The sequence below is a fragment of the Hyaena hyaena genome, unplaced genomic scaffold (assembly GCF_003009895.1).
Source record: "Hyaena hyaena isolate Hyena2069 unplaced genomic scaffold, ASM300989v1 scaffold_36, whole genome shotgun sequence".
In the NCBI taxonomy this organism is placed as follows: Eukaryota; Metazoa; Chordata; class Mammalia; order Carnivora; family Hyaenidae; genus Hyaena; species Hyaena hyaena.
In genome coordinates, this window is record NW_024080668.1 from 2708183 (window position 1) to 2779481 (window position 71299).

A 71299-nucleotide genomic window follows, 5' to 3' on the forward strand; every position below is an offset into this window, starting at 1 on the left:
TTTGACAATGTAAGCTTGTGCTGAGGAATGTTTAATCAACATGAGTTTTAGAATCTTTTTTTAAATTTTTTTAAAAAAATGTACTTATTTCTGAGAGAGAGAGAGACAGCGTGAGCAAGGGAGGGTCAGAGAGAGAGGGAGACACAGAATCCGAAGCAGACTCCAGGCTCTGAGCCCGATGCGGGGCTCGAACCCACAAACTGTGAGATCATGACCTGAGCCGAAGTTGGATGCTTAACTGACTGAGCCACCCAGGTCCCCCAAATTTTAGAATCCTTGGTGGACTTTCAGCCTACTCTAAGAAGGCTAGCAAGAGAAGCTGAGGCCAATAATCCTTTTTTTTTTTAATTGCAATATAGTTGACACATATTCAATAATCCTTAATCTTAACCCTCAACTCTCACCTCAGCGTATGTGGAAATCTATTAAGACCTAACACCAAGTGGCCTTTTACAATTTGCTTTTTTTTTTAATGTTTTTTTTTTTTTTTTTATTTCTGAGAGAGAGAGAGTGTGTGTGTGTGTGAACAGGGGAGGGTCAGAGAGAGAAAGAGAGACACACAGAATCCGAAGCAGGCTCCAAGCTCTGAGCTGTCAGCACAGAGCCCGACAAGGGACTCATGACCTGAGCTGAAGTAGGACCCGACTGAGCCACCCAGGCACCCCCAATTTGCTTTTGATTAAGATATTCATGTTAGGAAACATTTGTGTCTTCTACCAGAAAACTTTTGCAACTTCTCGCTAATAAAGACATCTCCAATTAATACCATAAATATTTCTTTTGGAGATGCTTATGTCTCTTTTGGGACAAATCGTTTTTAAAAGGCTTGTAATTAGTATATTGCTCTGTCTCAACTCAGTGGTATAGGAACATGATATAGTTTTATTTTTCTCTAATTACTGCCTTCAACCAACCTTGATCATATAGGCCCTTTGCATTCCTTAGTGACATGCCAGGCAGATTTCAAAACTTTTCTGGTTATTTTTCTATTATTTTTTTTAATGTTTTTATTTTTATTTCTAGGAGAGAGAGAGAGAGACAGTGCGAGCAAGGGAGGGTCAGAGAGAGAGGGAGTCACAGACTGAAACAGGCTCCAGGCTCTGAGCTGGCAGTCAGCACAGAGCCCGACGCGGGGCTCGAACCCACAAACTGCGAGATCATGACCTAAGCGAAAGTCGCTTAACCGACTAAGCCACCCAGGCGCCCCTCTATTATTAAAACTCATTCCAGCTGAACTCTAACCTCAAACTTGATTTGCATATCACCACCTGAGACCCCAGGAGTTGAGTGGGGAGGAGTTGAGAGTGCGTGCAACGCTCTGAGCTGCCGTCCCCTCCCCTTCAGGGTCTGTCCTCTCCAGGGTGCTAGTGGGAGGGACACAGAGAGAGGGTGACTCTTATTTAACTGGCCTCTGTGGTTCCTCTCCCCGAAGGCTGCTCTTCTTCTCAGGGTGACATTAACTAGCTATCGACAAGCCCCCACAGGGTTGGCATTCAAACACCTGCTCTTCAAAGAGCCCGTGTGGGAGCTCTTGCTTCTCTGACTCTGGAGACCTAAGCCTGGCTCCACCTCTTCCGCCCCTTTCCTTCCTCCCCCACCCCCACCGCCCACAGCTTGCACCTGCAGAGGAGGGCCGAGGAATGCCACAGCATCATTCTCCCCTCTCGGGGCAGCTGTCTTCAGGGATGCAAGCCCAGCTGCCTTCCAGAGTTTTCCCCAGGCCCACGGGAGACACACGTGTCTTCGCCATGGCCATGTACCTCTGGGCCCCACCGTCTTCCAGTCCCCCCCCCCCGGTTGGGAGATCAGAGGGGACTTGCCAGGGCACATCAGCAAGTCACCCGCTTGGAGACCAGGTTGCCCACCTCCCCTTCTCCAGCTTCTACAGGTAATTTCCTTGGAGCCTCCCTGTCACCGGGCTTGAGGAGAGGAGTGGTGTGTAATCCATTCCTCCTTCACCCGGGGCCAGAGAGGAAATAACTTCTCCGCACAGATACTGCACAGCTGTGGCTTGTATGCTCTCCTCCTCCTTCACTCCTTAGTTTTCTTATGTAGATATGGGGGTGTGGGAGGCAGGTGGGGGGCAGGTGGCTGGTGGAGAGGGACTATTCATCACTTCCTAATAAGCCTAGAGGAGCTGGCCTCCCGGGCCCTCCCCACGTGGGTGGCTCTCCCCATAATGGCAGGTAGTTCCTGCCAGATGTGTTCAGCTGTGGGCCCAGCTCCCATTTGTGGGGTATCAGCAGGGAGATTACTCAACAGCCTTCAGCAGGCTTCGACAGAAAAGTGCACAGCTTTACAAAAAATAAGAGCTGGGGGGCGCCTGGGTGGCTCAGTTGGTTGAGCGTCCAACTTCAGCTCAGGTCATGATCTCTTGGTTTGTGAGTTCGAGCCCCATGTTGGGCTCGGTGCTGACTGCTCAGAGCCTGGAGCCTGCTTCGGATCCGGTGTCTCCCTCTCTCTCTGTCCCTCCCCTGCTCATGTGTGTGTGCTCTCTCTGCCTCTCTCTCTCAACAAATAAACATTTAAAAATTTTTAAAAAGACAATATTTTTACCACAGAATCTGAGGGCACGAATCTGTTTGTCAGGGATGAGGGGGATAGCATGTCTTTCTCGTGTAGACACAGAAATCCTCTCCTGTCCAAAAAGATGATCTCTCTTGTGAGCCAGTCAGGAAGGAAGGACTGAAGAAGCCAAACAGCGGCTTGGTGACAGGGAACAGGCCCTCCGTGGCTCTGCTGGTACCTCAGGACGCTTCTGCTCAGTCTCCCCGCATCCTCCAGTCCCCACGTGACCCCAAAATTCAATCAACAAGCCACTAATTGGAAGGCACCCCAAGAACTGGCTTCCTGTATGTCCTGTTTCCTACTCTAATTAGCAGCAAAGGGCAGGTGGAACGAGTTGGGGAAATGGCCTCCCTCTTCGCAGGCAATCATGGAAAGAACATTTAGGTTGACTTCCAGGATTTTCAGGAAGAAAAGAGTAACATTCCTTCTAATACATTGCAGTCCTGCCCCCCCTCCCCCCAAATCCTTGTCCTAAAACCCAGCTGTCAGAGCCAGCCCTTTGGTGCGTGACTGATAGGGTTGAGGCACCACCTAGTGGTTTAAACTGAAAATACCCTGTAAGGATGTCCCTGGAGACTCCGAGGCTGGAAAAGGGACCTGAAAGGAAAAGCTACTCACGCCCAAAGCCTTTCTCTATGCCCCTGTAGCCTAGAGCCACACATCTTTAAAAGATGTATTTTTATGCTAGCCTGTTTAAGGGTTTACCCAGCTTATCAGGAAGAAAGCAAGAACTAGAACCCAGGAGACCTGAACCCCATACTCCCCAATAGACTGGAAAACTGTGTCTCCTAAGATCTCTCCCCAGGACTGTAAACCACCCTGGAGATCTCTGGGCCTCACTCAGCATCTGGGGGAGACTCAGTAGAGAAGTTAGTGCCAATGAAGGAGTAGGGAGAGAAAGGAAGAATCTCTCTTCTCAAAGAGCAGTTTCCACTGAGCTTATGCAAAGCCCTCAGAGTAACAGAGGGAAGGGCAATAGAATGCACTGTCTCAGGGTGTACCCCTCAGAGTTGTCGGTGGGTGTCCACCCCTCGGGTCTTACTTGGCTCCTTGGGCAGCCCAAGGAGGCGGGACCAAGCAAGAGCGAGGCTGCCCACGCATTTCTGCAGGAGAGAAGCTGGCAAGTCAGGTCAGCACCTCCGGAAGAAGTCTAGTGTAGATCAGCATGTGACATTGGAGAGTTACAGGAAAGAGGGGCAGCTAGGAGGCACAGTCTCAGAGAACAGGATGTAAATACAGCTTCTAGAATGCTGAGCAATGCCCGTGCTTTGGCGTCTGATACAGGTGAGGCTGTTAGCTGGTAAAAAAAAAAAAAAATTCAGAATGGTGGGGCCCAGCCCCAGGAAACCAGGCTGCCAACTGCGCTCCCTCCTCTCTACCTCTGGAAACCTAAGGGGGATGGAGAAAGTCCAGGCAACACAAGGCTCAGACAGGAGAGGTCTGCACAGACAAACGTAGATCCAGGAAGCGGCCAAATGTCGTGTCAATCAGTGCCGGGTCCAGTGGTGGTCCATCCACAGAGACTGGTCCCGAGTCAGTTGAGGTTAGCATTGTGCTCGGTGTCTAGCCCCCGGACTCTGCTGGAGCCAAGGCTCTGGTACATTTTCTCAGAAGGAGCCTCCAACTGTTCTTTTCAGTCCCTAGACTTGCTTATGTCTACTCTGCAGGCAGCCCAGCCTCAGCAAGTCCCCTGTACTGAGACCAAGGCAGAGGACAGATTGCCCCTATTTGAGCCTTGAGACTTCTTGCCCTTCAGCATACGTGGCCTGGCAACACAGTCCGCCCTTCCCCTCCTGTTAGTCTCTCTGCTCAAGTTCCTGAAGCCCCAGGCTCCGCGGACTCGCTTCTCTCTTGCCTACCTTGGCTCACCTCTATTTTCCTTGTTTAGGATTGGTTCCATCCTTGAATGAAGTGTGGCTTCTTCACCTGTTGTTCTAAGCTGGGCTCGGGACATGAAAAATTTCGGGATATGAAGAAGATAACAAAATGTTCCCAGTGGAGAGAATAGTGTGAGACAAAGCCGGAAGGTCATGAAATGTGGGGAAAACCTAGGAAGCAGTGAGCATAAGAGTTTAAGGTACGAGCCGAACAAGACTCTGAGGGGGAGGCCAGGGCCCCCTGTAGAGGACCAGATGAGAACTTGTTCCTGCACTTGGTGGGCTGTAGGGTATCTTCTAGGATTTCAAGTAGGGGAGTGAATGATCCTAGCTCTGAGGTTGGTTGGGATAGGTGGAGCGAAGCGGGAGGGTGGGGATAGAGAAACTCCTAGAAAACCAGCACGACAGCCAGGGAGGAGAAGACACAGGCTGGAACAAGTTAAAGGGCCAGAGAAGGAGCCAGAAGGGAACCCACAATGGAGGCAGGACTGACAAGCTTTAGCAACCGTTTGAATGCACAGTGTCAGGGACACACAAAATCATGGTGTGTCTTAAAATCAATGGCGCCTCGGCTTCAGGGAGAGACGATTCTTTGTCCAAAGAAATGCAAAGACCTTCTCCTCACTGCAGACCAGGCTGCACCTGACGAGAATCTGTTTGTCATGGCGGTTCAGTGCACACCCCCAGCTCCTCCTAGACGTGTGTTCAGGCCAAGCTTCAGGCAGAGTTCCTGCCAGGAAGCAAGAACCCCTGAGCGGGCTCCCCTCCCTTCCCAGGGGTCGGAATGAGCAGGCATTCCCTTCAGCACAGACATTCCCTGCTCGCTCAGCTTTCTCCCCAATCCCTAGGAGCCCCTCTTTAAGGATTCTGGACATAGGCTCAGGGAGTGGACTGGTTTCTCCAAGTGTAGGGCTCAGAGTCCAGGAGCCCTGCCTACTGCTCAGCCAATAAGTCCACCCACCTCCCCCTGTGCCCAAGAGATACTTCAAGCACTTCGTGCTTCCTGGAGAGTCCAGAGGAGGTCATAGAATAGCGTAGTCTGAGAAATAAAATTGCTGCCTCCCCAAGGCTTCTTAGGCCATCTCATTGACCCTCTCCTGAGGCTATGGGTCAGCCTCCCCCAGAAGCACCACCTGCTGCCAAGGAATCCCCCCACACACACCATGGGGTGGGGCCTCCAGGCCCCTCATAGCTATAACTCCATTGCGACTCTAGCAAAACACCAGGATCGACGGAATGATTTTCCTCGGACCTCGCAGGCCCAGGACTGTGTTCTCTCCCGTGCACACTGAGGAACGCGAGCTGCCTATTTGCTGCCCCTTCCAGTGGAAACAATCTACCTTCCACATTTCCCTCTCCCACTGAGCTTCCATGTGCCCGAACGCCAGAGTATTCGCAAAATAGTTATTTTTCAGATTCAAGGGAAAGCTAATGCCATGAAACTGGCCAAATGTAGAAGAACTGAATGGTAAGTGGCCAGGTCCCCTCCCCTCATTAGAAACCCCAGGCAGGTCTTTCTAAATGACAGTTCAGCTGGCTTAGAGTGGCTGTCTCTGGTACCTTGCCTGCCCCTCTCTGTACCTCAAGTCCACTTCAAACCGTCTTCACCCTTACTTGGCAAACTATGACGGCCAAGCCCTCCTCTCTGCTCGGTCTCCAGCAGGATTACTATGACCCCCTCCTCAATGAAGCAGAACCCAGAAACCTGCCTTCGTGCCACAGGAGCAGACTAGCCACCAAGAGCCCCACCACTCTCCATGCCTATCCAAGTATTGGGAGAAAAGGAACTTCTGTCTGTATGTGAGAACCCCACTGGGTATGTGCTCGTTTGTGCCTAAAAGAAAGACATGTTTCCTCTACCCTCAATACCTGTAACCCCAACTGTGTGGATTTTCACACACCAAGCAATTCTCCAGTTCTCAGCAGATGCCAACAGGGCATCCTACAATTTAACTCAGTGTTGACACTAACTTCCCAGAGTGAGTGCAGACCCCACGGGCTAAGGGCTCAGTCCCATAACACTGCCCCCCCCCCCCGCCCCCGATGCCAATTCTAAGCCGCAGGTGGTCACCTGCACCCCTGAATGAAGCCAGACCGACAGGAAGTCCCATGAGCCTGCCCTTGGATCCAACAAATTTGCTAGAATGGTTCACAGAACCCAGGGAAACGGTTTACTCACTATTCTTGATTATTATAAAGGATGCAATTAAATGGAGCAGATGAGTAAGCTGAGGAGTGTGAAGCTTCCATTCATGCCTTCTCTGAGGGTGCCACCTTCCAGTGCCCGGGCATGTTCACCAGCCCTAAGTTTTCGGGACCATGTAGTTTAGGGATTTGCATACACAGACGTCATCATACAGGCAGGATGGATTATTTACTCAGTCTCCAGCCGCTCTCCCCTTCCCAGAGGATTGAGCGTGAGGCTGAAAATTCCACTAATCATGGCCTGGTCTTTCTGGAGACCAGGTCTTTCTGGAGACCCATCCTGAGGCTACCTAGGAGCCCCCCAAGAGTCCCCTCGTTAGAGCAAAAGATGCTCCTGCCATCCAGAAAATTCCAAGGGGTGTAGGAGCTCTAAGCTGGGACCCAGAGTCAAAGACCAAATATTAGGAAACACAAAAAGCTTCCTGTGTCTCTGTCATTCAGGAAATTACAAAGGTTTTAATTGCTCTGCGTCAAGAACCAAGGGCAGAGACCAAATATATATTTCTTATTATGTCACACGCCCATTCTTTTCTCCATTTGAGAGGCGTGTGAAGCCTCCCCCCGCCGCCATTCTGCCCCCACCTCCTATAATAAGGGAGTCCCTGGGCCCCTACGTGCTATACCAATAGAGCCCAACCACTGAGCAGCCTTAACTGCTCCCTGTAACCAACCCTTAAAGACAGGGCTGGGAAATAGGAAAGCCCTGGAACAAAGGCAAGGTGGGGGAAATGGGGTGCCTTGGTCCCCACTTGGCATGCCTGCTCTGGGGTCCCTCACCTCTGCCCTCCTCGCCCTCACCCACCATAACTACCTTAGAGCAAATGTATCAATGAAGCCCCTGCCAACTTGTCAGGAGCTACCTAACCCACGCAGCAGGTGCCCAGTCCTGCAATGAATAAAAAGCTGATACAGAAACATTGTGGTTGGAATATCTGAGGGGTGTTCCCGATACAAGATAAAGGAGACAAATACTAATCGTGCCTGAGCGAGGTGGATTTGTGTTTATTCTACCCAAACATACCCTTGTTTTACCCTCCTCCTTAAAGGGCTGCCCCAGACCATCACCAGACCTGATTTGACCCAACATCCTGCCTGACTGTGTCCGTGCCACATTTCTGAACCCACCAGCAACTGACGCAAGCACAGACAAAACTTATCGGCAGCCCACACCCTGCCAGCAACAGCCATCCACTCCAATCTGCAAAGATTTGTTTCCTTGGGATAAGAAAGCAACCTTTCTGGGATCTTTTTATTTAATTTTTTTATTTAGCTTTTATTTAATTCTATGGGAACAGGTCTGGAGTTCTATGCAAATACAGCAAGCATACAAAAGGGCATTTCATTTCTATTTTTTTTAAGTTTATTTATTTTGAGCAAGACAGAGACAGTGCGAGTGAGGGAGAGGCAGAGAGTGAGGGAGACAGAGAATCCCAAGCAGGCTAAGCACCATCAGCACAGAACCCGATGCGGGACTCGAACTCAGGAAACTGTGAGATCATGACCTGAGCCAGAACTGAGAGTCGGACACTTAACTGACTGAGCCACCCGGGCGCCCTTAAAAGGTATTTTAAAGCACAAGCGAGTATCTGTTGCAAATCAACGCATTCCAGCTTTTCCAACGATGTCTAATATCTGAAAAGCTACTGCAGGATTCTGGACATTTCTACATTAACCTTCCTCTATAAAATCCTTATGTTTTTGAGTTTTGGATACAGGACCAGCCTATATGGAAACAGTTTACATACTCTCCAGTGGTGTGTTCAGCTCATGGAAAGAGAACGGTTGAACTCCATGGCAACATTACGGTGCAAAACAACGAAATCCCCTCTGATATTGCTGCTTGTACCCAGAAACTACTGTTTCTAGTGGATTCCATGGCAGGACTCAGCATGGCCAGCACTCACTGGGGACCTACTATGTGCACACGGTGAAGTGCTGTGGGAAGGAATATCGAGCAGAGAGAGACAGCCTGGTCGGGGATGAGGGATGGATATGCAAACCACTGACCTGCATGGAAAGCAGCGTGAAATCAGTGCCATTGGAGAGATTCAAGTGAGAAGCACCATGAAATGGGCCATTAAATTCATTTCAGTGAAGACAGCATCGGTGCTGAGCCTTGACTGATTTGTAGACCTGTAATCACACAGCGTGCTTCAATGTGAGAGGACACTGTAAACAAAGGTAAAGAGATGTGAAAGTCGATGACTTACTTGAAAACCATTGAGTTACCAGCTATAGCCGGGGAGGTGGGGGTAGCCTCCAGTGTTTATTAAGAATCCTGTGACGGCAGGGAGCACGTTTCAGATGCAGGTGTCTGGCATGATCACCAGATACTCCAATTCAACAAGTGTAGGGTGGACAATGTTTTCTAAGTTTTGCAGGTGACTCTGAGGCTGGTGGCCCAGGACCGCACAGGACACTGGGACGGAACCCGTGTGGAGGGAAGAAGTGGTAGATGTGATGGAAGGCAGGATGGGCCCAGATCACAGGCACCTCAAATGCTGTGCTGAGAAGGTTGGGCTCTATCCGCAGTGCATGTCATATCTGTGTTTTTAGAGATTCCATTCTGCCAAACTTCTGAAAGGTTTGAAGTCTTCCGGTGCAATGTTGAGAAGAATCAACGTGCTTGGGGAATTTACTGCAGAAATAATAAAGTTCACTTAGTAATGCTTGGTCTGTTTCAGTACAGAGCTGTTTGGTTAGAGGAGTGAGAAAGCAGGAATTGGGAACCGGGTATGCCTGCGGGGAAGAGATTACAAATCACAGGGGCTGTAGGATCCGTGTGACTGTGGTACTGCCTCTTCTCGTTCGCTTAAAGGAGTAAAGGGTGCTGGAAATGGGGAAATTGAGACAAATTGTGTCTTTCTGGATTTCTTTTAGAAATGTAGAGACTATAAGAGGTGTCTTTTCTCTGTAAGAGAAGCACAGACACAGAGTTTTCAAATGTGTGCCTTAGAACACTCTAGAAACTCATTTCTGCTACAGATGTTCTTCCAGAGGATCGAGTCTCAAATTATGTGGTCTCAGAACCAGAATTATAAATGGCTGAGGAACCCAAAGAGCTTTTTAAAAATATGAAATATTTTTATAAAAATATACCCATGTATCCTTATTATCTTGGAAATTAAAACTAAGAATTCAAAAAAATATATTTACTATTCACTTAAAATAACAGTAATGGACCATTACGTATTGATGTAAATAATCCTTTAATTAAAGATAACTATGTTTTCCAAACCCCTCAAAAAACTATTGAAGAGAGTGGCACCGTTTCAAGATTTTGCAAATCTCTCCTGAGTGGCTTCACAGAAACCAGCTAGACCGATATCTATCCTTCTATCCATATATCACATTTTCATATGTCACAGATGGAAGCCCCCAGAAAACTCTTCTGTACATTCATGAGAGAATGAGAGAGTAAAAGGCAAAATAAATGTATGCATTTGATTATGAAATTGGTTTAGACTTTGCAGATCTCCTGAGTCAGTGCCCAAGACCTCTGGGGATTTCCAGAACACACTGTGAGAACACCGTTCTCCAGATCCCACTGATCTGGAATGCGGTGAGGGCATGTGAGATAGAGCCAGCTTAGAGGACCAGCAGGTGATACCTATTTCAAGTCCCGAAATTCCAGGATTGGTCTTACACCAATCCAGATGGCGAGGAGGGTGTCCAGGACCTAACTCTGCTCGGGATTGGGAGACAGAGCCAAGATTATGTTAAGAAGCAATTGTGGGTCCTTGAAGATAAGTAAGGGAAATGTCAGAAAGTCCCTCAAATCTGTGGGGTTTGGGGTTTTTTGGTTTTGGTTTTTTTTTTTTTTTTTTTTGCTTTAGAGGAGTTTATGACACCGAGTATGCATCAAAAACACCTTCTTTTTTTAAAAAAAATAGTTAATTTTTTTCCCTTAAATAGTTTATTGTCAAGCTGGTTTCCATATAACACCCAGTGCTCATCCCAACAAGTAAGTTTGTTTTAAAAGATAGCTATCTAGGGGTACCTGGGTAGCTCGGTCCATTCAGCCTCCAACTCTTGATTTCACCTCATCATGAGCTCATAGTTCATGGTATCGAGCACCTTGCCGGGCCCTGTGCTGACAGCATAGAGCTTGCTTGGAATTCTCTCTCTTCCTCTGGCTCTGTCCCTCCACCACTCATGTGTGCACTCTCTCTCTCAAAATAAATAAACATAGATAGATGATAGATAGATAGATAGATAGATAGATAGATAGATAGATAAAAATATAGCTATCTGGGCCCTATTTCAAAGACTCCAAATTAGAATTGAATGGGGCTTGGGCACAGGTATTTTTACCAGCTCCAGTGTGAATTCTGAGGTACTACCAGGTTTAGGAACCTCTGCTTTAGATCATATATTTATGTTTTACATATAATAAGCTATCCATTTGTATTACAATGTATTTATTTTGTGTTCATTTTGATTTTGTTTCTTCCTAGAATTCTATCTATATCTGAAAGATGCCTAAAAATTATCTACTCATAATATATACCCATGAGTATACATAGACATAGAACCTGTATTTCTCATTGGGACATACCAGCTTTTCCATAAGCACTATTTTTTAAAACGCAACTCCAAATTAAAGAAATAGAAAATGCTGCTGCTATTCAGAAAAGAAATCATGGATTGTTTGCTTCCATAATAAACTTTTAACAGAGTTTTTTCCTAATGGAAATTCATTGTTACTAAATAAAAATCTTGAGGAAGAAAAAAATACCTTAAATATAATCTACATTGGGGATGCAAATTGTAGAGAAACAGACACCAAAGGATTTGCATTTAATCAAATCTAAAGCAAGTCATTTCAGAAGCATCACTACCAGGTACAGAAGCCTTTCCCATCGGGATCAGGCTGACCTTTCCAGAGACCAGGATCCCTTATCAAGGAGAACACATTCACCGGATATCCTACATTGCTGTTAACAAGGAGATTCACCAGAACCATCCAGAATGGAAAATGGTGAGTCACTGTCGATTATTAAAATTTTTTTAAAAACTTTACTAATCCTAATGTTTGTTTTTGGCATCACAAGTGGAGCAAAGGGCACGAAGAAATAGCCCTAAATTCTGGCTAGAACATAGAAGAATATAAAACGGCAGACTGGAGACCAACAATTTAGAACTCTTGATAACATTTTCAGAATTCTTTCACATTTAATTACTAATTGTTAGGTTTACTTTTGCTGCCTAGAGTTTAGATAGGTATCTGTTTTGAAGATCAACTCTACTGAACATCATTTTTATAAAACAAAGACTTAGGTATTACAGCACCCTTTTCCAGTAGAGGGAAACGTGTTAAATGTAACAACTTCCAGTAAGCTCTCAAATTTAAGAAAAGTGCAGGAGAGGGATCCAAATTTGTAGAGAACTCGAAATATCTTTTACTCGTGCATCTTGTTTTAGGTTCTTAGTCTAAGACCAGAGGACTGTCCACATCCGTGTGATAGGGAAGAACCCAGGCTGTCGTTTCATGAATTCACACTGTGTACAGATCTTTCCTACTTTGTTCACACCGAGGATACAAATGTTAGTGGCAACACGGAGTAAAACCCACCCATTCAGGAACAAATCTGAGATTTAAAAAAAATCAGAATTTTAAGTGTTCATAAATAATGACAGAATATTTCAAAAATGCCTTGTAAAGTGCCTCCAAAGAAAAATTGGTATTTTTTGTAAATGCCTCAGCTCTTCAAAGTCTGATCTCAAAAACTAAGCTGATAGACCCATCGCGCAAGAGCACTCGTGTGGCGGCACAGACTGCTTATTGACAGAGGTGTTAAGTTTTGGATGCAGCTAGGAGGCTTTAGGGGGAAGAAGGGCCATCATGGGGAGGGGTCTGTGGACGAACCAAACTTCTACAAAACCCTAACATGCTAACTAATTCAGCCTCACTTAAAATCTTTAGTTTTTCTTTCCAGTTGAAACTTTCCCAAATAGTATATTTTATATTCAGCTTAGCAATTCATATTTGAACATTTCATTATTAATTGCCGAACTTGCCTCTCCTTGTGTTCTTCTGGAGGTTTCCCATAATCTCACTGACATGACACCCGCTCCACAGATCTGAATTGGAGCCATGAACGCCAAGCCCCTAGAGGGTGTAGAACTAGCACGTTTTATTCCTACGTGGGTGTCTCCCTCCCTTTGGCGAGGGGGCTCTGATCCTCAGTGAGGCAGGCTGAGCTGGGCTAGGGAGGTAGTGGGGACCCCTGAGCCAGCAGAGGGACCAGCGCACCGTCCAGCCACCGGCCTGTCTGGGACCTTGACATGATTCTTGCCACTTCGCCGGCAGGCCAAGAAATGGAACAAGCATGGACGTTGTCCGTCAGTCGCCCATCAGTCAGGATCTTTATTCTAATCTGTCTTGAGTGAGCATGTGTGAGCCCATCATCTGTTATCTTCATTTTTCCATCGCCAAATGTCAGAACTCAAAATATGAATTGCTCTTTCCTAAAATTACTGGATGGTCTTCTGTTCTACTCCTTTTTGTGTGTTTGTTTCAAGCAATCTCTATTCCCTTACCCTAGATAACAAGCCCCTGCTTAGAGAAAGCAGTGTATTCCAGACAAGTGTTGTCAAAAATAGTAAAATGAGGGGCGCCTGGGTGGCTCAGTCGGTTAAGCATCCACCTTCAGCTCAGGTCATGATCTCGCAGTTCGTGGGTTCAAGCCCCGCATGAGGCTCTGAGCTGTCAGCACAGCCTGCTTCATATTCTGTGTTTCCCTCCCTCTCTGCCCCTCCCCTGCTCACACTCTGTGTGTGTGTCTCTCTCTCTCAAAAATAAATAAATATTTTTTAAAAAAAGTAAAATGAGTAAAATAATAAAATAATATGGTGCTTACTTCAAAGAAACACCATAAATGTATGTGATAGTTAAGAACAAAAAGCTGTTTGGGAATCACCTACATTTTAAATAGTCACCTTCAGAATGTACATGTTTGTTTTAATGGGGAAAATGTTTAATTTTCAAAAACAATTTTAAAGCGACAGCACTATCAACTGTACTATGGGCCAAATTCGTTACCAAAATAGATGGCAGTGAGGAGAGGACATGACGTAGGCAATTTGCTGCATGTACACACTCACAATATGGCAACACAAAAACAATTTTTTTTCCAGATTCTAAAGGATAAGTTGATTCTTGGTGATAAATTTGCTTGTGCTTTCTCTCCGGAAACATGGGTCTTTGTTCTCTCAGCAACTGATCTGAATGCAAGTTTGTATCTAGGGTATTTGAATAAAAACTCCCAAGCATCTCCTGGTTTATGCAGGTGTGGGTTCTTTAAATAGACAATGCACAGGGGGAAATGTCTGGGGGAAGGAAGACTGATAGCATGTTTAACTCCTCTGTAAAAAGGGAGGGCAGGAAAGGTTAGAAAACTTTCCAGAATCCTCAAAACATGAAGAATACTCCAGGGGACAGTTTAAAGAAATCGTTCGAGGTTCCACTGCTTAATTAAAACTTACCTGAGGGGCGGCACCTGGGTGGTTCAGTTGGTTGAGTATCCAACTTTGGCTCAGGTCATGATCTCGCAGTTTGTGAGTTCGAGCCCCACATCGGGGCTGTCAGCCCAGAACCTGGAGCCTGCTTCGGATTCTGTGTCTCCCCCTCTCTCTGCCTCTCCCCTGCTCAAGTTTAAAAAAACAAACAAACAAACAAACTTATTTGAGGTCACTTTTTGTGCTCTGTCAAGTGTAAGTATTGGCTTTTCTGTAGCACTGATTCAGAGCATGGCTCAGCCCCTGTGTCCTGTCCCCTTACCACCTGGGCCCTTGTGAAGCCCCAGAGACAGGGTCTCATCTCCCTTCTCATGAAAATGCTGTCCCCCACATCCTGAAAATCTTTACCTTTCCAAACCTCATGGCCTTCTGTGCCTTCATTCTGCTCTAAGGTATTTTATTTATTTCACAGATATTTATTGATCATGTACTAGATGCCAGATTCTTTTTTCTTTTTCTTTTTCATCCGAGCCAGAGTCGGATGCTCAACCGACTGAGCCACCCAGGCGCTGCAATACATGCTTCACTTCTTACCTCTCCTCCCCATTCCTACCTTCCCCATACCCTTTGGACCCCTGGGCATCAGAGCTTGCAGGGCCTCTGAGGCTCAGTGTTTGGATGCCTAGACTTCTTTTGCCACAAAGTCTTCCTTTGAGCACTTTATTTTTGTAGTTTAAATTCCCATAGTTTTAAAGGTGTGTCTTAGAAGTACTAGTCAAAGCCATCATCTTATCTATAGGGTATTTTGGTTTGATTGTGCCAGCACAGCCTCAAGGCCAGCATGTTCAAAACTGAACTCTTATTTCCCCCATTACAACTGACTCTCCTTCCTGCCTTCCTGATTTCTCTTCTTCATCCTGGTGGTCTTTGTTTTTTTACTGTGCATCTGCATGTGTGTGCGTACGTGTATGTGTGTGTGTGTGTGTGTGTATTTTCTTTTGAAGATTCTCTTGCATCTGTCTTTTCCTTGTCATTTCCACTGTCTCTGGTTAGCCTCTATTTTACCTGTTCCCATCCTCTGTGGCTCCTCGCCCTCAACCCATCCTAGGCCCTGTCTTCAGGTTAATCTTCCAAAACGGCATTCCAAATCTTCTCCCAAAATGATCGAGTCACAAGAGTCTCCTGTTCAGAAAGCTTAGTGGTTTGCATCACCTACGCCATAAAGTATAATTTTTCACCCTCCAGTTTTCAAGAGCTTCAACATGTCCATTAATCTCTCCACCCCACTCCCCCGCTCCAAAAAATCAGGATGCTTTCAACAAATAATTAAGAAAGCTTATCATGTGCCAGACACCTCCAGCATTGGCACTTGAGATGTTTCAGTGAGTAAAAAACAAGCAAATATCCCCACCTTCATGGAGCTTACATTCTAGCAAAAAGCAGACAGCAGCAAGTAATAAACCTGATAAATAAAGAAATTATATAGGTCTTTATAAAGTGACAAGCACTACATAGAAAGAAAAGATAAAATGGGGTGAGGCAAATTAGGAATGTTTTATGGGAGGGGCGCCTGGGTGGCTCAGTTGGTTAAGTGTCCGACTTCGGCTCAGGTCATGATCTCACGGTTCGTGGGTTCGAGCCCCACGTCGGGCTCTGTGCTGACAGCTCAGAGCCTGGAGCCTGTTTCAGATTCTGTATCTCCCTCTCTCTGACCCTCCCCTGCTCATGCTGTCTCTCTCTCAGAAATAAATAAAACATTAAAAAGAATTTTTTTAAAGGAATGTTTTATGGGAAAGATGCAACTTTAAATATGTTCTCATTGAAAAGATGACATTGAAAAGAAGACATGAAGGGAACACGGGTGTGTAGCCATGTGGATAACTAGTGGAAGAATAATCCAGGGAGTGTGGACGGCCAGTGCAAAGGTCCTGAGGCAGAAGTGGTATGCTTGGTGCATTTCAGAGTCTGATGGGAGTACAGTGAGCAAGGGGAGAGTATTAGGAGGTGAGATCAGAGGTATCGTGCAACAAGGTTACATGAGGCCCTTCTAAGGGGAGCCATTTCAGTATGGTTTTGACCAGAGAAGCGACACTGTTGTGCTTTCTTTTTTCAAGCATCACTGGGCTGAGAACTGACTGGGACACTGGGGGTGAGGGATGCCGAGGCTCCCACAGTGATCTCGTGACAGACGGCAGGGTAGGAGTGGTGGAGAGGGGAAAGTCCACGCCATCCTGAGCTCCTCAAGGATGTGTGGGAGGTACAGGAGGAAGAGAGCCCGGGGGTGGGGGGTGCCTATAGCTTTGGGATTGAGTAACCAGCAGCATGGAGCTGCCATCGGCCGAGACAAGGGAGGTCTCCAGACAAAGCAAATGTGGAGGAGGGGCTGGAGCTCCGATTCGGACATGTGGAGTTCCCAACGTCCACCGGACATCCATGTGAAGACGGATATTCACGTCTGAAGTCCGGGCCGGATGGGTCTGGGCTCAAGTGTATCCATTTGAAATTCATCGACACGGAGATGGCATTAACTCCCATGACGCCGGTTGCTTACCCTTTCTACACCTGCCTCTGTGTTCATTCATGCCTTGTCTGATGCCCACAAGACCTTTCTCCCTGCCCCTAACCCATCCGCATCGCATGCAAGCCCCACCTGAATCGCCTCTCTTCCCACCGAGCTGTCACTGACCACCCAGAGTGTGCTCTTCCCCCCGTACTCTTTCACACGTGAGTGTCTCATCTCCCTCACAAAAATGAGATCTCTTTGAGGACATCTGCTAGATGCTCTAAACTTCTTTTGCATCCCCTGTGGCATTTGGCCCGTACTTTGCACTAAGCCCGTGCCAACTAGTATGTAAGACCAACTGTTGATGACAAAACTTCAGAAGTTTTGATCTGTTTATTTGCCATCTCATGAACTTTCTCCCTCTATTAATTTACCATGTGGTTATTTGTTGACTTATTTAAAATAGGTGTATTCCTTCTAGGCTTTTTGGCAAACACATAAAGAACAGATTGATGAGTCAGATTGAAATCGCCAATTGAAAGGCCCTTCAGGGAAGAGTGAAGCCAAGACTAGCTTGGACCCACAGAGGATCCAGGCTGGACCCCTGGGGTGCCACCCCCTCCTCTCTCTCAGACCTGTGTCCACTCCCACTGTGAATCACCAGATGTTCCTGCTTCTTCTCCGCCAGGAAAACGTGAATACCTACGGCTGGCCCCCCAAACAGGAACACTATAAAGTCCTTACTGTTATGTATACCTGTGACTCTCAAACTTCAGAAAACATCAAAATCACCCGGAGGGCTTATTAAAACATGAATTGCTGAGCCCCATCCCAAAAGTTTCTGAGTCCGTACATCTGGAGTGAGAGCGTGAGAATCTGCACGTCTAGAAAGCTCCTAGCAAGGCCAGTCCTGCTGGTCGGGGGGTCACACTTTGAGGATCACTGGGGCGCATTCTCACTTTGCCCCCTGCTTTGGTCTGACTGTTAGAGCCTGAGCCACTGTCCCGCTCCACGCTGCTCCCCTGCGCGCTGAGCTGGCTCAGCCACCGACCACACACCAGCCGCCACCCCTCTCTGGCCTTGCTTTATCTCCGTCGCGGGAGTTGAGAGCCAGTTCATGCCGCTGCCTCAGTTTCTTGCTCCCTCTTCAGCCTCGTTCCATCATGTTTTCCCCGTATCATAAATCTTTAGTTCCTTCCTCTGACCTACTCAAATATCCTCACATCTCTGCCACCCATAAATATATAGATATAAAAATATAAGCAAACCTCTCCTTGACCCTGTGCTTCTCTCCAGTTATCATCCAGCTCCTCCTTCCCTTTCTCATTCAGGCTTCAAGAAGAACTCTCCATCCCCGCCTGGGCCTTTGACATTACTATCTGGCTTCTAGCTACACTTCCAGAGTTTCTCTGCCAGGGTTGACGCCACGCCCGGAACTGAAAGCAGTGGCCTCCCTGCCGTCCCGTCTTCCTAGACCATTCTGCTGCCTGCCCTGCTTTGTCCTTCTTTCCTGAAGTCTCTTCCCCTGAATTCTGTGATGCCTCGTTCTTCTGGCTCTTCCTGGTTCCCCTCCTACTGTCTCCTCCTTCCTTATATTCTTCTTCATTCCTCTCTTCCTCCTCTGACCACACTTTAAGTGCGGATGCTCCCCAGGTTCTGTCCAGAACCATTTAGCCCAGAGCTTCCCAACCAGTATGTCAGGAATGGGGATTGTAGGGATTTCCAAGATATTGATCCTCTCGGGCCATGGGAGCAGCCTGGTGTGCGTATGTGATGTATAGGACACGTTGTATTATTGTTTCTGTGTATGCCGTCATGTGACTCTACCTTTCAAACACTGCCCCCCAACACACATGCCAGCAATCCCATCCCTTTTCCTGATTTCTCTACCAGCTACGTCGTGATGCCTCAAAACTTACGTGCCCAGGCCAATCCCACGGGGAAAACTCAAGGATCACCCCTGGATCTTCCCTCTTCTTTCTCTCCCACACCAAACTAATTTTCCAACATCTTCTCCTTGCCCTCCTATCTGCCACTACTCAGACCCCATTATCTCTTGCCTGAATTCTTCTAGAACCTCCTGTCTGATCTCCCTGTGGCCTTGTGATTCTTAAATCTACCCTCCACACAGCTGCCAGAAAAAGCCTCTCTACAATACAAATCTAACCAGACTGCTCCCTTGCTGAGAAGCCTCCGTTGATTCACTGCCGACAGGATGAAGTCCGAACTCCTTTGCCTACCAGAAACTTCACAACTGAGACTGTTTCTTTCCTCTCCCGGCCTCCCTCCCTCCCTCACACACCTTGCTCTGTTCCTGCCTCCAGGACTTGGCCCCTGTGGTCCTCAGTGTCTGGAATGTTCTTGCCCACTTTCCCGTCACCACATAGGACCCCTCCACCGTGTGCTGTGCCCCTCCCCATCCTCATAAGGAATTGACTCATCTGTGTTCCTCTGAATATTCTAGGCATAATTCCACTCTTGCCCTTGGCACATTTGCATTAAAATTATTTTCTGAGCTTCTGTCTCCTTCCACTAGATAGCAAATTCTTTTGCATCCCCAGCTCTGAGGGGTGCCTGACACCTAGGAAAATAATTCAATGCATCATTGATGAGGAACTGTAGCCTTAGGCTTTTCCAAAGGTAAAGGTATCACATACGTTCTAGAATCAGCATTTAGATTCCTTTGGAACAAACGTCAAGTCATCAAGTTTTCAACTGGAGGCTGATTTGAAAGAAGTACTTCAAGCCTCTTTAAAGATACAGAGACCAAAATTAGACCCTGTCAAAATTACACTGAAAAGGCCGTTCAAATAACTCCATTTTGCTGAAATCAGATCTGTGCAGTGGCCTCATTTAAACTAAATAGTACATTGCCTTGGAACCTAGATTTCTTTCCTCTTAATTTTATACAGGCATTTTGCATAAAACTTGATAGTCTGGTGTATTTTCATATGCCTCTCTTACAAAACGCTGCAGAGAGATTTTACAGACTAGGAAAACGGGCCTGAGATGCTGTGCTTGCTCAGGTTCAGTGACCAGAGTAACAGGTGATCACGTGGGCCCGCCTCCATCCGACGGGTCGCTCTGCTTCCGGTTTGGGTTGTGTGTTTTTTGCCCTTCCTTCCTTTTATTCTTCTTTTCCTTTCTTCCTTCCTTTTATCCTCCTTGTAATGAGATTTGACTCATAAGTCAAACACATCCTAGGCTATCTACAAATTTAACCAGATTAGAGACTGTTTATGGCAATATGCACACACATGTACACAGGGGTACCTTGCACTGATCCTGAAATCTGCACCAGGTGAAATTGCTGATAGGCCAGCAACAGCTCGGTTACAATCAGTTAAAACTATCCAACTTCCAATAGAACAATGATTTCAGAGTTACAAATTATCTTCTAATTCCTGCAGTTTACTACGTATTGCTTAAATGTTCTCGAATTGCCTAAAACAGAAGGTTCGCTCAGCATCTCTTGGCCATCCTTGCTCACCAGGAACCCAATATCCGTAGAAACGGAGTTGCCAATTTCAGAGCCTTGCGGAAACATTTTTCTCTATAGTCTGTTATCTGTCTGTAGTTTCTTCATGGTAAAAAAAAAAAAAAAAAAAAAAAAAAACAGCCAGTTTTTCCACTTGTTAGAACTACAGTCGGACCCACGTCTGGATCCCAGCTCTTAGTGCTCATTAGCAGCTATGAGACCCTGGCAACTAACTGAGCCCCAGACTTCAGGGTCTTCATTTATAAAATGGCTCAAGTGAAATAATGCAGGTAAATTACTGCACGCTAGAATATGTTCAGTAGGTGTATGTAGTAAGTGCTCAATAAATATTTGTTAAATGAATGAATGATTCTTCCCTTATCCTTGATCTAGTTTCAAAGCAGCAACTCCGCGTGTTGAAAGACTATATTTTCGAAAATAAAAACTGATTAATTTAGTGCAGTAAACAGGAACAGATGACTTTCTTTCAGAAGCCCAATCTGAAAACAGTCCCGGTGACCAGTTCACCCACATCAGGTAGAAATATGATGTGGCAAGAATACTGTCACTCTGTAAACTGAATCATGCAAAGCTAACTTTTGCATCAGGTAGCAAGTAACATCTGATTCCTATCTTGTGATTAAAGCATAAATTGTAAGCCTTCCTGGAGTAAATCTTGACAACTCAGAGTATTAAAAAAGAGGACAATTTGAAGAGCTGTTGTGTAGAAGATGGAATAGTGGGGAGCTTTTTCTACTTACACGGAGCTTGGGTGAGTTTCTTTCAAGAAAGGAAGACTAAATGACTTCTATTGAGGCCACTGCAAATTCAAGAAGTCTATCATTCTGATTAACAAATAGCGTCACAATTGTCAGCCCTTGAATGGATCCCTGGGGAGGTTAACCTATTACTATATCCACATTTGAGCATTACTATTCCATTTGCTTAAGTCCCAGGAGACTACAGCAAACGCGTGTATCAAGGCGTGAGAGTGAAGCACACGGTCAAAGACCTACTGGCAGAAAAACGATCCAGGCAGACAAGTAACTCAAGATTTAACGTAAGTCTCGATTTAATTCATTCTTAAGTCTTTGGGGACCTAAGTCCTCTTTTAAAGTTAGTTATCTCCCCTCTCCAGATATCAGCTCTCCCCTCTTGAGTCCCATATTCTCAATGGCAAAGCCCTCATTTATATATCAATATATAATTACTATATAATTACTGGCACATACTATGTGATTACTACTATTAATATTGTTGGAGCACCTGGGTGGCTCATTCGGGTAAGCATCCGACTTCGGCTCAGGTCATAATTTCATGGTTTGTGGGTTTGAGCCCCGCATCAGGCTCTGTGCTGACAGCTCAGAGCCTGGAGCCTGCTTCAGGTTCTGTGTCTCCCTCTCTCTCTGCCACTCCCCTGCTCCTGCTCTGTCTCTCTCTGTCTCTCATAAATAAATAAATGTTAAAAAAAATATATTGGGGTACATGTGTCAGCCTATGAGCAAGCACTTGGAGAGCTCTGTGAACTTATTGTCTGGCTGTCTCAGCTCGTGGCAAAGAATGGATGCTGTGTCCTGACTTTTTCATTTCTCCCAGTCATGAATTAACAAAGGCTCAGTGGGTGGGGATAATGCTAATCTTCATCAATATGTTATTCTAAATCTGACAGACAACCTGGGAAAATCCACCCTGTAGCATGCAAAATCAGATGGAAATATCCGGGTTGGAGATGTCTTACTTCTGAAACCTCTCTATCTGCCATCCGTGTCTTCATAAATAACTCCCCCTGTGCTTAAAATGTTTAAGTAGTTGCACCCAGATCTCCAAAAATGCTTCTAGAGTGGAGATAGCAGTTAGCTAGCAAGATGAGTTTGTAATCACTTAGTCTATTGGTAAAACGTAACAACATGAATGTCGGGCATCCATCGTGCATTGTTGGGTGCAGGACGTGAGAGCAGATGTGGCTGGTAACCACGTACAGCGCCCAGTACAGGGACTGGTACACGTGGGCACCTGTTCTTCCTGTGTGGCTGCTCAGGATAGGGCAATGCATCTGACACTGCTCCACGATCAAAAGTCTGGGACGTGTTTCAAATGAAACAACTCCAGGTTCTATTTCCTCCCATCCAAGAACTCTCACTGCATATCTTCTGTCTTCCTTTATTTTAAACCACCTCCTCTCTCCTAGTGCAACAAATGGAGCTTAGCTGATAAAAAGAAAGTCGAAATAATTAGCTCCTTGTCTATTCCTAGTACAGTGTTTCTTAGTGGCTGCTCAGAGTCATCTGGGGTGTAGGTTACAAATATCCATGCCAATTTCGTCTCAAGAAAGGAACAGAGAGAGAGAGAGAGAGAGAGAGAGAGAGAATTCAGAATCTATTCTAAATGAGCCACAGCTGGGGCGCCTGGGTGGCTCAGTCAGTTAAGCGTCTGACTTCACCCCAGGTCATGATCTCATAGTTCGTGGGTTCAAGCCCCGCATCGGGCTCTGTGCTGACAGCTCAGAGCCTGAAGCCTGCTTTGGATTCTGTGTCTCCCTCTCTCTCTGACCCCCCCCCCCCCCCCCCCCCCGTTCACACACACTCTCTCTCTCAGAAATAAATAAAAAACATTTAAAAAATTTATAAATGAAACAGCTTCATGGAAGTAATGTGGATTGCTTGGCCACAGCTACAGCCAGAACTGTGAAATCTAATGGACGTTCTAGGCATTGAGAAGAGAGGAATCACAATGATATCAAAGACACAGTCAAGGAACAGAGTGAGTGAGTGAGGTGTGAGTGAGGCTATAACTCCCTCCTTGGCATCATCAGTACATACATACAGAGATAAGGCACTATCCCAGACAGAATCACAGAAAAAGACAAGAAAGCGTAGTATTTCCAAATGGTGTATATAAATATATTCTTCTTTTTAAAATGGCTAACAGCTTTTGCTCAAGATCTGTGACTATCAAATAGTATGTTTTCTTTAATTTTTGATGCTTCTACTTTTTCAGGGATATAACAATATAAACACAATTCATGACAAACCATATTATTTGATTTTATTTTAAAATACAGATTCCTGGTTCCATCCCATGTATACTAATGCAGAGATTTTGAACAGGAGCCAAGGATGGGTCTTTTCCAACCTGCCCCTTGGCCGATTCCTTTGCACATCAGAGTTTGAGAACTTTATTATAGAGCAATGAGCAGGGGTTGGCTCACACAACCAAGATTCTTCTCTCTACCCAGATTACAGTTTGTTGAGCTATTGCTGTTGTGACACTGGAAGTGTTACAGTGAAAGTGGATACAAGAAACACATAATACAAGGTCTATGTCATTAAACACCAAATAAGCTGGTAGAGAAGAGAATTTGTGTATGCATTTAAAAAATATAAGACCAGGGGCACCTGGGTGGCTCCGTTGGTTAAGCATCTGACTTCGGCTCAGGTCATGATCTCGCAGTTCGTGGGTTCGAGCCCCGCATCGGGCTCTGTGCTGACAGCTCAGAGCCTGGAGCTTGCTTCAGATTCTGTGTCTCCCTCTCTCTCTGACCCCTCCCTGCTCACGCTGTCTCTCTCTGTCTCAGAAATAAATAAAACATTAAAAAAATTTTTTTAAATAAATATATATATATATATAAGACCAGGGAAGGGGTACCAGGGTGTCTCAGTTGGTTAAGAGTACGACTTCAGCTCAGATCATGATCTGAGCTCGTGGGTTCGAGCCCCGCGTCGGGCTCTGTGCTGACAGCTCAGAGCCTGGAGCCTGTTTCAGATTCTGTGTCTCCCTCTCTCTCTGACCCTCCACTGCTCATGCTGTCTCTCTCTCTCTCTCAGAAATAAATAAAACATTAAAAAAAATTTTGTTTTTCTATATAAGACCAGGGAAGCCTGGGTGGCTCAGTCTGTTAAGCGTCTGACTCTTGATTTTGGCTGAGGTCATGACATCTTGATTTATGAGTTTGAGCCCTGTCCTACTCTGTGCTGCTTGGGATTCTCTCTCTCCTCTTTCTCTGCCCTCCCCTTCCCACTCGCGCATGCTCTCTCTCAAAATAGTCACTTAAATATATGTATATAAGACCATATAATCAAGCACCAGACTACAGACAAAAGACCAGGCAGCATAGCCACATGCTAGGAAGACTACACTATGGTTTCTGGTTTCCGGGCACCTCCTCATGTGTCATCCCATTGGATAGACACACTAACTCTGTGAGACTGATATTCACACGGTTTCCCATTGTACCGATGGAAACATTGAGGAGGAGAAGAAGAGACGACAGGAAGTGATTGTTCTCAGGCTTCACAGTTAGCAAGTGGCAGGTCTTCTGGCTCCCAATTCAACATTTAAAGGGACAGATCACTGGGAGCTGGGGTAGAACAGTCCCTGACTCATGCTGTCTTGGTGCAGCTAGGCTATTATAACAAATACCACAGCCTGGAGGGGGGGGGGGCGCTTATCAACAGCAAGCTTTATCTCTCAGAGCTCTGGAGGCTGGGAGTCCAAGTTTTCGGTGCCAGCGTGGCTGGGTTCTGGTGAGGACCTTCTTCTGGGCTGCAAACTGCTGACTTCCGATTGTGCCCTCATGTGGAGGAAGGGTGAAGGAGCTCTCTGGGGGCTCTTTCATAAGGGCCCTGATCCCATTTGTGAGAGGCCCACCCTCATGACCTACTCACCTCCCACGCGTTAATACCATCACACTGGGCATTGGGATTTCAACATATGGGTCTTGGAAGGACACAAACATTCAGACCATAGCACATGCAGACAAGGAAAATCAAAATACTGGGGAAAATATCACGGAGAAAGAATTTCTGGGATGAGAAAGGTGCAAACCCGCCCTAACTCTGCTAGTTACTCTCAGGCACCAAGTGCATAGGCTGAATGAACTTAGCCTTGTCTACAAGTTCACACATATTTTTACCTGACTCTCAACACTAGTGTTTTATTCTTATCCTCCACTCCAATGACATGTTAAATTTGGGTAATTAAATGCATATATTCCTAAAATATGGTTATTTGGGCTTAAGGTACCTCCATGAGTTGATTTTACTGTCCACCTGTTAACCACTATTCTAGAATATCTGTATCTTAAGAAAGACACCGTATTCCTTGGAGGGCCTATTTCTGTCCCCGTTGCAAATGCTAACCCAATGAGCAGGAATCATGGAGAATCACGTTGCTGGTGGGCACCTGGGGTTCTAATTGCTTGGATGATCCTGAGCCTACCTTCTCTTTTTTATGCCAGGGCACTCAGCAACCATGGGTTGAATATCTTGAACGAATTCAGATAGGGAAGCCATCCTAACAAGGCCATGTTCAAACTTGGCTACTGACAGCATGGGTAATAACCAATCAGAGGCTAATTTGGGGAGGTTGGAGACCCTACCATGCAGAGTGTGCTAGGCCAAAAAATGGACACAACACACACACACACCCGCAATGGTCCCACATCAAAACCTTGGAACTTGCTAATGTTACCTTACATGGCAAAATATGTGATTAAGTTAAGGATCTTAAGAGGAGGCACTTACTCAAGATTATCCAAGTAGATCTTGCCTTGCATCACCCAGAATGCAATCCCATGCATCCTCCTAAGAGAGGGTTTGAGAGAGACACACACACGGAGGAGAAAGCACACAAAAGAGCAAGAGGTGGTGGGGTCAGGAGGCAGAGGCTGGAGTCATGCAGCCACAGCCAAGGAATGTGGGCAGCCACCAAATGCTGGAAGAGGCAAAGAGTAGCTCCTCCCCTAGAGCCCTGCAAGAAAGAGCACAACCCTAGCAACACGCTGATTTGGGCTTCTGGCCTCCAGAACTGATAGACATTTCCATCTTTTTAAGCCACCCAGGTTGTGGTCATTTGTCACCACAGACCTAAGAAGCTAATGCATGTAGATGATGAAAACTACTTCCCTCTGGATAAGCATCCTTTAGGAAGCATCCATCTGACATCCAAATCGGTTCTCTTTTCTTTGCGACAACACTTTGATAAGTTTACACAGGCTGTGTTAGTCCATTGTTACCACAGTTTCCTTCAAGAACATCTGTTTTTGATACCGTGAAATGTCTTAATGTTTCTCACATCTCTGCAGTAGGAAACAAAGAGAAAGAAATCCCTTTCACCAAAAAGATTTTCACCAAAGACAGGACTTAAAACCATTTCTATACATCTTAGCCCCGATCTTGTGGTTTCACACTATTACTGTGGACATCTGTTTTTAAATAATGGTTTTTCTCTTTCTTCCTCAAAATTTTCCGGGTTATCCTTTACCACACTCCTACATTTTCTAGCAGAATATTTAAACTGTGAGCCACTCGCCCACATGTAGTACCAAAATATATATATAATGAGACTTTTGATGTAGGTTTTTCTTGCATGTTCTCTCAATTGTACTATTTCACTTGAGTTTCATAAAAGCAAATCATTGAAAAATTTTAATAACATCACAAAATTCAGTTAACTCTCAGTTATTTATAGTGCAGGGAAAAGAGGATTTAACAAGAAGACTCAGTGAGACTCATAGCCACAATTTTTCATTTTGCTTTGAAATCCAATGAACAATTTGCAGGCTATTGAGCTTTCTAATCAAGTTTTTCTTAAGCTATCATAAAGATTCATTTAAAATCATTGAGTATGTAACAGCTGGCATGAGGGGAAAAAATTTAACTTACTAAAGTAGGAAGCAGAGATCGTTTGCAGTAAAACATGTGCAGCAGAATGGGGGCTTACAGGCAGTTTGGAAGAGATTATGAACAGCCTGGGATCAGGGTCCACTGTTCAGTCTGTTTTATTAGTTTATGGACACGCTAATAGCTCTCTTGCACATTCATCAAAAAAAATGCTATAGGGAAGACCAATAAGGAAATAGATATGAAAGTTATTTTAAATTAATATTCTATATAAAACGGGAGGGAAAATACACGAAGATTTCTGAGTTGGAGATACATCCCAAGTGGGAAATGGATTTGGATTATATCAGCTTTGAATTCTATGCATTCTACACATACAGACCAAAAGGTAACTGTGTCCGCCTGTCATGAGTCTTTTACATCAACCTTGAATGTTTACTCTCCACATCATAACTACTTATAATTGCTTTTGTTTTCTTTTCTGTGCCGAGAACACATAGGATAAGGCCATATTGTCAGCTAGGTGTCTTGGTTAACAATATGTCCTAATTATTTCTGGAAGGAAGACATTGTAAACACAGGAAGAAGTCTGATAATAGCACCTATCGGTGAAAAATTTGGGGTAACAGAAGGTAAATGGGTGCCGTCTAGGGCATTTATGGCATGGAGTAATTGGAACCGTTTGATCTTTATGGAGAGATGGCGAACCTCTAACGTGAGACAGATGTGTATTGCCTAGCTCCCTCCATCATGACTGTCTGCCTTGCTATCAAGACTGCTGGCTTGAGGTTTGTTTAGTTATATATCCAGCTGCTGTTTTGCGGTACCCATCACATGCCCACTTCAGTTACCACTGAGTTAAACATTGGGGTGTCCCTATCTGTGATTTGCATTTGGATTTCTTGTGAAGTGTGAAAAAATATATATGCTGTTTATTATAGCATCTCAAGATCTCTTTGATTTCTCTGAAGCTTTGCAAAACTCATCCAAAATATCTCTTGTACATCAAAACAGAAAAGTTCCTTCCTCGGTCTGTTTCAACCCCTCCTTCTGGCTCTCAGTGGTCTCAAGCAATTCCTTTCTTCTCTCTGGGCTTCAGTGTCCTTGTGAACATAAGTGAAGGGTTAGATTCTTCTCATCTCAGTATTCAATTTGACTTGATAGCTTTACCTGACCTCAGAACGTGTCCCACCCACTGACAACCCTCTCTCCAACTTCCAAGGCCAAGCTGAACCCCTCTTTGTTCTGAGAAAAATACATCTCCTTTCCTCTAGTTCAAGTAGAGCTTTGCAGGTTGAGTTTGGAAGTGATTGAGGAACAGAAAAATCACGTAAAGCATAAGACCAATTATGCACAGTACACGTGTTCTGACACTAACTTTAATATCTAGTCAGAGGTCAGCATGGATGAGACAGCTGAGGTGACTTCAAAGCCCCGATCTCCTCTGTTACCTCAATTCTCTCTGGGGTAGATAAGAATTCTTAATAATAATAGTTATCATTTGCTGCTAGACTTTTAAATATTTTAATTTATATACTTTAAAATACATGTCATTAGGGTGCCTGGGTGGCTCAGTGGGTTAAGCATCCAACTTCAGCTCAGGTCATGATCTCATGGTCCGTGAGTTCGAGCCCTGTATTGGACTCGGCACACAGCTCAGAGCCTGGAGACTGCTTCAGATTCTATGTCTCCCTCTCTCTCTCCCCAACTTGTGTTCTGTCCCTCTCTTTCAACAGTGAATAAATATTTAAAATTTAAAAAAAAAAAAATAAAATTTTTTAAAATGTCATTTGTCAATAAGAAGCCAAGTAGCCTTGAGAGGGTGCCACTCACATCTGTTCTTCAGATGAGAAAAGTAAATATCAGGTAGAAGGTGGTGGAGCTTAGATTTGACTCAGGTTTGTTAGATCCCTTCCAATTGCCTTCTTAATTTGCATCTCTGGTCCAAGGAAGGACTGGCTTTGGAATAATCACTTTGCCTCAGGGCTTCTGCTTCAGATTCTATACAAGATGTTGGGTTTTGGTCATGACTTTTTCTCCCTCTCAACCTGCCCGTCCTCACAGTGATTCTGTAGATGGTTTAGAGAACACCATACCCAGCCTGAACCAGAATCAGCACTCGCCTTTCCTATGACACCCAGACATCCTAGAAAGAACTAGACACAAAAAGTTATTAATATCCTTCTAGAATCTATATCTTATCTCGCTCTGTCCTAGAACTTGCTTCCAGAATATAGTTCCTCCCTGTCATTCTCCACACTCCTGGACCTCTGATCTCTTGGACTCACTATGGCAGCTGGCCCTCTCTATAAAAAGAGGAAAACGCTTCCAGAACCAGAGTCCCAGCATACCGCTCTGACCTTACAGAACCCTTTGCAGCGCCCCTAGAGATCCCTAGGTCCTTCCTCACCCAACCCATTTCTCCCTGACCTTTCTGTCTTCCCTAGAGCTTACTCTCCAGCTGTGACTTTCAATGAAGTGCGGTCTCTTTTTTTAATATTATCTAGCTGCCTGAGAAGCTCGTATCCCCTGGCTTATTCCTGGGAATGGATGTAGAACGTCACTTCTCCCACTTGAGAAGGCAGAGACCATATTGGCTCCCTTTTGAGGGCTGAAAGAGATCCATGAACCCAGGGAAAAGCATTGCTTACCAGCTCAGTTGGCCTGCTATCTCTGGTGACCCACCTCTTAGATGCTCTCCCAGCTTCCATGCATTCTCCCATAGTTTTACACAGTAAAGACTCGTATACACATTCCTAACAGATACAATAGCCCCTAAGGAAAGGGGAGGGTAATTTCCTTATGCTCTTAACTTCTTATGAAAGTATGGGAGAAGATGAAGAGAGGGGGCCACAATGGTCTCATTTCCTAGACACTAAGCCAACTTTTAGATACCATGCTAAAGACTGATGGAAGCCTTTACTGATATCAAAATCTAATTTCATCAAGATATACCTCCCCAAACCTACTAAAACTTGGACAGTTTATATCTTGTGCTACTTCTCTTGATATTCTAATGGTAGTGCTACAACAATGAAGAAGCTAAAAGAAGAAAGAAGCAGATGTAAATAAGACTTTGAACTGATTATCCATGCTTTAAATTTAGGAAGTTGGCCACACCCTCCTTCTTCAAGGAAGAAATCACAGTCATTGCAGATCTGTCTTGTCAAACCTAAGAACAGAGCACATGTATGTTAAATTTCATCCATGATTAGAAGAAGGGTAGATTTGGACAGTGGCCCCAAGCTCTGAAGACATACACGTGTAAGAAATACTCAGGCTCTCTTCCCTGCTTTCTTAAAATTTATACAAAAATTATTTGGGGGCACCTGGGTGGCTCAGTCAAGCATCCAACTTTGGCTCAAGTCATGATCTCACAGTTTGTGAGTTCAAGCCCTGCATCAGGCTCTGTACTAATGCAGAGCCTGCCTGGGATAAAATGGCCATCGGATGACACAGTGTGCGTCTTCCTGCTTTGCTAGTGTTTTATTTCTCTTATTTTTTAGAAGTACCTGTTCTGTTTGTGATGATTACTAAATCTCTTGGGAAAACTGTAGTTTTTCTTTAATAAATACATTTCACTTGCCTTCACTACTTTTTTCTGAATTGCCAGCAGACAGATCCATTTATTTGTAATGTTTTCGAGGTAAACAAATGTTCCCACCCTGGGAGGGTCTCCTCTACACCTTTTGCTCCCTCTTATAGCTCAGTGCTTTGCATATTGCTTGTTAACATTGCCAACCAACCCCCTTCATGAGCCCAGAAAGAATTTAAAAAGAAGAAAAAAAAAAAACATTTTCTGAGCAGGCAATGCATTGTAAACTCAAAATGCCAAATGTTTGAATACAAGCAGTACATATTATGTCCTTGGCATTCATCTGAATGAATGCTTTATCTATGCCTTTCAAAATAGCCTGTTGTCTGACTTTAATTAGCCCACTATCCTGCCTTGTTTATAGAACTGACCCACATTTCTAGGGCTCTCCAAGTTCTCCACCCAGCCACCTGCTCCTTCACAATTATAGAAATTTTTTAAAATAATACTAATAAAGGCGGACCTTTTGCAAGCCACTTATTTTTTCAGCTGTTCTATTGGTTCTGGAGGTTTTGGTTTGTGTTTTTTTTTTTAACTCTCATGCAATCTAAAATATTTCCCGGTGGTGGATTCTTTCACGCAGCTTGCAAAAATAATCTGGCTGCAGTGGAACAGCCAGGGCAAGTCCATCTGGAAGGGCAGATGCCGCTCTGACCCCAGTGTGCAGGCCCATTTATCAACGAGCATCGCCGTGGCCTCTGTTATTCTTAGTTAGCTACAGAAATACAAACAGCGTTCCAAAGGCGCACCGGGGGTAAAAAAAAAAAAAAAGTCTCATTTTATAACTTAGGCAACAGAAATCACTTTCCCACAGAGACAGCCTGGATATAATGTGTTGCCAAGCAGGAGAATTTTAACAGTAAAATTTCAAGAAATCGTCAACAAGTTGGAATTTTATGACAACTGTATTAGCTTTCCCAAGGACATAAAATAGTTCATACACCAGAAATATAAGACATTGGGAATCACAGGTGTTTTTTTTTTAATTTTGAGATTCACCATAAAGATAGGCCCTAAATTCTCTTTCTGAACTTTTATTAACTAATTGTTTCAGTTACAAAAGAATGCATGGTAAAATTTCAAACAGAATAAAGGGTATAAGGTAAATAATAGAAGTCTGCCTCTCCTGCTTACCCATCCCCTTGTTCTGTTTCCCCAGGGTCACCACAGTGAGGTTCATGTACAATCTTCCAGGATTTCTCTATGACATGTTATTAGAAAGAAACTAAGTTGCTATACCAGCAAGTCAATGAACATCAAAATCAATGTTCAATAGTTACAAGCACTGTTATAAAAATGCATAAATTCATGTTCTCCTTCACCCAAAAAAGAATCCCTTCCCCCAAGAAAGAATCTCAACAACATTTTTAGTCTTCCTTGTAACCCTATACATTTGAAGGCCTTAAGCAAATCATTTAACCCTTTTATGTTCTCCGTTTATATCGATTCCATAGTACCTACTTTGCCAGAGGCCGGCGATAATGAAAACAAACTGTGCAAAACCCAGATGAGCCATTTCTTTGTAAGATAAATCTTCCTCTGTAATCTCGGCTTTGTAGACATGTGGCAAATGTTTTTAAGGATATATCTGTCAATATTCCTTCCTCACAAATTTTTATTGCCTTCAGTATTGGACCTATACAACATACTATTAAATCGTTTAAGAACGTAGGGGTTTTTTCTTTGCAAAAGTACAGTATGAAAGAGAAGGGCCGGCCCCCTCTTTATACACAGGCATCGGGGGAAGTTGGTGATAAAGAAGAAAAGAGAGAAAGAGCCCTGGGAATTGGTACAATGGGGCCAGTTGGCCAGCAGCCCTCAACGCTCACACAGTGAGGATCAACTCTAAAACAAAGCCAAATAGAGTTTGATATAAAAAATTACCTGCTGGCCTGCTACTCCGCCCCTAAGGAGAGCCCATCAGACCCTCATCGCTGGATCTCTGTTCAGTTACAATAGCCCGTGCGCTCACCCGTCATCCATTTCTGTCCCGTCATTTTCAGCACTAGATTGAATTTCCTAGAACACCACTACCACTATGTCTACATAGCTAAGGAACTTCTAAACGACCATTGCCTGCTACCAGACCCTTTATAACCTGACTCCCACACCCTCCACCAGCTTCTCTTCAGCCTTCTCTCTGCACACTTCCTGCACACATTTCCATGTCTGTGACATGCTAGCCTCACATTCAAGCCTTTGCTTTTCTCCTCACATACAATGCCCCTTACCCTGTCTGCTTACTGATTTCCTTTCATCCTTCAAACCTGGACTCAGATTCCTCCCACAATATGTTGTGTTCAGTCACCTTTCCCCAAGACAGCAACTCACCTCCACCCCCTACCCTCATGCTTATCCCCAGCCCCCACCCCCTACTTGCACTAAGTGAAGCTACGTCCCTTATTAGCTTTGCAACCTTGGACAAGTCCTTTGTACTATCTATTAGTTTTCCAGTCTATAGTCTAGAGATAATAACTTCAACAATCTATTTCATTAGTGAGGATTTAATGATATTGTGCATAAATCATTTAGCACAGCACAGAAGACATAAAGCACAAAAATATGAGTCACTAATTTAAAATGATGAAACACACACCCATATATGTAACGTGCCTGGTATAGAATCTGGCATGAAATAAATATTCATGAAATGCTAGTCCTCGCAACCCCACTCATACAGTAGTGCAACTGTCTTCCCTATAAAACTGTTTGCTCCCTAAGAACAGAAGCCATGCTCTATCCCTCTTTTTATTTCTGGAAATTACACAATCCTGATGCATAGTAGGCACACGAAACATTTTTACTAAGCTGATTAAATATATAGAGCATGGACCTTGCACTTGGAAACTAGGTGCATGGACCCCAATATCTCCCACAATATAATGGGCTCCATCACCTTTCCTCAAGGCAGCAACTCCCCTCCACTCCAGTTCCACATTATATAAGCTAGCCTGGATTGGAATCCGTGAGTTACTTTTTCCTGGGTATGTCTGCATCAGCTACTTGTTGCTGCATGAGAACCCACCCTCATCTTAGGAGGTGAGAGAATTATGTATTATTTCTCACAATTCTGTGAGCCGGCTGGATGTTCCCCAGGGCTCAGTCATGCCATTGCACTTACTGGGGGGTCCGCCATTCTGGAAGTCCAAGATGGCCTCCTTCACATATCCGGAAGTTGGTACTGGCTGTCATTGGCAGGAGCATTGGAATTCGCTTCCACAGTCATTCATCTTCCAGGAGCTGAGACTGACTTCCTTAAGAAGAGAACATAAGGCAGTATTCCAAGCAGGGAAAGGTGAAACTGCAAGTGCTCTTGATGTCTAGACTTTGAAGTGCACACAACACCTCTACTACATTCTGTTAGTCAGAGAAAGTTACAAAACCATCCCAGACCTCAGGGGTAGAGGGACAGCCTCCACTTCTTGATGGGAAAGCCCGCAAAGAAACTGTGACCATATTTAATCTACCACAAATGGACTTGTCTCCCTAAATGGATCCCAATACAAGCCTCCAAGTGGCATTTTGTCTGGTGCCTGCAATACACAGCACTGTGACTTGCACATCAGAGGTGCCCAGGAAATTTCTGGTTCGATGGAAGGGGCACATGCAGAGAGCTTGCTTGTTAAGTCATTGAGAGCTTGGTGGAGCAGAAATACAGGAGGCAGACACTTTGGGTTTAAATCCAGTTCTGTAATTTACTAGATGGGGGGTCTTGGGTATAGACTTATATTCTCCGATGCTCGGTTTCCTTGTTTGTAAAACTGAGGTTTTGGTATTTAGTTTAGAGTAAAATAGCCTTATGGGAAGTACCTGGCACATGGTAGATGCTTCTAACTGTAGTTCCTATCCATTGTGGAGTATTTTTCTTATATATGGTTAAATTACCATGTAACTCAGATATGTGGCCCATGAATCAAAACCTGTTTCAAACTTTGCAAAACTAATAAAATTTATTAGAACAAGTTTAGTATAATTTATTTACAGGATAAGATCTCACACCAATCAGAACACCCCTGGTTCTACTACATGCTGTAACATTAAGTAAGGCACCTGATGCTCTATGCCCATTTTGTTCTGGAAGAAGATATTCCAAGCTAACATGGAGACCCACTTAACGACTATGTTACATCCAGCGTTAGCTTTACATTCATTTCAAAGCTGGAGGAAAGTCATATGATTTACAATGGGTCTAAATTCAGATATTAAAACAAGGTTTTAGAATGTACAGTGTAGTATCTTCGACCCCTCTCTCGACCATAGGTGTCATGACAATGATATATATAGAGAGAGAATGCCATGAATTCCTTTAAAAGTGATCCTAGCTGGTGCTTGGGTGCCCAGGTGGCACCTGGGTGGCTCAATCGGTTCAGCATCTGACTCTGGCTCAGGTCATGATCTCATGGTTCATGAGTTTGAGCCCTGCGTGGGGCTCTGTGCTGACAGCTGGGAGCCTGGACCCTACTTCTGTCTCTCTCTCTCTCTCTGCCCCTCCCCTGCTTGCACAGACATGTCTCTCTCTCTCTCTCTCTCAAAAAAAAAAAAAAATTTAAAAGGAAACCCATGAGCAGCTATGACTATTATTATTTAAGCATCAGTAGCAATTATCTTAAGATTAAAGAGACACTTTCTAACTACATCATTGGAATTTGAAAATAAATTATATAGCAGTGTGAAAAATTTTAAGCCAGTTGGAGACCTTTTCTTTATACATTTCAGTATATTTCTTTAACCAGGTTAGCACTAAACATATTATGGGGTCATAAAAATGACGATAAATGTACTCAAGGTGAAACTTCTAATCTTATCACTTTACTACCTGGGTGACCCATTAGTTCAAATTAACTCATTTTCATGGAGGGGCTTTTGGGGCAGCTGGGAGGCTGCTGTGTTAGCTACAGGAAGTTGCAGGCTGGCAAATTTCATTCAAATGTAAACCTCTGAATTTGGCTACCTGGCTTTGTAACGTCCTGTTGTTTGCTGTATGCAAAATAAAAATTATATACCATCTCTCCTGGTTCAAAGTTATGGGCTCTTCAATATTAATTTCAATATTATTTCTGGAGAATTCACATGATAAGAGGCAACCATATGAACATACTATCTTGAATGAGGAAGAAAGGAATATGAGCCTTCCCTTCACATGTGCAATAACAGCGAGGATACACACCAAAGGTGTGTACTGTAGGTTGTTCCTCCTCATCCTGTGAAGTCTGAGAAAGAGACGGGGCAGTAAGCGCCAGCCCGGAAATCTGTCCAGGGAAATCCTTCACAGTCCCTACACAGGGCCTTTAGAACTCAGTTCTGTGTTCTGTGAGGCAAGCTGACATAGTGCATTATCGTTGCCTTTTATATTTACCCCCTTAAATATTTCCCAGGCCACCCAGAGAGGGCAGCATTCATTATAGCTATAAAATAATTAATTTGATGGAAATTATAGTGGTGGGTCACAGGAGTCTGTCAAAATTTACCAAACTGTATGTTTAAAATTTGGGAACTTTATTACACGTAAATTGCACCTCAGTAAGGCTGACCCCCCCCAAAACAGTATATCCACTGAAGGACTAACGATATATATACAGAGGTGTCAGACAGGAGAGCTCCAGTCTTCTTTGTGAGCTTTGATATAATTACATGCTCTCTCTGGATGTCCCTAAGTTTCCTATATATGAAAGAAAAGGAAGGGAGGGAGGGAGGGAGGGAGGGAGGGAGGGAGGAAGGAAGGAAGGAAGGAAGGAAGGAAGGAAGGAAGGAAGAAGGAAGGAGGGAGGGAGGGAAGGAGGAAGGAAGGAAGGAGGGAGGGAGGGAGGAAGGAAGGAAGGAAGGAAGGAAGGAAGGAAAGAAAGAAAGGAAGGAAGGAAGGAAGGAAGGAAGGAAGGAAGGAAGGAAGGAAGGAAGGAAGGAAGGGAGAAATAATTAACTAATGTATGAAATTTTTCTATTTTTATTTTTGAGATATTAAAATGCTTGGAAGGCGGCATGGTGTATTAGTTAAAAAATAGGGTCTGAAATTCCAAAGGTCCTTATTTGAGCCCATCCACCACCATCACCACCAGCTCTACCTACTTGGGAACCTGGGTTATTTCTCTGCTCATCAGTTCCCTCATCATTGAGATGAGAATCATATTGCCACAACCTTTAGGGATTGTGGTGATAATTAAATGAGATAATACATATAACACATCTGGGTACGTGCTTAACAGTTTGTCTAAGAAATGACAAGTATGGGTTTATGAATTACTTCTATTATAATTTAAATCTCTGCAAGAAAATTTGGAAATTGGGAGAAAACAAAATATATTGTGCTGTGTAAAAATAGAAAGGTATCTACACCTAATGTCAATATTTAGGTATTCAGTTGTTTGGGTCAGACTAGAATGTCTTGGGGTGGGGAGATCTCACCCACAACAAAACTGGGTCCTGCATCAATCACATTTTAATAAGTGTTTGTTGACTTGGCAGGAAGTAAGGGAAATCTCCAAGGCTGGGGGAAGTGGGTTCAGGAGTGTTGGTATGGGAGGCTGGGGAAACCGTTTGATGAGAAATTAAGACATTGAATGATGTGAAGGTGATCACACCAAAAAGCCAACTTCCCTTGAGAACTGGTGTCCAAATTAGCTTTATGGATGATGACTGGTCCTCGAATCCTTGAACAGTTGCCAAGGTTGGGGAGCTGAACTTGGGACTCCAAGATTAACCTGGGGAACCTGGAAGGGAGCTGGCTGCCGAGAAATAGAAACATAAATCTTCTGGAGGAAAATAGTCTCAAAATAGAACCCCAGATTTTCACATATGAAGGTTAACCAGATATGAGTTTCAATCAAAGATCGCCAAACGCATAAGGAAGCAAACCATTATGAGTGAGAGTCAACCTAAACAATAAACAATAAATTCAAATGCCTAAAATGTTTATGTATTAGAATTCCCAAATACAAAATATGCAGTCACTTAATAATTAGCCAACATTCAACTAGAGACTATCAAAAACCACCAAACAGATTTTTTTTAAAAATATTTTTCTTATTTATTTCTAGGAGAGAGACAGAGAGACAGCATGAGCAGGGGAGGGTCAGAGAAAGAGGGAGTCACAGACTGAAACAGGCTCCAGGCTCTGAGCTGGCAGTCAGCACAGAGCCCGACGTGGGGCTCGAACCCACGAACCGTGAGATCATGACCTAAGCGAAAGTCGGACGCTCAACCGACTGAGCCACCCAGGCGCCCCCCACCAAACAGATTTTTTAAAAATCATATGGAACTTATAGAAATGAAAAAATATGGATTCATTGACGTTTAAAATGTAATGTATGAGGAGGCATCTGGGTGGCTCCATTGGTTGAGTGTCTGTCTCTTGGTTCTGGCTCAAGTCATGATTCACAGCTTCGTGGGTTCGAGTCCCACATCGGGCTCTGTGCTGACAGTATGGATCCTGCTTGAGATTCTCTCTCTCCCTCTCTGTGCCCCTCCCCCACTCACACTGTCTCTGTATCTCTCAAAATAAATAAACTTTAAAAGTAAATAAATATATAAATAAATAAAAATAAAATTCAATATATTAGTAAAACAACAAATTAACTATGATTGAAGAAAGAATTAGTGAACTAGATGTATTTCTGAAGAAGTCTATAGCAATTTATACCAAAATATAGAACAGAAATTCATGGATATAGAGAGTATAATGGGAGGTTTGGGGTATAGAAGATGAAGTTAAAAAGTTTAACAAACATTTTAACGGAGCCCCAGAAGGAAAGAATGGGGATGATATAGACAAGGCAATATTTTAAAGAGAGGAGGGTTGAAAGTTTTCCAGAGTTAAAATGAGGTTAATTTGAAGAAATTTGAAGAGAAAAGGAGTATATTAAAAAGCAGAGACTTTAAAATTGGCAGAATACCTAAATAGATTTTTTTTCCAAAGAAGACATCCAGATGGCCAATAGACACATGAAAAGACGCTTAACATCACTCATCATCAGGGAAATGCAAATCAAAACCACAATGAGATATCACCTCACACCTGTCAGAATGGCTGCAATCAAAAGCACAAGAAACAATTGTTGGGGGGATGTAGAGAAAAAAGGAATCCTCGTGCACCACTAGTGGGAATGCAAGCTGGTGTAGCCACTGTGGAAGACAGTTGGAGCTTCCTCAAAAAATTAAAAATAGAGCTAAAAATATGATCCAGTAATTCCATAACTGGGTATTTACCCAAAGAAAACAAAAACACTAATTCAAAGAGATGTATGTACCCTTATGTTTATTGCAGCATTATTTACAATAGCCAACTTCTGGAAACATCCCAAGTGTCCTTCAGTAGATGAGTGGTTAAAGATGTGGTATAAGGGCGCCTGGGTGGCTTTGGCTCAGGTCATCATCTCACAGTTTATGAGTTCGAGCCTTCCATCAGGCTCTGTGCTCACAGCTTGGAGCCTGGAGCCTGCTTCCAATTCTGTGTCTCCTTCTCTCTCTCTGCACCTCCCTCCCTCTCTCTCTCTAAGAATAATTAAACATTAAAAATTTTTTAAAAGATGTGATATATATATATACACGAGTGAATATTGCTCAGCCATAAAAGAGAATAGAATTTTGCCATTTGCAACAACATGGATGGAGCTGGGGGTACAATGCTAAGTGAGTAAAAACAGACTCTTAGATACAGAGAACAAACTGGTGGTTGCCATTGTGGGGAGATGGGTGAAACAGGTGAAGGGGATTAAGAGATACAAACTTCCAATTATAAAATAAATGTTGGAGGGATGAAAAGTACAACACAGGAAACATAGTCGACAATATTATAGTAACATTGTACGATGACAGAGGGTGCCTACACTTACCATGGGTAAGCACTGAGTGATGTGTAGAATTGACAGAGCCCTAGAGTTGTACACCTGAAGCTAACGTAACATGTATTCAACTCTACTTCCATAATAATTTCTTTTAAAAGGCAGAAAGGAAAGAAAATTTGCCTAAAGAATAACTATAAGGTCCACAGCGATCATGGAAGCTGTGGAATCATGGAAAGACAATGGGGTGACATCTTTGAAGTGCAGACAAGGGAAGTACTATAAAGTTATGACTGTGAACCTTTTCAATATTATCTTTTAAGTACAAGAGAAAAAAATTATATTTTCAGATAAATAAAAACTGAGACATTTTACCACCAACATCACCTACAGGAAAGGAATTTTCTGAAGGATTACTTTTTTTTTGAGAGAGAGAGAGAGAGAGAGAGAGCAAGTGTGGGGGAGGGGCAGGGAGAGAGGGAGAGAGACTCTCAAACAGGCTCTATCAGGTGCCTCAGAAAGAGGAAAATGAATCCTAAAAAAATAGTCTGGAGGAAGAGTAAGCAAAGAAAATAGTGAACACATAAAAAAATCGAATACAGATTTACCTAGTCAAATGATGATGGGGTGCTTGGGTGGCTCAGTTGGTTAAGTGTCAACTCTTGATTTCAGCTCAGGTCATGATCTCACCATCAGGAATCGAGCCCCAAGTAGGGCTCTGCACTGACATCTCGGAGCCTGCTTGGGATCCTTTCTCTCCCTCTCTCTGTCTCTCCCTTGCTCACACTCTCTATCTCTCTCTTGCTCTCTCTCCAAATAACTTTTTAAAAAAATGATGATAATTATGGTGTCTAATTTGGGAAGCTGTAATATAAGGAAACAAGGTAAAATGCCGGGAAATAGCATCCCCACACACATTAGGAGAGGCCTAGTGGGAGCTGATGCTCCGAGGACCTCATCCGTGGGAGTTTTGGGGTATTGTTCGTCGTCTTTGTTAAATACACCAGGTAAAATGTTACCAGTAACCGTAAACAATGGAAACACAGTTGTAATTTCCACAGCAGGTAGAAGGCAAATTTGTGTAGGAGAAATGAACGCAAGAGGCTTCTTTTCATCCAACCATAAATAAAATCGACAAGACCCGTAATTGGGAAACTGCTGCAGGGACTTCGGGCACGGAGTGCGGGTTGGGGGAGGGCAGAGCGCCGCAGTTCCGCAGGGATGGGGGGCCAGGGCGGGAGGAGGAGAGTGGGGAGATCCCAGGGACTGCCTGGTGGCACCGGAGAATGACAGGAAGGCTTTCCCAGCAGAAGTGTCAAAAACTGTGTCAGCGTAGACGGGGCCTCCTCCACGCCCTGGGGAAGAGGCTGGAGGCAGAGCCGTGTGAGGGCAGCAGAGGGTGCTGACACTCGGCCATCAGATCGGGCCTGTGCGGGCGTCTTCTGTGAGACTTGGCCAGAGCTGTTAGGGGAGCAGGCAGGGTGAGAAGGTGGGAGCAGAGGAACCAGACACCCCCCACCAGGGGCAGCGTTCAGGACCCCCAGAAGCAGGTGAGGCAGAAGCCGGAGGTCATAGGCGTTGGTGCACACCTTGGAGGAAGCACCCAGCCAGACACCTGGCAGTTGGCGGGAACCTCAGGGTGAGATGGGCCCCGGCAACATGGGAAAATGTGCCAAACACAAGTGCTTCTATGCGTAATCACGGCTTCCCTTCCTTCCCGTGTAAGATGTGGGCACCCCTGCCCCAGCCTGCCCATGGCTCCCTTCTGCCACTTCGAAGTGTTCACTTATTCAACAGGAAGACACATAAATCAATACACATTTAGAGGAACTTGTCAGAGATTTGAAGGGGCATAGAAACGCATGCGAGTGATAAGCACAACGTAACTAGCACTCATTCCTGCTCACCCTATGCCAGGAGCTAGTCTAAGTGCCTGGCACGTATGATACAATTTAATCTTCACGTACCCAAGATCACACAGCTAATAAGAGGCAGAGCTGGGATTCAAACTCTGGGTGCAGAGTCTTCTTTGCTCCAATAACTTGTGCTACTTCTGCGTGGTTGGAGAATAGTTTTGCTTGGACGAGATTGAGCTCCACTTTGGTGCTATGTCTGCTCAGAATTTCTGTGTTAAAGCCCTAACCCCCCATGTGATAGTGTTTGGAAATGGGCCTTTGGGAGCTAATTAGGCTGTGAGGGTAGAGCCCTTGCGATTGGGATTAGTGCCCTCACAGAAGAGATACCGGAGAGAGATGATCTCTCTTTCTGCCACATGATGATACAGCAAGAAGCAGGCCATGTGCAGACCAACCAGGAAGAGGGTCCCCCCCACCAAGAACCTGACCGCGTGGGCACCCTTCCAGCCTCTGAATCTGGGAGAAACGTTTCCTGGATAAGCCACCCAGCCCGTCGTATCCAACACGTTAGCTCAAACTGATTAAGACACTTGGGAAATGATGGGTTGTCTCCACATATTTGAAGGGCCACGTATGGAAGAAGGGGTTAAACTTACTGTATACGGAACAAAAGCATGAGAAATAAGAAAATGATTCTTTTCCGCCTGCTTTGAGACAGTCAGAGGTGTCCAGAGAAGAAGTGGCCTTTCTGAGAGGGTGTTGGGTTCTCCAGCCCTAGGAGCTAAATGCACCCAGTGTTAATGATACAGACAGGACCTTGGCATTGGGTGGGGGCTTGCGGGAGGCTCTCCATAAAATCTCTTCCAACTTTTGAGGGTCTCGAGCACTGTGAGCGTCAAGGTCAAGAACTCAGATCAAAGAACTAGATGTTGAGGACTCTTAACTTTTACAACAGCTATTTTTTTCCTACATTACTTGGTTGCTGGGCCTCGTGGAGCCAGAATTCACAATTGCATATTTTAAGACTCTGTACCCCTGGATACCCTTCCTTCAGAGGTCGGCTTGGGTATCACCTGCCCACCCCATCCCTAATGCCAGCCTTTGTGCCCCCCTCACTCCACCTTTCCCCCACCACGCCACTTCTCACACTCCACCGAATTGTCTGTTTCTTGGTCATTCTCTCTGTTAGCTTCCCAGGGCTGTAGTAACAGATTAACTACAAATGGAGTGACTTAAAATGCCAGAAAGGTACTGTCTGTCAGTTCTGAGACCAGAAGTCTCAAATCAAGGCATCGGCAGGGCCAGACTTCCTCTGAAGGATCTAGGGAAGCGCACCTCCCTACATCTTCCAGCCCCTGGTGGCTGCTGGCCCACGGTCCCCGGGGGTCCTTAGCCTGACATTGCGTCACTCCAACTCCACCTCTGTCTTCACGTCGACTTCCTCCCTCTGTGTCTGTGTCTCTGTGTTTCTCTCTCCTCTTTTCATTAGGACACCAGTCACATTGGATTTAGAGCCTGCCCTCTTTCAGTATGACCTCATCTTAATTCAACTAGTTATATCCTCAAAGATCCTATTTGCAAATAAGGTCACATTCACAGGTACCGGGGTTAGGACTTCCATACATCTTTTGGGGGGACATAATTCAACAGACAGCATCCCCCAACCTCCCATGATCACTAGATCATGGGCTCTTTGAGGGCTGTAGCTTTATTCTACACATTTTTGTTGTGTCTACTATGAACCACATTCTGTTCTGGGCACGGAGCACAAGCCACAGTCAAGGTCCCTATTCTTGCTGGAGTTTTGATTCTACATGAAGGCAGATGGGAGAACAGTGACCACTCAATGCTGAAGCCAAATGCCAAGCATGTGCATGTGTGTATAAAAATCACATGGTATATACTCGATTTTACCACAAACAGTAAAAAAGAATGAACTACAAATGATGCCATTTCATCTAGCCTGTGCTTTTTGGCATGTTTACCAGAATCTTAACTTTGGTTTTCCTCTGTCCTCATAAAACTTTGTTCTCTGATACTTGAATTCTTTTCTTTTTAATTCTTTTGTAATGTTTATTCATTTTTTAGAGAGAGAGAGGCAGGGCACAACCAGGGGAGGGGCAGAGAGAGAGGAAGAGAGAGAGGAAGAGAGAGAGGAAGACAGAATCTGAAGCAGCTTCAGGCTCTGAGCTGTCAGCACAGAGCCCAGCGCGGCACTCAAACCCACGAACCATGAGACCATGACCTGAGTTGAAGGTCAGAAGCTTAACCGACTGAGCCACCCAGGCATCCCTCTGATACTTGAATTCTTAACCTAGGTTGCCCTCTAAGTCTAGTCCCCAAATAATGTTTCTTAATATCAGAATATAAAGCTTGTAAAATGTATCCCTAATTTTTTTTTAATTTGAAATTGGAACAAGAGAAAACGCTTGCACTCTCTTTGCCTTCCAGAGTGGAGTCAGCAGCCCCCAGCCTCCATTTGCCCAGATGCCGGGTAAGTACTTAAGTTCAAGGAGCAGCGAATTCATTCCCTTTTGAGTTTAATTCAGGCATAGGGGTTTCCATTCTTTTAGAACTGCCGTACAGCACCTTCAAAATCTTACTTTTGCAAACAGGTTATTTTTAAAATATAAAATCAGTGAAGACAGACCTAATTTAGTCATTCCTGAATTCAGAATTCATTCTGTTTTGAAGGCAGCCTTTCTATCCCTTGCCCAGCAGAAGCTTAGTGAGTAAAAGCAATAGCAGTTAGGCCCTGGATACAATTTTAAAACATGTAAAATTCTGGCACCGTGATCTGATAGATTATGCGCCTGCTTTGAAACAGAAAGAGAGAGATGGGGGGGGGGGGCAGAGGGGGGGAGATGGAGGAACTACCATTTACTGGGTGCTCTCTATAGTCAGGCGCTTAGTTAAGCATTTGGTATTCATTTCAATACATAAGTCTCCTTCAGTGCTCCTGTGGGATGGGAAAGGGCCATTCTGATTTAGTAAAGATGTTGGGGACTGTCATAGGCGTGTGCACGCGTGCACACACAGACACACACTCCTTTCAGAGCCTGAACTCAGAAGTGGCAAAGGCTTTCTCAATAATTTTAGGAAGCTTCACAGCTGGATAAGAAAAGGAAAAAGAGCAATAGGAGATCCCACATATCTGCATGTCTATATGTTGTGTTTCCCAAACATATTTATCATCCCTGGAATCTGGCCACATCTGCTCCCTCCTATAGAAGGACATTTTTGCAGCTTCTGGTACTTTCTAGAATTATTCCTCCTCTTTTTAGGGAGAAAAATATATGCAGGGGATTTTTTTTTCCTGCATGGTTCATTTTATTTGGAAATCGGGAGTATAGACATGAGATCCTAAGCTCCTAGAAGACTTGTTTACACACTCTTCATTCTCCTCTCAGCTTTAATCACTCCCGTGGATACATATTCATGGCATGAAACAGAATTTTCTTTATTGATATTAATTTTCACTTGCACAGATTTTTTTTCCTGTGGAGTATGTTTATGATAAAACCCCTGACTGCAGCTTTCATGAGCACATAAGAAGTCTGGGGCTAAAGCATTTCAGATGACAGTAGAAGGAGTAGAATTTGCTGTCAGTTTCTATAGGGAATTTTGATTTCCTCCGAATGAATAAATTTACATATAATTGTTGAACACACTATACACCTATATACTACTGGATTTACAGCAAAGTAGAAGACATGAGTCCTGCCCCCATGGAGCTGGCGGGTGGATTAGAAAGAGGGTTGTAACTCAGCTGAGGGAGAAGTGAGCATAATATAAAGTTGCCACAGCCCGTGTGGAGGGCCAAAGTGCTATGTAGGTGGAGTAATGGATGACTGTGTCATGATAACCCAGGGGAATGGTCTCTCTCGTGGAGGAGAGGCAGAGTGGGCGGGGACAGCGTGGGCGGGGACAGAGCTCCCACTCTGGTTAGGAGAAGATAAGACAAGCACCTGCCTCTCTTCCCAATTCAGCCCTTTTGTCACCTCAGTGTGTAGATCTTAGCTAATTAGACCACATCCACCACCAGCTGGAATAATTAAGCTGTCAGTCATACAGAGCTGGAGTCTTACCTCCCTGAACATGTTCTAAATATTAATGTGTTTCCTGCTACAACGGAGCCACTGGGTCTGAAAGTCTTTACCAAACACCTCGCTTCCCTTATGGGACAATTTCACTGGCCTTGTCCTAAATGAGACTCTTCTCAGCTTCACCACCTTCCCCTGGTGAAACCAGGGGAAATTTTCTGTGGGAGGTATTCCCTTCCCAAACTCGCCCAGGGCCTAGGTGAGCTGAGTCAGGGACTCGGCATGGACACAAGGGGGCAGCAAATAACACCAGACTCGTCAGAGCCAGAAAACACAGTTTTTTGCAGTCCTCTTTCTGACTTGGTGGCATAGAAGCTCCATCATCCCAAAGCAAGGAAGCCCTTTCTTGACGCCTGCTAGGTATGAGACACCTGATAAAAGGTCAGTCCACAAAGAAGTAGAAGCAGCAGACAACCTGCCTCTGACTCTGAGTGGGGTTATCCTATCCCCCTATCTAGAAATGCTGCATCTCAGAGAACACACCCAGGAGCGGCCTGTTGTTCACAGTGCTGTGTATATGGGGCCAGAACTCAGAAGCTGTAAAAAAAAAAGACCCTTCATTGATAAAATGTAAATGTCAAGGGATTCCTTTCCTTGTCTCCTTAAGCCCGAAGTTTTCCTAGCACGGTAACCGCAACACAGGAAGTGCACAGTAAATGCCCTTGGAGTGACTGAATGAGAAGTTACTGCACCATCTCAAATGAACTCCTCTCCGAAGGCCAAATGAATTTTAAACATATTAGTTCTTTGGGCTGGATCAGTTAAGAGAGGCAATGCAGCAGCATTTAAGGCTTTTCAAGACAGTTCTCTATTTAAATGTTAGCCGCCTTGGTGTTGGGCACACATTAGGAAGACTGTTTCCCCAAAGCAGATGAACGTATGGCGGGCAGGGGGGGGTGGTGCAGAAATGGAAACAAACTGTGAGAGACTCTTGACGATAGAGAACAAACTGAGGGTTGATGGAGGCAGATGGGTGGGAGGTGGGCTAGACGGGCGATGGGCATTAAGGAGGGCATTTGTGGGACACCCTGGTGGCTTAGGTGTTTAAGTATCTGACTCTTGATTTCAACTCAGGTCAGGATCTTAATGTTTGTGAGATTGAGCCCCACAGTGGGCTCTGTGCTGACAGCAAAGAGCCTGCTTGGGATTCTATCTCTCCCTCTCTCTCTGTCCCTTCCCAGCTCATGCCCCCTCTCTCCCTCTCATAAAATAAATAAACTAAGGCAAACCATGAGAGATTCTTGAATGCTGAGAACAAACTGAGGGCTGAAGGGGTGTGGGGGAGGGGGAAGGAGGGTGATGGGCATGAGGGAGGGCACTTGTTGGGATGAGCACTGGGTGTTATATGGAAACCAACCTGGCAATAAACTATTTAAGGAAAAAAAATAAATAAACTTTAAAAAAAGGGGGGGGAGGGGAAGGCACTTATATATGAGCCCTGGGTGTTGTATGTAAGTGATGAATCACTGAATTCTACTCCTGAAACCAATATTGCAGGGTGTGTTAACCAGCTACAATTTAAATAAAAATTTGAATTAAAAAAACAAAAGACCGTTTCCCACGTGTAGGGTCTCAGCTGCAACAGTTATGTCTGGTCTTCCCAGTTTGTTTTTCCTTTGGCAACAGGCTCACCGGTAATGTCAGGTTACTATGGTGTCAGAAGATCTTTCCTCTCCGACTCAGACTTCCACAACACGAAACAGTTTGCAAACGACGTCTGCACCGCGAGCCCCGCAAAGCCCTTTCCCTGTGAGTCCCCCGCGGGGCAGAGCCACCCGGCCCTCCTGGATTCCTACTTCCCGGAGCCCTACGCCGACCACCGGCCCCCGCCGGGCCTGACCCCCAGCACCGGCTCTCTGTTCAGCGCCTCGCCCCTGCAGCCACTCCTGCCCCCGCCCTTTCCCGGGGACCCCACGCCCTTCGTGCTTGTGAGTATGCAGGGGTCTCCCGTTTGGGGGGAGTGAGGTGAGGCCTGGGCTCACGCGGCATCGGCCCGGTCGTTGCCCTTGGCAACCATGTGGAAGTCAGGTCTGGCTTGCACTGCTCGCCCCTGAGGCTGCTTTCCCAGGATACACTCCGAGGGGCCCCTCCTCAAAATCCACACACACAGTGACCGCCACAGGGTGTATCTGTCTAGGGTCTTGGGAGGGGACGGCTATAAGGCAGGTTGACGTCCATTTTCTTAGGACTCAGCTGATTTTGCCAGACACCCCACCTCCCATGGAGGAAAGAGTGCTGAAGTGACTCCTCCCAAGGGACTAGGCTCCACTCTGCCATCAAGGTGTCTCCTTCCCTCCCAGTCCCCTGCCCCTTTCCCAGGTATTTCTGCCCCATAGAATCATGTTCTCCCTCAGTCCTATCAAAGAGGCCAGTTCAGAAAGATCTGAAGAATACCAACACCCATCTTTTAGAAAACTATAAAGCCTTCAATTCTTCAACTACAAAGGAATGAATCTCTAAAGATGGGATTTTAGATAAAAGGGGGTGGGAATTAACATTGTGGAGTTACCTCCTCCAGCCAGAACTCCTGTGTGCCTCTGTTCCTTTCATACTTGCAACAACTCAGGATACAGTTCTTAAGGCCCCATTTTACAGGTGAGCAAAGTGAGGTACTTGGAGTGAGGCAGGTAGTAAGTGGCACAGCCACGAACTGAACACAACTCTTTCCAGCTCCAAGCTTCTGGAAGTTCTGCCTCTTGGCTCACTGAGGGCAGAAGCCCAGCATGTAGTTTAGACACCTATTCCTCCCAGGAGCGGCCAGAGCCGCTGTCCCCACTGTGGAAAGGGCATTCTAGGACCCCTGGTGTGGTGAAGGTGAAGCTCGAAAAGAATGCACGACATAGTACATCGTAATTGGTAAAATGCTGTATAAATGTTCGTTTTATTCTCTCATTTCACTCATTAAGTGGTGCTTTCTGGGGAAAGGAATTGTCATGAATACAGAGAATCTAATTCTCGAGTAAGAAAGGAAGTAAGACTCTCATCGCTGGTGTCGGACACCAGAGGGAACAGAGGCCTGGTAAGGAGGCCTGAACGGCAGACAGGGGACACCCCGTCCCCTCTGGAAGCCGGGGTCTGACCGCAGCCAGTGTTGGCGAGGAAATCTGCCCACGCAGAGTATCATCTAACAACTAACCCCCGTGACCTTTCCGTTCTCCTCAGAGGGACTCATGGGAGCAAACGGTGCCCGACGGTCTCGGCCAGGCAGACCCGGTGCCCGCCGACTCGCTGCAGCCCTTGCCGCCCAGCACGGGATGCCTCTCCCAGCTGGAGTCCGGGACCAGCGCTCAGCACAGGAGCTGCAGCTGGGGCCCCCCGCTAGTGGGGCCTCAGTCCTACTCCCTGCACTCGCTGGAGGATCTTTACCACGTGCCAGGGTACCCCACCCCACCCCCGTATCCCTTCACCCCTTTCATGACCGTGTCCAACGACCTACCACACAAGGTGGTGCCCCTCACCCCGGAGGAGGCGGCCGACACCCCCGCCCTCCAGGACCCTTCTCCGTGGGCCAAGGAAGATGGGAGCTTGGCCTGGGGGGCATATGAGGGTCGCAGAGCTTACTGAAGGGAGCGCCAGAGGACTTGGCTGGGTCTTTCTCTGAGGTGGGGTCTGCATTTCACGGGCTGTTTGCAGTGTGGTCGCTGTTCATTCAGAGCAGGCCATGTCATGCTGCCTTTGTCAACGGGCCTCGGGATTCACTTGTAACCCTCCCTGCCACAGTCCCATAAAACGCAACGTGCGTTAATTCGGGACGTCAGGGACCGAATTCTAGTGAGACACCAGGGAGTCGTGTCTTTTTGGAACTTTAGTAACGCAGTACATTCTGAATTCCTGTTATCTTCAAACTGTCGTGTTTAGCGCTCATAGTTTCCTTAAGTTACATTAAAAAGTTTATGCAGATCATGAAATACATTGATTCTCCTGTGCAGTTTTTTGTGGTGATGAGCTATGTGGGTCCTATTGTAAGAGAGAGAGCATAGGTTATAATGTAGATTAGGGCGTGTGAAACGAAACTCATTTTATACCATGTGATTTCTAAAGAGTAAAGTATTATATATGTGTCTCTCCTTAGTGACTTGAAAAGGATGAGTAGCAAATATGGCACCACATCTAAATGCTTTATTGTGGTTAAAATTGGATGAGGTCAGGAGGCTGTGCCTTCATAAGTACCTAGCTTTGACTCTGCCCTAAGGCCTGATATGTCAAAAAACAAGTCTAATCCAAAAAAAAAAAAAAAAAAGGCCCAAAACTTTCTTTGATCCATAGTAGCCTTAATTAAGCTACACATTGTTTCCCTGATGGAAAAACGTACGGTTATCAGAGTGGATTGGTGAAATGGGTGTTCTGTGATCAAGTAAGAATAAACTAAGAAAATGATGAGAGCAGGACCAGGCTGTCGGTAAGGAACGACAGACCGCAGAATACCAAGAAGCAACGAGGCTTCGGGGGACAGATTGTCACATGTGCACCAGTAGCATTCCACGCGTCCCCCATTTGAGGAGAGACCTTGCTGGCGGCTCATTGGTCAGAACTGTGTAGCTCTTGCTGTGGGTAAATGAAGACACGGACATCTGAAGCCTCCATCCGTCTCATGTAAGTTTGACTTACATGAGAAAGTAGATTCCTCTGCCAGTGCAGTTCACGAAGCCCGTCACGGAGGCCTTGCATGCCCTCTGACTTTGCAAAGCATGAGTCGAGGCCCCCAGGTCATACCCACACTCTTTCTACTGCTTTCCTGCCGCCTTCCTTTTTCATTCCCTTACCACACTTTCCTGACCCCTCTGGTCCCTCTTGACCCAGTGCCCTTTCCCTCCATCTCCTGGGGCCCCGTTGCCCTCATTTTCCACCTGGTTGCCTAAAGTCACCTAATAGAGTTTCCATCACATCCTCTGTTACGGTGTCCCGTGCTCTACCGCATCTAGGTAGGAGTCCAGAAAAACCAAACAAGGGCATTAATTCACACGTAGAAGAGACTAACTGATACTCCTCCTCTGTGCCTTCAAGGGTATTTTCCAGCTAAGCAAGCATGCTCCCAGTTTATGGAGTGCCCGCAGAAATGCCTGGATGGGGAGCCTTCCTCTGCCTCGCCCCCCTCAGCTCCCTCCTGGGAGCGCAGCCCTGCAGGAGCAAGCCAGGAAGGAGCACTGGTGGGCCCCCAGCCGCTGGGCTGCCCTCTCCCGGGTCCCCTGCCCTAATTCTCCCCTCTCACCACCACTTGTCACAGCCTGATCTTCACTCCCCTCAACGTTAGCTCTTCAGTGCAGTGGGGCAACTTCCGCTGTGCACAGGAGAGCTGCTCTCTCTTCTTTTCTTAATGTTTACTTATTTATTTTGAAAGAGAGAGTGTATACTTACAAGCAGGGGGAGGGGCAGAGAGAAGAGAGGGAGAGAGAGCATGTGCAAGCCAGTGAGCAGGGAAGGGGCAGAAAGAGAGGTAGAGAGAGAATCCCAAACAAGCTCTGCGACAGTGCAGAGCCCGATGCGGGGCTTGATTCCCTGAGCCGTGAGATCATGATCTGAGCCGAAATCAAGAGTCAGACGCTCAAGCGACTGAGCCACCCAGGCACCCAGAGAGCTGCTCCTTCTTCAGTCCGGTGAGATTTGAGACCTCAGTCCTGGTCCTGGGATCTTTAGCAGAGCCCGCCATCATCCAGGCCCCTGCATCAGAAAGAAGGGATCTGGCCTCTCTATAGATGTAGGGGTCTTCACAAGGGTCTCAAAAGCCACTTTTCTAAATTGGTTGTATAGATTTCATAATAATTAAAGTCAACTGCTGCTCACCATTGTTACTAAGAGGCACACAATACAATAGTAGTTGTATAAAAATATGTGTGCACATCACTTTAGCTTTTGTCTCATTGTTAATGCTGAATGGTAGACGTGCTCCTTCCCCGTAGTTTTATCTTCTCCTGTGTTATGATCATCTCGTCACAACCTCAGGGTGCACTGGCTGTCGGCTAAGTAGAGCTCCATAACCAGACCTCGGACCGGGATAAACGCGGTGAGCGCAGTGCACTCTACATTCTCCTTGAAGCATCATGGCGTTTGACAAAATTAATTTACGAAAAAGGAGACCTACACAGGCCCATACTGTGCCAAAGTATCCACGTTTGCTATCCAGTCCAAGGGGGACGGGGCTGTGGGGAGGGTGCTAATAATTCCAAGTGGTAGATGATTTTTAGGAATTCTATTTCACTTGACAAAGTGTTTCTATATTATTACATGTATTTCAGTTTGGTTCTGGTTTATTCCGGGATTTTGAGATACTTTGTTAAAAAGTGAAACAATTTTTTTAAAAAGTGAAACCATGCTACGAAATTATGACATGGAAACTAATCCTATTTCCCTGTTCCCAAGTACTCTCCATTTCCTGCTGCACGCCAGGGACTTCCTGCACCTTCTCATAATAATGCACAAGGCCAGTGTCAGGAAAAAAAAAATGCACACCATCCTCACCCTCTCCTTCTTTAAACCTGCTATCCTCAGACTCATAACTTTCCTGGGGAAAGCAGAGAAAATTAAAGAACTCGGGTTCAAAACACTGTCTCTTTTAGGTCCTTTAAGGCTTAAGGTAGGCAGAGATGGTGATGGCAAGTTCAAGTTACCGAAGACAGCTGGCTAGATAATAATGTCAAGAAGAAGCGGAAAGCAAATGTGGCCTTGCAGAAACTGCAATGTGCACAGTTCTCCCCAAACCACCAGTCACAGACCTTACGGTATGTAGTCAGTGTTTGTGTTCCTCCCACAATGTTATACAAACCCCAGAACGAAAGAAAACCACATCTTTACTTAGTTTATTTAATTTTTTTAATGTTTATTTATTTTTGACACACACACACACACACACAGGGTGTGATTGGGGGAGGGGCAGAGAGAGGGAGACACAGAATCTGAACAGGCTCCGGGCTCTGAGCTGTCAGCACAGAGCCCAATATGGGTCTCAAATCCATGAACCGTGAGATCTTGACCTGAGCCCAAGTCGGACTCTTCACCGACTGAGCCACCCAGGCGGCCCTACCTGGTTTATTTAATAAATGCTTTTAAAGGAGCATTGTGACTTGTGACAGCTCACTTAATAATAGAATATGACGGCACTGTTGTGGTAGGGGAGGAAATACTCCAGTTCTCTGAAGTATTAGAGCTCTTTACAAGAAATTCCACAAAAGGAAAAGAATTCCTAATCTCAATAATAAAATATACATTTACATGCATACAGATGTACCCACACATATGTGTGTGTAACTAGTATCTTTGTGATCGTGTTTTCTTTTTTTAAAAATAGTTATTTATTTTTGAGAGAGAGTGTGTGTGCATAAGTGGGGGAGGGGCAGAAAGAGAGAGAATGCCAAGTAGGTTCTGTGCTGTCAGCACCAGGCCCGACATGGGGCCGGATCCCACAAACTATGAGATCATGACCTGAGCCGAAATCAAGCGTCAGACGCTTAACCAACTGAGCCACCCAGGCGCCCCTGACCCATTTTTTAATATGTAAATCTAAACGGTACATTCACAAGAAATAAAACGTCAGTAATGCTTAAAAAACTGAAATAACTGTAGATTGATCCAAGGCTTAAGTCACATTACATTATAGTGATTCCACCAACCACACACCAAAATCATACTTTGTTTAGGTTCCATCATTACATTGTCTCAAGTATCCTTCCTCATCAAAACATCAGAGCGTGCCTGTACAGATCCTATTCACTAACCACTGCTCTAGAGAGCTTAAATGCAAAATCGTTCACTCTAGCTAACGAGTGATTCTCTGACTAGACACATCACATAGAGGACTCACAAGTGGCCCAGCAATGCGTCTGGCTTAGTGCCCGGTATGTTGTAGCTGCTCAGTAAAATCTTCGTTAGACAGAACTACAATAATACCACAAAAATGAGTCTTTAGATCCTGACACTACGGGTGGCAATTCCCTGAGACTGATGTATTAGAAAACACTCCCATGTCTCTTATCTAACATTAGCCATACTCTGCAAATGTTGATGGGAGTAGTGGATCCCGGGCATTAGTGGTAATATATTTAAGATGACGGACTTTGTATTTTTAAATATCTCTAAAAAGGAACACAACTGAACTTTGATGCAGCACACAAAAAACGTTCATATATTCATTTAGTATGTACGTAGTAGACACAGTATAATATGTTACTAAGAAATCTTATAAATAAAAGTTATTCAGTATTGGGTGTTTTCTCTGGTATGATTAAAACAAATATGATAAATAGATAAGGAACAGAATCCTTAAAGATAAGGCTAAATAAATAGTAATAAAATTTTCTATAATTATCCGTAAATGACAATACCATATTATCTTTGATCTTTGATACAGAAGCGTCCTCTACTCTCACACTCTGATAAATAAGATGTGTGGATTTGCAATATGCAATATCATTGTCAGAACATTTATAAGCTGAAAAAGGAGGACAGTGTAAAATCTTTACAAGTTCCAAAAGGAAGAAAACATAGAGAAAGAAACATCTACGAATTGGCTCTTTTGCATTAGGAAAACTGATCAATGTCCCTACTGACCTTCTTCCTAATGAAATACCTGGAGTGGAATGATCCAAAAGTTTAATGCTTAGTAAATTAATTTAGTCATAAATGAAAAATCACTCAGCTGTTTTATTTCTTAACCTTGGTAATATATTCATTGGCTTTTATCACAGTAATCTTTATATGTTTTTGTATGGCATAATGAAACTGTTTTAAGTAAAAGGTGAACTTTTCAAGCAGTGTCTGATAATATTTTCTATATTTAAAGAATAAACCAGCAAATGCTTGATCCCTACAGAAGCCCCTTCAGGAAAAGTTAAAAGTTTGGATATGTTCTATGGCAGGTGACTGAGTTATCACAAATCATTAAACAACCTCCTCTGTAAGTCTTCCTGGTCGTTCATGAACGAGACACTCACTCTGGACCCAGGAAGTACTCATGTCCACCATGTTTTTTGGAACTTGATATTTTCCCCAAGGTTTGGTAACAGTGTCCCAAAGACAAAATGACAAAAGAACTTTGCATTAATAAAGAGAATTTTAAGGCTGTAGTCAAATTTGGAGGCAATAAATTCCTCCTTCCTTATACTGAAAGTCTTTTCATATTCATGAAATCTCCTACTTTGGGGGTAAAATGTAATGCTCTCCAGTGTCATTTGCATACAAAAGCCTGCCAAAGAAATTCAGTTCAATGTTCCATTTAAAACTTTCAAAATAAATGTATTCTATTCCCATTATTCTGAGTGCTCAGCGACTCTAAGAAGGTCTCTGACAAACTAAAGGGTTTCTCAGCTCAGTGACTCAGAGATCTGAAAAACTAGAGAAACTACAGATAATAAGCTTCAAAAAGAAATGGCTTGGGGCAGGGGCGCCTGGGTGGCTCAGTAGGTTAAGCGTCCAACTTCGGCTCAAGTCATGATCTCAGTATCATGTATACCCATACTCAGTATATGCTGTTGGAAGAATGAATCAGTGAATGAACCAAACAAACAGTGAGAGAATAGGTATTCCACGTTATTTACAAGGCAGTTGACAGCAGAAACCAGGACTTGGTGCTCCTGGTGCTGGATACCACTCCTGGTACATAGCTGGTTCTCAACTAACACCTCATTGGATTTTGGCTCAGTCAATGATCATTGTGTTTAAAGCAGGCCAATAGTGGAGCTCCCTTATAAAGTCTGGGTTCCCATTGCCTTAACCCACGTCCACCACGGGCCAAGGGCTCAGCCAGGCAGCGGAGGGAGCCGGAGGCTGGATGATCACCAGCAGGAATGTTGGAGAAAGACTCCAAGTCCCTCTTGGCACCTCAAGGGACCCTTTCAACACCCAAAATTCAGGAGCCTGTGTTGTATTTTTAAGGAGGCGAGCCTGTTAAAGCCTGTTGAAAGCTCACAACATTTTTTTCAGTCTTTTATTAAAGCCCCAGAATAATTATCAGGACTTCGGGGCAGACACCCTGGAGGTGACAATGCCCCCCACCCCCACCCCCCCCAAGAGGGAAGAGTTCCTAGTCTGAGAAGCTCAGACTGTAAGTAGCTTAGTGAGCAGCTCACCCTCTCTGCCGGCCAGTCTCTCCCTCAGGGTTCTGGCATCCCCAGTCCTTACAGAATGCTTTCAAGTCAGCATGCTGTCCTGGGTGTCCCTCACACACCCCGACAGTAAACCAGCTCCACATACTTCACACGCACACCACTGACAAGTGTGTTTGCGTGTCTCGTAGGTAGTATCTCTCCTGTGGTCACAAGTCATCAGTGGGTCAACAGATGATCTCAGCGACTCCCAATCAACATATATTTTTCATACATAGAATGAAATGGAAAAGATGGGATACAAAATGTCAGAATGCCTCTTACACACGCATGTATTTTGTTCCATGAGGAGTTCAATAAACGTGTAAATGTTGCCGCATAGTATGTGAACGTGTAAAATGAATTTCTTATTGTGGGTTGAAGTCAAAAAGCTTTGAAAGCCTGTTATCGAAGATCAGGAAGACAACAATGATAGGTGAGAGCAACACCTTTAGCCTCAGACTTCTCAAAGTTTGAGACCCATTCCTGCCATTTGTGTGCTCAATAACCTTGTGCATATTCCTTACCCCTCTGAGCCTCATCTGTGAGTGGGGACGCTGTACAACACGGTGCCTGATATCCAATAAACACTCAGTAAGTGACAACTCCTTGAAAAAAGTCTCCTGTGAGGACCGTCCAACTCCATGGGGTAGACCTGGTTGTTCCAGAACTCATGACACACGCAGATCCGTGGGAAAGAGTCACAGGACTCATTGGAAAGGACACTCCCTTGCACCCACAAGCATGATATTTGGACATTAAATATCTGTGCTGGGCTTTTGCAATTACAGAAACAGCAAGGAAACAAAATTCCATTCATATTGGGGTAAAACCTGGGAGACCTATTTCTCGAAACAGGGCTCGGGCCTGAGGAAATCCAATTTTCTTGAAGTTTCTCGCCAGCAACAGCACTAACACATATACCCCTGCACCAAGCCAACACAGAAGCCTCCAGAATGCTGCCATGGTTCGGGCAGAGACTTCTCAAGGAAGGACAGAGTTCTTCACTGTCCCAACGACCCTGTGACTCCCAAGGACCTCATCTCTCGCTGTCCCCGCCCCCCGCCCTCGCCTGCCCTGTGCAAATACCACGTGGCCAGTCGTCAGCATCGGCTTCAGTGACCTTGCCAAGGGAGCGCAGTGACCTCCGACTACCTCTGTCCATCTCCACACAAAAGGAGAGGTCAGCGGGGAGAGCAAGCCCGAAAAAATAAGAAAGGACTCCAGAACAGAGGGAAACTGAGGCACTCAGGGGGCCGGGGGAAGAAGAGCAATGCAAGTCAAGAAATGGAAGAAAGCAGTGACAGGAAGCGAGACAAAGAAAAGGACACTCGGAAAAGAAGTAAATAGAAAGTCCAAAAGACAAAGAGGAATATTTTTAAAAGCAAACAAAAAAAAAGTAAGTGGAAAACAAGGAGGAAGACGAAAGAGAGAAGAAGTAATGGATGAAACTCTGAGGACAAGACACCACCGTCCCTACTTTCCCAGTTCTGTTCTCAGTTCCGTTAGAAGGAGCGGTGCCCAGACGGGGCAGGGCAGGCGTGAGCAAAGGGGCTCTCTGAGCCGCCAGTGTCCTTCCCCTCCTCACGAGTCTCCAGCCTGACGCCCGTCAGGGACACCCAGGGCACAGACGCAGAGGCCTCTGTCGAAAGAGGCTCCAGGAGCTGAGAGGTTCCAGCTGGGCTGGGGACGCACACAGCCCACGCTGCCCTCCGCTGCCAGGTCACATCTCAGGTGCTCCCAGCCCCGCTCCCCTTCTGAGCAGCTCTGGTGTCTTGTCGCCCAAGGGACCCCCATTCTCCCCTCTGCATGTATATTCTACCCTGCACTGGACACGCTCAAGGGAATTCGGACTACTTTCTGGCAGCCTATGGGGCTCAACTCTACTCTGAGGCATTTCACAGAACTCAGGGAACAAAGGCCCGTAACCCCCCGCCTGACCTGGCCTCACGGAACCCCATCCCGCTTCTCTGTCATCTGGTGCTGCCCCCTTCCCTCAGGGGCTGGAAGAGGGTCTGGCCCGCCACTGCCTCCCTCCCTGGACCACTCCCGTCTTCTCGAGCTTCCAAATCACCCGGAAGAGTCAGAGCAAGCGCTTGGAGAACACAACTCAAGCACAGTTCCGTCATTTGTGAGGGGCCTGGGCCTGGACCCAGCGGCCCCGCATGCCGAGTGCAGGCCTCGCCCGCCCCTCGCCCGAGCGTGAAGGCCTGAACCCAAATGCCTGTCCTGTCAGCTAAAACGGGCAGGACCCATCTCGTTTCTCAATGCAAACTCCTGCAGCGAACAGGGCAGGGGCGGCTCAAGTCAGAGAAAGAGGAGACAGGCGGACGGAAGTGGGGGCAGGCAGTGCGAGGCCAGGCAGGCGGGAAGGGGATGAGGCACAGAGAGCTGAGGCCTCAGCCCGGCCTCTGCCTTGCAACCCGGGGCCCACGTGACTCCTTCCCATGCTGAACCTACTGTCTGCCATGCTCGCTCCCCAAAACCTGAGATTTTCCCTTAAAACGGAGACTGGGGACGGGGGGATCTGTCTGGCCGGCCAGCCTGGCTCAGGGGGTCATGAAGGGCAGCCCAAGTCACTCCGGCTCCTTGGAGCTGCCTTTGAGGCAGAAATACAGAGCATCTTGGAGGACTCCTGCTCTGTCTGTGGAAAGGTGGGCAAAACGCTTAAAATACAATAAAAGCAAGGCCCGGGCCCCAAAGGGGTCTCACTCCCTGTTTCTCTGGACTGTCTGTGGGGTGCCTGTGTGCAGGATTTCTGCAGAAGATAGTCCATTTTGTTAAGCCTTTGAATATTCAAATTGAAAGTATCGCGCAATCATTGATTGTCAAATCATGGGTTTCTAGAGGTTTTAAATACTTGGCATGAGGGGGAAAAAACTCAAACCTATACCCGAAGGTATAAAACATTAATTCTGTTTGTCTCCTGCTCCAGGAACCTGGGTGCAGCTGGATGCTTTGTGAAACTTTTAAAATGTTGCATCTCTGTCTCTCTCCTTGCACAGGAGCCCTCCTAGGCGCTGAATTCCTGCAGCCACAGCACCCAGCACCGACCCAGCTCCGGCTGACCACGATGTCGGGTAACTCGGCCGCTTCTCCTGGGGTAGGGTCACGCGAGGCAGGGGCGTCTCGATCCGGGTGGATTTCCACAGCGTTTCCTGCATAGAACAGAGAGGCACAAAGTCAGGGCGTGCAAGTATGAGCCCGGGATCCGGAGAGGGCGCGGGCCACGCTGCGGCCGCTCCCCTCGGCGCCTGCTCCCGAGGGCAGAGAGGCCCAGAGGCCGGGCTGGCCGCTGTGGACGTCCGCGTGTCCCCCGACCCCCACCCGCCCTTCCGCTTCGCCGCGGCCGTGACCCCGGGGCTTCGCGGCGCGGACTCTGCGTGCCCAGAAGCGGCGGCGGGGGGAGCTAGAGGCTCGCGGTGAGCCCGGGACGCGAGCACGGCGCGCGGGCCGGCCGCACCGGGCAGGGCGGAGGCGGCCCCCTCGGCGCCCCCCGAGCGGCCCCCGCCGCCCACGGGGCTGCGAGCCGCGCGGGGCCGCCGGGTGCGGGAGACCGGACCGCGCAGAGGGCGCGGCGCCCGGGCCTCGCGCAGAGGGCGCGGGACCCCCGGGGTCTGGGCGGCCAACGGCGCCGCCTGCTCTCCGGGGGAGACCCCTCGCTCCCGGGGCGTGCGCGGGGGCTCCCCGCGGTCCGGCTGCGGTCTCCGCAGCGGCCAGGCGCGGCGCTGGCGGCACTGTGGCTCGGCGCCCGGGCCGCGCAGGCGGCCGCCCGGAGCCCGGAGCCGCGCGGCCCGGCCCCTCCCCGGCGCGCGCTCCAGGGCCGAGGTCGGGGCCGGAGTCGCGGGCGCTCCCGCGGCCACCCCGGAGCACGAAAGCCCGCCGGCTCGGCCCGGCCCCGCGAGGTCCCACCTACTCACTGCGGCTCCGCGGGGCCGGCCCGGGACGCCCGGGCTCCCCCCTCGCCGGCCCAGAGCGCGGCCCCTTCTGCGGGGCGGACCCCCGGCGGGCCGCGCCACCCCCGGGAGCCCCGCTCTGCGCGGCCGGAGGCTCCGTGCGCCGCCGGGAGACGCCAGCTCCCGAAAGGGAGGGGGTGGGGAGCGGCGGGAGGAAGGGAGAGCCGGAGCGGGGGCCGAAGGAGGGAGGAGGAAAGGATGGAGCGCGGGAAAGGCGGAGAAAGAGGGGCGAGGGAGCCCGGGCCGAAGAAAAAGGGGGAGGGGGTAGTGCTTCGGGGAGCAGCCGGAGGACCTCGCTCTCCACCCTCACCTGCCCGCCGCCTCTCCCGGGCTGGCTTCCAGACCAAGGGCACGCAGGGGTCGGGGCCTCCCCAGAAGCCGCGCTTGGCCTGATGCATAAGTCAGGGACTCAGGGTTTACGCACAGCCTCCCTGTGGAGGGGGCTCGGTCCACTGCTCTGCGCCCCCCCCCCAGCCCCTCCCCAAGGCCCGCAGTACCCTCTCCCCGGCGGCAGGCTGGGCCCAGAGCCCAAGGTTCCCCTATTTTAGCCAAGGTGATGGACTAGACTGCTGTCCGCATTCCTGAGCAGAAGCACCTGTGTGCCATTGGCCTAGGGATGGGGCCCAGCCTGGCTGGGTGGCCGCGCAGCTTCCCACGGGCTCCGTTCCCACTCGGCCGAAACCTGCGCAGCTCCTCCTCATCTCTCAGGTCGGACACTTTTGGGGCCCCTTCCCACCTGTCTTGCAGCATTCTCTTTGCCTTCTTGGAACCTAGAAACCCGGTCTCCGGTGTCATAGTCTATAAGAGACCCTCCACACCCCCGTCTGACACCCAAGCCTCACATTTGACCACTGACTCTGTCGCCTTTCCCCAGAAAAACCGAAGGTGTATCAAGGTGTCCGGGTGAAGATAACGGTGAAGGAGTTGCTGCAGCAGAGAAGGGCGCACCAGGCAGCCTCCGGGGGAACCGTAAGCATCACCCCTCACCTACACCCCGCCTGTGTTCCACCTCACATAACCCTATGTTTGGAAAGATGTGGGAGACCACGCTAAGCTCAGCCACCATCCCCAGAGCTGGCCTTCCAAACTGCCTTTATAACTTCTGTGCCCAGCTCCTTCTCAGCTCAGCCCAGGAAGCCACAACATAGAGCTGGGGCGTACCGGGGGGCTCGGGATTTGGGGGAGCCCATCCCTCACTGATCATAGTTGAATATAAAGGGCTTGTTGACCTGGTGTAGGGACAGGAGCAGAGAGCCCTTCAAGGAGAGGATCTCTGTGGACATGCCCCCTGCTTCTCATTCATATGAAACCGAGCTTCTGAGGTCATTTATCTGCAAACCACCAGGCACAGAAAGCTCCCAGCACAAACGGGGCCATGTATCTACAGAAGAGACAGCTTGGGATATAGAAGCACCTCCTCAATATGCAGTAAAGCCGGATGCAGTCCCAGGTTAGCATGGGGTGATATGAGGCAGGTATAAGGGTACCCAGTCACTTCACATACTCTCCAAAGCAGATAGTATTGCTAAGAGTGTTCAGGGCATCAGCAGAACCAGATAAACTGCGTGGGGTAGCCTCCATTCATTGCTGAAAGCCCTTTGTCAACGCTTGTGCGTTGCTTTGGGTGTGGATGTGGGATATGACAGATGGGCCCATACTGCCAGTGTTAGGATTGGTCCTGTCTCCAGCTTTTCGACGTCCTCCGCCCCCCCCCCCCCCCCCCCCCCCCCCCCATGCTTTCTGAGCCTGGTGCTCTTTGCCATGCAACGCACGACTTCCTGAAATGGCCCTTTGTGGGAAGAGGTACGGCGGGCTGGGTTCAGGTCTCAGCTCCTCCATGGTGCGAGTGTATCCTTGAGCATATCTCTAAGCTGGAGATAATAGGATTTTATGAGGGCTAAATGAGTTATATAGCATATAATAAAGCACTTACAAGAGTACTTTTCATTTAGCAAGTGCTTGATAAATGTTAACTGTTATTATTATTATTTGCAAAAAGCAGCTACAATAAAATTACAACCAAGGATTGAAAGCCAGCTATCCAGTAATGTCCATTCACTCCCTTTGCTCAGAGTTTAGAGTTCAAGTGTGGGCTTGCTGTGATACAGCCTGCCTGCCAAAATTTACATTTACTGGAGAAGTTAGTACCACCATGTATGGGATTTTAGCTAACGCAGCAAAGCTTCTTTCCATTCACGGAGGGCTTTTACAGAGGCTTAGGAAAAAAAGCACTTTTGCACACTGATTATTTCATTTAGTTCTTATAACAACCAGGCAGGGTAAGTCATCAGGATCTACATGCCTCTGTTACAGCTAACATCCAAGTCTTACAGTTACTACGTACGGGCAGAGCTAAAAACAGAATCAGTGTCTTCTTACTCTTCGTATAGAAAACAAAAAAAACCTTCCCACATACTGACTCCCTAACTTCATCCTTCTGCACATCCAGCTGTGCTCAGCACAGTCTGGTAGCCTCACCTCTCGATTCCTTCAGTTCAGAGACGGTTATAAAATTAATAAAAGCAGGAACAAGGGAACTGAGGAATGCTTCTGGTGCAAAAGAGAAAGAAAATCATCAGGATGTTCACAACAAAATATAATCTTTCATTGAGGAGTTTGGGACATGGTAGAATTCTGCTTCGATGCCCTTGGAGAAACCCCGCCTCGCATGGTGCTTTTAACGCCGCCGGCCTTTTACAGGCGGGTTTGGCTGCCGTTCGCTGATCGCGGGAATGAAAGCAAAGGTAAAACATTTCACTTGTGTACCTGACCAGTATCAGTTTCCTGGAGCTGTTTGATTTGTCTAAGCTTTTCTGAATCACCACCACCACCCCCGAGAGATAATAAAACAGTACTTCTGAGGCACTGCCTTGCAGGTACATGCATAGCAAAGCCTGCTCTCCTTTGCTTCCTGGAAGATTACACCCACCTAGGCCCTCACAGGCACAGAGAAGCAGCACAGCAGTGATTTAATTATGAGAGCTGGGTGTGAGAGCCCTCGCTGGGGACCGGCAGAAGGATCTGGGATTCTCGGAAAGCTGTGAGGGTGTACTCAGCAGCAAGGGGGGACAGTGTATGCCTGCTTCTGGGTGTAGACCCTTTAGTTTAGCAGAGACGATCTCCAAGTTGTTCAATGATCAGAGGAAGCCTCTGAGAAGCTTTGAGCCAAGGACAAAGTTAATTTTATCAAACACACAAAGCAGGAAGAAATTTATCTTAATTTGTTATGAAGTCAGAGTAGTATCCACAATCTGACATTTAAACAAGCAATCGTGACTGGAAGTTACAGATTGAGGCAAATGTCAGGTCACAAACAGGGAGCTAGGAGAAATGTGTGCATGCCAGATTTCTAAGCTGGATTAAAAAAAAAACTTCTTTCAGCCAGATCAGTTTACCAACAACCCTAAACACACACACACACACACACACACACACACATCTTTTACCTTTAGGAGAAAGGGAAACTTGAGTTTGTATTTATCAAAGATATAATTTACCCTTTCACAACCATTGACTTTTTTTTAAACAGCCTTGATGTGTTTTCATAAATTGTAGATTGTGGTTTTTTGTGCCGTTTGAAATCGAAGAGAACGGTGCCTGTCTTTGTATTCCTGGAGCAAAGTAGAAAGGGAACCCATGACTAGAAAGATAACATCGAGCAGGAGATTGTAAACATACCTGAGGGAGATATTGTGGGCAGGCAGACAAACAGAACGTTCCCATTCCCGGGGAGGAAAGGGGTTAAGGAGAGCTCTACAATGAAGCAGATTTTTTAAAACCCACTCCTTCCAAGTCTTTCAGCCCAAGCTGCAGTCAAATATTTGCATAAAGAGCTGGTGAAGGAGTCCAGCTTCCTGGTTCATGACATTACTGCATGGATCGTTTTCAAAATTAACACCACCTCCTGTTTAAGTAGTGGCCAAGTGTGCGTTCTCTGGGTGGCGTGGTGCATGGGAGTACGTATACCCTGTAATCTGAGAGAGAGGTGTGGTGAGCTCGCCTTCCCAACGCAGAATCACAGAGCAGTGCTGGTCCCTTTAAACTTTAAAGCCACCATCCGAAGCCTTAAAAAAAAAAAAAAAAAAAGGAAAAGAAAATCCTAAATTACTCAATACAATGATCCCTTCAAGTATTTAGATATAGTCGTGAAAAAAGCAGTCCTTATAGAAAATAGTACAAAACATACAGAGTTTAAAAATACTTAGTGACCATGACCTAGAGGGTAGATAGGCATCAGCTCACTGACTACAGATTTAAGAAAATTTTTTCTATTTTACTATTTCATAGCTAGTGAGCACATGGGAATATTTTTAGCTAACCCAGGATGAGCAAAGTTAGGAATTGTGTCCTTTTGTGAAAACAAACTCCTAAGGCTATGCAGCCAGAGAGTATATGAGAATTTTGAAGAAACTGAAGAAACTGAAGAAGTCATAGTTGGGACTAAATAAATTTAGCTCTTATTCATTTTAAATTAAATAGTTTAATAGAAAGGCTCTTTGCTGAGTATTCTCAAACTATTCCATTTCTCTGTAATACAAGAATCATTTCCATCATTTTTACTGAAATTAATAACCTTTAAAATTTAAGTGGGAGGATCTGATAGTTTAAAAGAAAACAAGCAAACATAAAAACTGAGTCTAAATAAAATATAACATTGGTCATATGTAACGACAACCATGTCTTTTAGAAAAAAATATCTGGCTTACCTTGGAGGAGAAGGCAACACAGTTCATGTGACAGTGTCTTAGGTCTCCCCTCTCAGCACTGGGATTTCACCCTGCTCTGTGGTCGCATTCTTGCTTTGGCAGGTGTCCGGAGGCAGCAGCGTCCGCCTTCCAGACCAGGTCCCACCACCTTCTGCAGGTCAGTATAGCCAGGATTACCGTTCCCTCAAAACCCCTTCCCAATGTCCATCTCGAAAGTCTTTCCAGTGCAGGATTCGGGGGTTAAGAGAGGCACCACCACTTCATTGCAATCCAACCAATCAGAAGGTGAAAAAGGCACCGTGTCTCCAGATGCAAGCCCAGCAAGGAAACAAGGGCACGGTTTTGTCCTCATTTCTGAAACGTCTGTTCTCTGCTTGCTGCTCTAACCCAAGAGTGCCTCCTCCACCTTTATTCCGGCTCCTTCAATCCCCAAGTAACCAAACTTGACTAGTAGATCAGAATTGTTTTCAGAAACGTATCCTTTTCACTGTACTGTTAAATGGAATGCAGGACCCCCTCAGGTTCCAGAATAATGCCTTTGCTGTTGCTCATTTAGTGTCTAGCCAATAGGGGCTTCTCTTCCCTTGTTTCCTCTCTTCTAGAGAGCAGTTCAGACAATTGCAAGTTTTCTCAGCCCAGTTCGAATAACTGCATTACCTATGCCATCCAACAGCTAGCTCACGGCTGAAGGTGCCGCTTTAGCTTAACCGAAGGAACCTGAGTCTTCAAAAACTCCAATGCTCTGTTGTCCCCTGATGAACACACTCTAAACCTATCTTCGTAGAGCATTGACAGATAGCAATCAGAAGTCAAGCCTATTAATAATAAAACGGAAGAGGAACCCCGTTCTCAGAATTATTCTTGCTTGGTAGCTGACAACTTATTTTAATTCTGTTATCCTGTTAACATGTTTACCAAGAAAACATTTTTGCTTTTTATAATTCATAACAAGTACTATGAATTCACTTTACATTCTTGGTATCCATTTGTATTATTTGCACGGCTATTTGTATCACTCCTCAAAATTTAAGTTACTGAGTAAGTGTGAAAGTTTGGGAATGCAGCAATCCTAAATCAAGAGAATTGTTTCCCATGGCATCAGAAGTTTCCTTAAAGCCTCCCACAATTCAGTACGTTACTTCTGACAGGTGAGGTTTACTTGAACTGCAAATGGGATGTTGATGCCTTATAGTCCAAGAAAGTAGAGCCTTGAGCCATTATTTGCCTGTGACAGTTGGACACGGATTGGGTTGTCCTTCTTTTATTTTGTGTCCTGGCCACATTTACAGCCTCTTTCCACATAATTAACCAGATTTATTCCACTGGGACTTGAATTCACTAAGGCAATTTAAAAAATCCAAACTGCCTGCCTGTTTACTTTTCTAGAACTTCTTAAGCCCCCTGGCTCCCCCTGCCTGACCAGACATGATAAATATTCAGAATATAGGAGAGAATTCCATTCAAAGTTATAAGGGCAGTTTTTAAACCATCACAACAAAAATCTGTCTTTTTCCTTTCTCTTCTAGGGCTGTATTTTGAGCCTGAACCAGTTTCTTCCATGCCCAGTTATTTTCAACCCCCAGAATTTTCCAGCTGTGTTTCTTGTGAAGAAAACACAAGCTGCCTTGACCAGATCTTTGATTCCTACCTTCAGACAGAGACACACCTGGACCCTTCGCTCAATTCCACGCAAAGTACTCCACACTATTTCCCTGACAGCTTCCAAGCCGCCCCTTTCTGCGTTAGCCAGAGCCTGGTAATTTATCTCTGTTCTTTACGAAACCTGACTGTTGCTTACTCTGGGGTGGGAATGCTTTGTAAGAGAGTTTGCATCACCTCGTGAGAAATCACACAAACACTGTCAACAAGGAAATCATCCAGGAAACAAGCCGAGAACCAGTTAAAACTCAGTGGGGGTCAAAATAGCCACACGTTGCAGGGGGCAAACCTTCGGATACACATGGAATCATGAGTTCCCAAGTCGGCTCCACCCAAGTAAGGGTGGGTGGCAATAAAAAGAGGTATCCTGACAATGTGCATTTAATGTTTTAAAACTGTAGTTAAGACATCTGTTCATTGGAAAGCATTGATTTAAGCAGCGGTCATTGGATTTTTTATTTAGAGCTCTTGAAAATGGAATTAAGGCTCCATCTACACAGTACAAAACTGGCATTCATTCTGATAATGGGTTTTTATTTCATTTTCGACACTGAATCGGCTCTCCTAAGTGCCAGTTTTGGTCTGGTAAAGGTATAAGAACTTATTTGAGTCTAAGATGGCTAGTGAAAAAGAAGCCCTAATAACTTCAAAGAATTTGGATTAGTCTATTCTTTGTGAACCTCAAATGTTGGAAAATATGGTACCATTTATAATGGTTTCCATTAGGAGATACCAATTGTCTGAGATGTCTTTTAGATACACATATAATTTTTTTAAACCACAAAAAGTAAGGGTTTTTTTTAATGCAAATACTTTTTTTTTCTTTTGGTTTGTCAAAAGTCTGTGTAAGTAGCAGACTAAATTTTCAGGGTCTAGGAAATTAACTCCACGGAATATGCACACAGGACCCAAGTCATTCAGTTCCCTTCCCCTTTCAAAGAAGGCTTTCTCTGTAATTACTGTAGACCTGCTTACGAGAAAGCGAAGGTATCTTTCTCCTCTGGGGACAAGACCTTAGTGACTATGAGTCATGTCTTGGAGTCTCCCAGACACTGGCTCGTCGAAGATCTCACTTCTACCTGTGCATGCTCACTTGGCTGTCCACAGTCAAGGGTGTGGAGGAACATCCCAGGTGCCACCTGCAGCAAGATTTGATGTGCAGGTGACTTGACGCACAATGGGATTTTGTGGTTTAAGAACAAAGCATCCTCTAAAGTATGGTTAATAACAAAAGAGAGCAGTGGAGCAAGGCAATTTATTGTTGGGGAAGAAATAGGCAAACACAGAATAAGGTGTCGTGAACTCACACAGTCTGCAAATTAAATTACTTCTGCAGACTTGGGTTGGGTTGGGTGTTTTGTTGTGTTGTATTTTTTTTCCCCTAATGTTCTTACCCTGAGTTAATAAATCCACTCCATTCAGCTCTTTTAATCCCGTCTAAACTATCAAGCTCTTTGTTCCTTGGTTTTGTCTAGACCCCAGGATCGCCTTCCGATTCCTCCACTGTCTCCGGTTCCTTTGACTACAGTTACTCGCCGGCTCAGCTACCGTCATATGCTCCGGAGAATTACAGTTCTCCCCCCTCTCTGGACACCAGGAACTGTGGCTACCCCTCAGAGGACTCCTCCTACACCCACGTGCCCTCATACGCCCCCTACGACTGCTTCTCCTCGGCCGGCACCTCCGTCTGCTACTGTGCGTCGTGTGAGATGGAACACTTGGATACCATCAGGGCGTCGGAGTGCTTTTCCTATCCCAGCTCAGACTATGTGAACTTTGCCCCCTCCGCAGCGGCCGCCAGTGATTTATATAAGAGAGGGACAAACTGTGACATCTGCTACAGTTAATGGCAGTTATAGTAATTCGGAACATGGCATGCCTATCCCTGTTTTTCGGCCGCCCCAGATGACGACTCAAAATATACAACCTGTTGACAAAATGTCACAAGTCCAGTTTGTATGTCACCATTTTCAAGTTTCCGATGCTCACTGAGGCATTAATTAATACGAAGTCCTCAGACCTGGTCACTGTGTCACTCCTACTCTGTATGCGTACAGTTAACATTTTTGTAGGGAATGTTCAATGGTGTTACTTTTCTATGTAACGAACAAAGTCTACATTTTTTTACTAATAAATTTTGTATTATTAAACATTGGCTTATATATTTTTTAATTTTCCAATAGTAGTTTCCAGTTGGTTTGAATAATAACAATTCTGGTAGATCGCCAGTTAGTCTTCAATAGCTTGATCTTGGAATGCCTAGGTGGCTCAGTCAGTTAAGCGTCGACTTGGGCTCAGGTCATGATCTCACGGTTCATGGGCCCGAGCCCTGCGTCGGGCTCTGTGCTGACAGCCAGCTCAGAGCCTGAAGCCTGGTTCAGATTCTGTGTCTCCCTCTCTCTCTGATCCTCCCCTGCTCACGCTGTCGCTCTCTCTCTCACTCTCTCGCTCTCTCTCTCTCAGAAATAAATAAAACATTTTTTAAAAATTAAAAAAAATAGCTTGATCTCACTTATTCATGAACTTAAAATTATTTATTATTTCATTTTATTTTATTTTAAAGTTCATTTATTTATTTTGAGAGAGAGACAGTGTGAGCAGGGGAGAGGCATAGAGAGAGGGAAACAGAGAGAGAATCCCAAGCAGGCTCCGTGCTGCCAGTGCAGAGCCCCTCACAGGGCTCAAACTTATCAAGCCACAGGATTATGTATGATCTGAGCCAAAACCAAGAGTCAGACGCCTAACCAACTGAGCCACCCGGGTGCCCCTAAAATTATTTTAATATGGCTAGATGCCTTGGCTCCCATAAGGATGGAGGGTAGACACAGATGTGATGGTTGAAAAGGAGAGGCAGCCTCACCTCTAAATGAGATTTTATGTCTTGGAGCAATATCAGAGAAAGACATTGATGAATCATTAGCTTTGCTCATCTAACATTAGTCAGTGAAATGTTAATATGGCCAAAAGACACATCTGACCTACAGCAATATTAACAACCTGTAGATAATTCTTCATCCCCAAGGTGCTGTTTTGTAAACGTTCTGGGCAAATACTTGATCTTTTTGTGCCTGAGGGCCACCATGCTGTTGATGTATCACAGAGCTTGGAGTTTGTTGTTATCCTCTATTTCCAAATTTCTGCATTAAGTCCTTAAATATGCATTATGCCATTTGTTTCTACAGATTGGTTGGTAGGATTGTCCGTGTTGTTTTCAACTGAATGTCAGAGTTGACTTCCTCTGGTTAATCTACCTGAACAAGCCCAATCAGCCTTCAAGGTGAAGACAAGTTACTTAAGCTACCTATGCTAGACTATACTGTTCAATCGTGTTCGCCGAGGGCATTAAATCACAGGACTTAATCCCTGAAATGAAGCCTGGAGGGGTGTTTTCCATGTCCCAAGTTTCTGCACAACGGCACCAATATTGGTAGCATCGGCCCTGGCCACAGCTACCAATTTTGCAAGCCCTTCCTGTGAGCCAGAATTGTCCAAGGGTTTTCTCACACATCATCTCACTTAATCTTCACAACAATACTGATAGCAGCGGAATGAGCAGTCTGAGATTCAGGGAAGTCAAGCACCTACCCAATCTCACCCAGCCAGTAAGTACCGGGCTTGGGTCTGAAGAACACCAAAGCTGTGATTTTCACGCACCCTCTGGTGGTGAAGAGTTTCAGCCGTCATTTGTGAAAGACTGCTGTGAAATCATCCCCAGTTAAACTCGACTTCCTCATACAAACACAGGTGTGTCCCCACACAGCTAGTCAGAGCTCTCCAGAAGGGCTCACTGTCCCCAGATAGGAAGGTGCCAAGCACAAGAGCTGCCAGAGGCCTCCCTCTGGGGACGGAGGGGACGAAGCTGACAAACCCCCACCTCAGTGGGCCTTTTTCTATCAGGAGGCAGATAGGCTTTCAAAATGAGGTGTCTAATTGTCACCTCCCTGGGCACTCCGCTAAGGCTTGGGCAAACATGGCAAGTGGAAACCTGCCCCGTGGGAGCATTGTGCCAGGGAAATAGAACCATCGCTGCCTTTTTTTTTTTTTTAATATTTTTATTTATTTCTAGGAGAGAGAGAGAGACAGTGTGAGCAGGGGAGGGTCAGAAAGAGAGGGAGACACAGAATCTGAAATAGGCTCCAGGCTCTGAGCTGACAGTCAGCACAGAGCCCGACGCGGGGCTCGAACCCACGAACCACGAGATCATCACCTAAGCAAAAGTCGGACGCTTAACCGACTAAGCCACCCAGGCACCCCCATTGCTGCCTTTCTGAGATGCCAATAAAACTAAATTTTTAATCGTTTCAAATTGACTTGACACTGGCCTACTGTCAACAAGCATCTGCTCCGACAGTAAAACCCCTGCGTATGACCCACCCCTCTCCACCCCTGCTGTCCCCAAGGGACAGAGAGCAGAGAACCCAAAGATGGCCCGTGGTGGACACCAAAATATCCTCTTCCTGATGCCATTCCTCTCTCTCTCTCTCTCTCTCTCTCTCTTTTCCATTCTCTGACTCTACCCTCTACCTTCTGAGTCAGTGGTCTCGCTGACAGAGGTTTGCCTGCTCTTCGCTTCTTACTCTTTCTTCATACGTCCCTTCGTGCTTGCCGAAATCTAGTCTAGAAAAAGATTACACATAAAGAATGTGAAACATGGGCTAACAGAGCTGCTATGCATCACAATGAATAACACCCCCCGTAAAGTGGCCTTGAAGATCTTTCCAGAAGTTTGGGCCAACAGGCCACCTGGCACACGAGGAAGTGGGTGAACACTGCCCAGCCGGTCTCTTAAGCAGGACAGCTACACAGAGAACAGCTGGGGAGCCCTGCAGTGGTGGGTGAAACACCTGCCGGCAGCACGGGGAGACCCAGAATGCCCCTCCTCTGCAGGTGCCTGGGAAGCCGCATAAAGTCCAGAAGCCTGTGTCGCAGTGTGAGCACGAGTCAGTCCATCTGGGGTAGGACCCGGGCATCTGCATGTTTTAATGGACTCAAGTGGATTCTGATATAGACAGTTCTCTGTCTACACTTGAAAACACTCACATAGTCGATGTTCAAATTGTCCCCTTCCAGGACCTAGTGGCCTAATAATAGTTTATATGGACTAAGCCCTTCCTCTGACCCAGGGCTGTGGCCATTCATCTCATTTAGCCCTCAGACAACAACACAAGACAGATCTTATCATTGTCTTCAGTTTTTATCAGCAATGGACGTGCCGCTGGGAGAGGTGGGGTAACCTGTCCGAGGTCACACAAGCCGTCGTCAGGATGAGTTCTCCAACCCAGGGGCTCTGAATGTCCAACACCCTGCGCATACTTTCCACGCATTCTACCCGGAGGAAACATCTATCTGGACCTGGGTCCCCTGTATGCACAGCCGCACCCTCTCCTCACGCCACAGGGGCATTGAACAAGATTATCAATGGGAGGGGAGCTGAATGAATAATGTTGTTATTCAGAGCCATTCAATTAATCAAACAAAAAATTAAGCACTTGCTGTGTGCACGGCTGATTGTGTGCCTTCAAAATGCAGTCGACGCATAAGAGGATATGTGATTTCAAAAACTTAAAACTGGGAGAAGGTCAGTGAGGGTAGGCAGGGGCCAATTTTCAAGTTCTTGGGAAATTGAAATCTGGGTCAACCCTCGGAGCCTGAGACGAAGTTGAAGGTGGTAACCGTTTGGAAATGATTACCTCGGGCGATGGCCCAGCGCGGTGACACCCGGGCAGCTGTCCTGAGCTACACGTGGATGTCGGGGGGCAATGTATAGGCAAGGGAGGATGGGGAGGAGGGAGTGAAGGAGGCGCTGCCTTTTGATGGAAAATGGTTTTAAAAATCATTATTCAGTCCAGAATCAAAGCCAATGAA

The 71299-nt window shown here is 45.9% G+C and overlaps 2 protein-coding genes across 3 annotated transcripts; both read left to right on the top strand.

Annotated features, from left to right (window-relative positions):
* Positions 1 to 11598: 11598 nt before the first annotated feature.
* Positions 11599 to 48862, top strand: CUNH11orf53 (chromosome unknown C11orf53 homolog). Its single transcript, XM_039229247.1, has 5 exons — positions 11599 to 11631; positions 21043 to 21152; positions 43389 to 43431; positions 46667 to 46968; positions 48203 to 48862. Exons 1-5 carry the CDS (start codon positions 11622 to 11624, stop codon positions 48602 to 48604), a joined length of 867 nt encoding a protein of 288 aa, XP_039085178.1. The 5' UTR covers positions 11599 to 11621; the 3' UTR covers positions 48605 to 48862.
* A 10636-nt stretch (positions 48863 to 59498) lies between these two features.
* Positions 59499 to 67511, top strand: COLCA2 (colorectal cancer associated 2). 2 transcript variants are annotated; one of them, XM_039229222.1, is made up of 4 exons: positions 59499 to 59777; positions 59944 to 60038; positions 65302 to 65531; positions 66910 to 67511. In XM_039229222.1, the coding sequence occupies exons 1-4, from the start codon at positions 59686 to 59688 to the stop codon at positions 67279 to 67281; spliced, it is 789 nt and encodes a 262-aa protein (XP_039085153.1). In that variant the 5' UTR covers positions 59499 to 59685; the 3' UTR covers positions 67282 to 67511. The 2 variants fall into 2 exon arrangements, with proteins under 2 accessions (XP_039085153.1, XP_039085154.1); XM_039229223.1 differs by lacking the exons at positions 59499 to 59777; positions 59944 to 60038 and adding exons at positions 61402 to 61813; positions 63878 to 63932.
* Positions 67512 to 71299: the final 3788 nt, after the last annotated feature.

Excerpts from the sequence above, each read along its gene's own strand:
- CUNH11orf53 (XM_039229247.1), top strand. Across the intron at positions 21,153-43,388 it reads CAAGTAACTCAAGATTTAAC|AGTGGAGTCAGCAGCCCCCA; the intron begins GTAAGTCTCGAT and ends TTTGCCTTCCAG. Across the intron at positions 43,432-46,666 it reads TCCATTTGCCCAGATGCCGG|GCTCACCGGTAATGTCAGGT; the intron begins GTAAGTACTTAA and ends CTTTGGCAACAG.
- COLCA2 (XM_039229222.1), top strand. The coding sequence starts at position 59,686 with ATGGGGCCCAGCCTGGCTGGGTGGCCGCGCAGCTTCCCACGGGCTCCG. Across the intron at positions 59,778-59,943 it reads AGCTCCTCCTCATCTCTCAG|AAAAACCGAAGGTGTATCAA; the intron begins GTCGGACACTTT and ends GCCTTTCCCCAG. Across the intron at positions 60,039-65,301 it reads AGGCAGCCTCCGGGGGAACC|GGCTGTATTTTGAGCCTGAA; the intron begins GTAAGCATCACC and ends TTTCTCTTCTAG.